Source organism: Pecten maximus, chromosome 3 (assembly GCF_902652985.1).
Source record: "Pecten maximus chromosome 3, xPecMax1.1, whole genome shotgun sequence".
NCBI lineage: Eukaryota > Metazoa > Mollusca > Bivalvia > Pectinida > Pectinidae > Pecten > Pecten maximus.
Window position 1 is genome coordinate 47,822,387 of NC_047017.1, and position 72,089 is coordinate 47,894,475.

At 35.4% G+C, this 72,089-nt stretch overlaps 2 protein-coding genes across 3 annotated transcripts; one reads left to right on the forward strand and one right to left on the reverse strand.

Annotated features, from left to right (window-relative positions):
* Positions 1 to 5,222: 5,222 nt before the first annotated feature.
* Positions 5,223 to 11,330, reverse strand: LOC117324394. Its single transcript, XM_033880239.1, has 4 exons — positions 11,198 to 11,330; positions 8,846 to 9,037; positions 6,123 to 6,285; positions 5,223 to 5,420 (listed from the first exon to the last, which is right to left on the reverse strand). Exons 1-4 carry the CDS (start codon positions 11,231 to 11,233, stop codon positions 5,416 to 5,418), a joined length of 396 nt encoding a protein of 131 aa, XP_033736130.1. The 5' UTR covers positions 11,234 to 11,330; the 3' UTR covers positions 5,223 to 5,415.
* Positions 11,331 to 11,371: 41 nt separating this feature from the next.
* On the forward strand, positions 11,372 to 21,949 carry LOC117324393 (coiled-coil domain-containing protein 170-like). 2 transcript variants are annotated; one of them, XR_004531974.1, is made up of 13 exons: positions 11,372 to 11,708; positions 13,535 to 13,605; positions 14,426 to 14,477; positions 14,609 to 14,704; positions 15,419 to 15,675; positions 15,951 to 16,101; positions 16,468 to 16,653; positions 16,793 to 17,110; positions 17,545 to 17,745; positions 18,099 to 18,515; positions 18,758 to 18,994; positions 19,138 to 21,717; positions 21,751 to 21,949. XR_004531974.1 is itself a non-coding variant. In XM_033880237.1 (12 exons), the coding sequence occupies exons 1-12, from the start codon at positions 11,490 to 11,492 to the stop codon at positions 19,453 to 19,455; spliced, it is 2,523 nt and encodes an 840-aa protein (XP_033736128.1). In that variant the 3' UTR covers positions 19,456 to 21,949. The 2 variants fall into 2 exon arrangements, 1 of the variants encoding a protein (XP_033736128.1); XM_033880237.1 differs by having other exon boundaries at positions 11,490 to 11,708; positions 19,138 to 21,949.
* Positions 21,950 to 72,089: the final 50,140 nt, after the last annotated feature.

Sequence of the window (72,089 nt, forward strand, 5' to 3'; positions counted from 1 at the left end):
TCACCATTTTTTACCATATTATTGATTAAGCTACCATCTATCCATATATCATAGTTTTGATAGTGTCTTGATATAAATAAAAGCCCGGGCGGTCGTATAATTGCAAATAACAAGATTATGGCCCATCCCGGGCGCTAGGTTGCGAGGTCGTAGCTATAACTCTGTGAAATATTGATATTTTTTCATAATTTTGTATCATGTTATTGTTAAAGCTATTATCTATCCATATATTATAGTTTTTATTGTGTCTGGATAAAATTGAAAGCCCGGGAGGTCGTATAATTGCAAATAACAAGATTATGGCTCATCCCGAGCGCTAGGTTGCGAGATCGCTAATTTCACATAAGTATAACTCTGTCAAATATTGATATATTTTCACCATTTTTTATCATATTATTGATTAAGCTACCATCTATCCATACATAATAGTTTAAATAGTGTTTAGATATAAATAAGAGCCCGGGCGGTCGTATAATTGCAAATAACAAGATTACGGCTCATCCCGAGCGCTAGGTTGCGAGATCGCTAATTTCACATAGCTATAACTCTGTCAAATATTGATATATTTTCACCATTTTTTGCCATATTATTGATTAAGCTACCATCTATCCATACATAATAGTTTAAATAGTGTTTAGATATAAATAAGAGCCCGGGCGGTCGTATAATTGCAAATAACAAGATTACGGCTCATCCCGAGCGCTAGGTTGCGAGATCGCTAATTTCACATAGCTATAACTCTGTCAAATATTGATATATTTTCACCATTTTTTGCCATATTATTGATTAAGCTACCATCTATCCATACATAATAGTTTAAATAGTGTTTAGATATAAATAAGAGCCCGGGCGGTCAATATATATTCCCCGGGCAGTACCGGGCAGCACCGGGCGGTACCGGGCAGCACCGGGCAGTACCGGGCAGCACCGGGCTGTAATTAGTAGCACCCCGGACTATAGTTGATAATTGTACAAGAATGTAATTAAGGTGTGCCTCAAGGTGGCATTTATATTACATATTATTATAATTCCAAAAGTATACACTTTCCTTACAAGACCTACAAGCTGTCGTCGCGGTGTGTTCCAACTGTGATATCTGCTGCGGTTAGATTTCCGCACCCCCCACCAGGCTCATTCCCCGAACACCAACTCTGGTGAAGACAAAGGGAGGTGTTATTGTAGGAAGTTCTTTGAAGTTTAGTTATAGCCTGTTTCAATATGGAATACCAACTCAGGTTAAAAAAAAAGGGTCAACTCAGGTAAATAAATCAGATATATAGTTTTCTAATACAAAGCACTATCATATAGATGATTTTACTAGTAATAAAAATGAAATAAAAAAATCAAATTTCCAAAGCACTATGCCTAACTATATATTTTATTATCAATAGTAACAATATCAGTTACAATATATATATAAAAACAAATAAAAATCAGAAGCTATTTCCTAAATTCAAAGCACTAAATATATATATATTACTATTTATAATGACAATATTATATTAAAATATATATAAATATGTAAACATGTAAACTAAAAAAAAAACAAAAAAAAACTAAGTAGTATATCTCGAGCACAATCCGGTTTTAGAAAAGGATACTCAACCACTGAAAATATTTTCATACTACATGTTCTTATCTCTGTCTATTTCTCTAAAAATAAAAAACTATACTGTTCATTTATTGATTTTAAAAAGCGTTTGATACGGTGTGGCGTATCGGATTATGGAGAAAAATGCAGACCTCTTCCCTCACGGGTGAAATTTTCAAAGTTATCAATAATTTATATAATAACACTAAATCATGTGTTCGAAACGGAAGCGAGACATCTGATTTGTTCATGTGTAACGTGGGTTTAAAACAAGACGAAAATTTGTCACCATTTTTTTTCTATATACCTTAACGATTTAGAAGATTATCTTCAACAAAATAATGGTTCTTGTTGTCAAGAAATTGATAGTTTATGTGAACATACTCTTGGTGTATATGTTAGATTATTTGTTATTTTATATACAGATGATACCGTATTGATGTCCGAATCTCCTGAAGGGCTACAAAGTGCAAGAAAATCAAGTAGCAGACTTTAAATGGCTTAGCTATATAAAACAAATACTTAATGATACTGGTTTTAACAACATTTGGATATACCAAACCCCTTGCACATTAAATAACGTTTATGTGACCAATTCATTCAAAACTGGTTTTCTACTATCCAATCATCGTCTCGTGGACAATTTTACCCTATCTTTAAAAACAGTTTAACATTGAGTCTTATCTAATTAAGTTTAAATCCCAAGAGCGCATTATTATCAGCAAATTTAGAATGTCAAATTTAAAGTTACCTGTTGAAACTGGTAGATGAATTGGTATACCATGTAATGATCGTAATTGCTTATTATGTCATAACGGTATTGGTGATGAATACCACTATTTATTTCAATGCATTACTATTTTAGTGACAGAGTTTAGACACAGATACATGGCCGTATATGCTTAGGGCTATTGAGACAACACTCTCAGTGAATCCTATTGTAACACCGTCATGCTTGACCGCAGACACCTTTCTGACTTCAAACAGGTTTTGCTGGTGAGGTACTGCATTGGGTATTTAACGAAACTGAAACACGTTGTTACGTAATATTCCATTGAAAATGTATACTGTACCCGCAATGGACCCCAGGTTACCTTGCACTTTTACAATCCAAGGACATACTATCTGTATTTCACCTATACATTGCCCAATATTAGCAAATCCGATGGCAAAATTTATTTCCTTTAAAAAAAATCCAGAGCCATTTCTGGAACTAGCATCATTATAAAATTAAATAAGTTGTTTATCACTTTGTTTGAAAGGTACTGCTATCAATATTTTACCTGAGTATTGATTATAAATACCTAAAAATCATTGACACATGTACCAACCCCTCTGAAGTAGTCTGTTGATACATAGGGTAGGTGAGTTTGCAACACTGAAAGTCAAAATCTAAGATGTATTTTTAGAATTCAAGCATCGGAGTACCTTTGTAAATGCCATATGGTTATCCATAGAAAAGTATAATTTCGTACCTGTTACCTGTTTTGAGATAGATTTTTTTGAAGTTACTACTTATTCTCGCAATAAACGAACCAACAATTTGGTTTATTAGGAATTTTATATCAAATTAAAGTTTGAAGATTTCCATATCAGAAAATGATGTTACCGGATATGTTTAATAGCATATAAGATCACACCAGTACTTGGAAGACAGTAACCCTGATATTTACATTGGACAGGGGAACTGCGCCTTTTTACACCTGAAATCCTACATCTTTCTATTTACGCCAGGAGTGTATATTTTTGATTTTTTAAATCTCAAGATCCTACTCTTTATTCTCGTATATAGAAAGTACCTTGTGCGTGTGTTATTTACTCAGGAAGAAATTACAAACCCAAGAAAAACATTTTCTTCCGGGACTTGGTTCAGGAGAAACACCAGCTGATTGGCCGAATTAGTTGTGCGAGACTTGCATCAACCAAGTGTAATAAAAAGTTGTCTCCCCTTTAAGGACTCTAACATTATACATAATGTTGTAAAAGTTGTCTCCCCTCTAGGACTGTTACATCAACCAAATGCTCCCTTCTAGGACCGTTATCCCTACCGAATGTTATAAAAATTCTCTCCCTTCTAGAACTATTACCCCAACCAAATTCAATAAAAGTTATCTCCCCTATAGAACTGCTACATAAACCAAATATGATAAAAGTTTTCTCCCTGTAGGAAGGCTTTGTGAACCAAATGTAATCAAAGTTCTGGTATGTATAGACACTTAACACCTTAGCTTGTAGGTAAAGATTATTCTTTTGAACAAACATTGTAGCCCTTCATCCAAGCATGCTACTGTACCATAAACCTGGGACTTTTGGTAGGAAGTCAACAGCATTCAATTGAACAAACTTGGTAGCCCTTAATCCAAGCATGCTCCTGGGCCTCTTGGTTACTGAAAAGTGTTTAATGATGATGCAGAGTGGTGGATAAAAAGTGATTGCAATAGGTCATGTGAGACTTTGTCTCAGGTGAACTAAGCCAAGTGCAATCAAGTTTTTCCCCCTGTCAGAGAGCTATATCAACCAAGAGTAATAATATTGTCTCCTCTGTAAGACTGCTACATCAACTGGTTGTAATTGTCATCCCTATAAGTGTGCTTCTACATCCACTAGTTATAATAAAATTCACAATTTAGAATTGTATCCTCATGATAGTAATAACTTATATATATATTATATACAGCTTAGAAACACAAATGACGAAGGAAGACAACTTTTTGACTCGTGCCCTGACCGGGCCTCGAACTCACGATCTACGGCACCCAATCGCCTAGCCAGAAATATCTGCAGCCTATACCGCTGCGCCACATCAGCGTTCTTAAAAAAAGAACGTTTCAATGGCGCAGTGATGGTCGGCCCGATACCCTGACATGATAATTGTGGAAGTCGTCTATAAGATGATATAGAATACCTGGATCGCAATGTATTTACATACATGGATACGAATTGTACATATATTATATATATTTCTCTCGGTACAACTGCGACAGGAAATTCAAATCTTTATCTTCGGATCACCAACACATAGTGTATATGATACATTGTGCTAATAAATAGATATAGCTTAGAAACACAAATGACGAAGGAAGACAACTTTTTGACTCGTGCCCTGACCGGGCCTCGAACTCAGAAATATTATATATATATATATATAACATATCTCTACTCTGAATATTTGTTAAAGTAAAAGACTGGAGTCCAATACTATATTCACGAGTTTACATTATATGCAGAATAGTTATAGGATAGAGTAACCGAAGGGAAGTAACTCCCAAGCAACTGATCACGAGTACTAGTGTTCAAAGTTAAACTTGATTTGACATGTTCATGTACAGTTCACAGGCAGATAGTAGTTTTGATCCACTGCTTCTGTACCCTTGGTAGTGTTTTTATACGACTTAAATTTACTTCTAACATATATGTTAAACAGTGCATATATATACATGTATAGCTTACCACAAAAATACAGTCTACAGTTTTTGATTTAGTTAAATCAATTCATCCACCCCCATTTTGAAACATAACCATAAGTTTTTATTATTATTAAATCTACAGTCAGTTACAGTGGACATAACATTGTAAGATATCATATCTATTCTCCAATGATTTGTTGGTAAAAGAGAAATAACACAATCTATTTTGTTACAATATTATTTTTTAATTATTTCTGCAAATATACAGGAAAACACAAAACAATACAAGGCAAATTTACAATAAACTGTATTTGTAATATTTTTGCCTTTTCTGGTTGTCTAAAGTTATTTCAATGGGCATCCTTTAGAAACTTGATTTGGATGCTGCTTGTTCTTCTTTAAAAGATCTAGCATATTTTAGCCTGAAAATAAAACAAGAGTTTTATAAAATGGCACATACAAGTCACAGAACCCAAATTGTTACAAATCATCTTACCAGTTCTGTTAGCATGATGGCATAGTTACCGATAAGCATTTATGTAAAAACTCATGAATAATCATACACATTACAGATCTATTGTACACCTAAGATTTAAATCACCAATATCTATAGAACGGTGAATGTGAAATAAAGATAATATCTAAAAGATCATTTTCAAGTTTCTAAGTTAAATTATATTTGTAATAAATTTACAACAAATAAAGCATACTGGGTAAATGTCTCATTGATATATGTAAAGGGTTGATGTACCCTACAGAGAACATGCTTAAGATACTTTCAATTTTTGTACAACTAAATTACTCATTAAACAAGAGATACCGGAGAGATCATGGCACCCAGTATTTTCATTGTAATTTTCAAATAGCCTACTATTGGTAATTTTGTTTTATGATCAGTCTAAAAATTGATCATTCATCACAAGGTGCAATATCAAAATTTAAGAAAGATCTATGAAATAATTCCACAGAAAGTGATATTTTCTTTTTTTTATATAATATTGCTGTATGCAGCTCAGTCTTAAAATGGATCATGCTCAACTAGGGAAAAAGGAGAATCTCTATAATCCCATTCATGAAATAAATAAAATGTCATAGAGGACTATCTGAGAAAAAAATCTACTTACTTGACTTTCTATTGTATTTGATGGCATTTGTCTTCATAGCGGTAGCTCCCCAATATTCCAGAACAGAATAGAAGATCAAAAATCCCAGGATGGAGTACATCAGCCTATCTTCAAATCTAGAACTCTGATGGACACAGCCATCAGGGTTTTCCCATTTCCATTGCTGTAAATCATAAACAAATTAAATCAATTGTATGTGATATGCCAACATGTTTTTATACTGGCCATTACACAAATATCATAAACGGAACTAAAACGGATTTTGGATCTACTACCTAACACCATTTCTTGTTGGGATCGCAAAAAAAATTGGTTCACTGTACATGGGAAGAGAAAGTACTTAGTTACGCAAGAGCTCTGCCATGACTTCGCAGTCTACCGTAAAACCTGTGTTTGCACACCAGTGTAATTTGTGCAGTTACTTTGTGGGCCTGAAAATGTTGAAAAAAAACTTCTATCCGTATATTTTGGGCATGAATATCATTTTTCATTCTCTTTTATATTACTGTAAATGTACACTTTTCCAGTTATTGCTCAAATTTAGGCTTAGTAAAGTAAGCATATATATATATATAGTTTAAAAATATAAATTCAACACGACAACTGTTGTGTTTCGCTAACGTTTTCAGGCCTAACAGCCATCTTCAGGCGATTCCTTTATTAACGTCTTGGTTACCACATTATGACGTCACATACACTATAATAACACCAGGGGAGATAACGTTACTAATTAAGGTGTTATTACATTAATTTGGTGAATGTTAAGTGTCCGTTGAGAAAGTAAACATTTTAAAAAAATGTCAATTTGCATTCAATTTCGGTTTAAATATTTTCACAAACATTTCTTCCTTGCAAAGTCTTTTAGTGATGCAAGTATCCACCATTTTGTGAAAGGGATATACACTGTATACAAAATGTCCCTTTACCACAATTGTCTAAGTGGGATTTTGCGTGTTTCCGGGGTACGTATCTGTTGTTTGTGTACCCGAACTCTCTCACTTAGTGCGTTCCCCGTTTGGCCGATATAATGTTCTTTACATGCTGGGCAAACTATAACGTAAATTAGATTCTTGATTTTACAATTCAAGTCACTATTGGGTTTCACCGTGTCTGTGGAAGTCGCACTTGGATACAGAAAAACTTTGTTTACCAGATTCATTAAATTTAGCTTTTGTCAGAATCCTTTTAAGATTGGCTGGCTGCCGTTTACTCTGTAAAATTTCCAATGCCTGAACCAAATTCCACATCTTTTCACTTTTATGTAGCAGTGGAATAGAGTCTTTCGCTGCCTTGGTAATGTTTTTGTGACACGGGTTGTGTGTAACGACGAATGGTATGTTGTTACTGTTTTCGGATGTGGCTTTTGTTTTTCTTAATTCTGTTATTGGAATGGCTTTAGCCCGCTCGATACTTCTTGTTATCAATTCTGCAGGGTAATGCTGTTTAACCAAGAAATATCTTAGCTCATCAAGTCTTTGTATGCGTTTTTCACTGTCAATCACAATTGCACATATATGTCTTGCAAGGCAGAAATGTATATTTCTTTTGGTGTGCGTTGGATGGCATGAATGAAAGTCCAGATACTGGTGTGTGTCGGTGGACTTGTAGAATATATCAGTTATGATATAATTTCCCGATTTTTTAACAAGTACATCAAGGAATGCATGTTCTGTTTCGCTACATTCCATTGTGAATTGAATGGACATATTCAGGTTGTTTAGAGTGTCCTGGAATATTGTTAACTCATCTCTAGACTTTGTCCATATGATAAAACAGTCATCGAGATATCTCTTCCAACATTTTCGTACGTGGTTGACAAATGATTCACAGTAAGTTAAACTGAGTTTGTCGTAAAGTTGTTGTTCCAGGTATCCCATTACAAGGTTTGCATACGTTGGGGCAACTTTCGTTCCCATTGCTGTACCTAGGGTCTGTAAAAAGTTTTTTCCATCAAAGTAAAATCAATTGTTTTGAAGGATAATTTTTAGTGATTCAATATGAAATTCTGTGTTGAATCTGGGATGTACTGCATCGGGGTGTTTGTTTGTCCAGAATCGTATGGCTTCAATACCAAGATCATGAGGTATATTCGTATATAGGCTCATAACATCAAAGCTTACGAGTAATGAATCCTCATCAACCTCTGTGGGTAGTTGTGCGATGAAGTCCATATCATCCCTCAAGTAGCTCGGTATGAATTGGCAAAAAGGTTTCAGTATAATATCCAGAAGGTTGCTAAGGCGATGTGTGGGGCATGCTGGTCCCGCTACTATAGGTCTTAGTTTTAAATCTGCAGGTCTAAGGATTTTCGTACATTCTGAATTTTGTTTGTTGATAGCCTCTTGGATCAATGTGCTTTTGTGGATTTTTGGCAAGCCATAAAAGTTGCTGCATTTGAAATCAAATGACGTGAGATAATTCTTTTCCTTGTCCGTTAGTTTCGTGTATTGGGACGTTAGTTTACCAACTTTCCTCATAGTGATTTTGTCAATATATATATAAACATGTATATATATATCTTTCCAATATAATAGCTCTTGTATTAATCATAATAATTCAGGTTGGAACTGAGAGTTGAAATCTGTGATATGCATACATACAGCTGTAATTAGGCAGCCTATATATGCCAGTGTGCTTGGTTGTCTGTATAGAATACCTTCATATATACCAGGTACATGTAGTTAAGAATTCTTCAGAGTACTTAAAACTAAAACAAAACTTACCAAACAGCGTTTCTGCTCTCCTATTACATATTTTGCATATCTTCCTTTACTTGGGACCATGCCAAACTTTGCTGCCTGGGCGAGCTCATTCATACTATTGTAACTAGGTACCTCCGGTAGAGGTGCTTCTGATGCAGATTTAGCAGCTGTCGAGGATGTGGAAAACATGGAGTTAGTCACAGCACGGACTCCCTGAAAAATTCACAATATATTTCAAAATCAAGTAGCACATTCAGTTGTATTGAAAATTGGAGTAATATAATGTAATTTGTCAAGTTAGGAAAACTCAGAAAAAATATTATTCATGATCATTTATTTTCATTATTTTGAATTTAAATCATGGAGTAATTAAAATTAAGATTTCAATGAAATTCATCAGATTAAACCTATGTTGCATAGTACTAGTTAACACTCTGACATTGTTTTTTTCAAAAGACCCATGCATTTAGACTGAAGGTCAGGCTGTCTAATGGCTGTCTGTAATATGTATTTTACATGCAGTGTATGTCAATAATCATGACAAGCACATTTATGTAAAACAAATAGCCAGGATATCTTTTTGCTGAAATTTGATTTATTAACTTTCCAAAGGATTTACTCTTAAAAGACTTAGATTGATAAAAAAAATGTCCTAAAATATAAACTTAAGGCAAATTGTCATATCAAAACTGAGACATGACTCATGACACCGGTCCCCATGTTACCCCAGAACAGACACTTTTTTCCAATAAAAAAAAAGTATCATTAATCATTGATACTCCAAATACATGTTGTAGTACAAAAATGTATTTAAGTTTATTTTAAGCTCACTCAAAGTCTGATATAAAGTCTGTTCTAGTATGTACTTTTGATAATTTGCAACTATGAACTGACAGTAAATTAAACATGTAAGAAATGAGAGTGAGTTCTGATATATACATTTCTCATTAATAATTATAAAAACAAATTGAGAAACCTTTCTATTAAGATCATCCAGGGATCTGAGGGAAAGTACCAATCGTAATAGTGGAGTGGTCTTAATACTGAGATGGACCACATTACCCTTTGACCATCAAGAGCTTTTGTTCTGCACATACACCATGACCATAGCTTTTAATAAAATTAACTCACTTTTTCTTTATTGCTTGAAACAGAAACATGTATTAGGGAGATAAGCAACCTACTTTGAACATAGCTGCATCTAACATTTTCCCGTACAACTGGTGGCTCCCTTTATTCGAGATCAGTCAAGTGTATCCCTTATCGAGAGTGCCTTGACCCCTATCAAACATACGCAAGCACAGGTAAATCGGGCTTTGCGCATATGTGTATCACTTAAGCTGTTATCGTGAATCAGAAACTGAAAGGAAATGTGTATATGGGGAAATTTCCCAAAAATTATAACTGGCTGCCGGACCAAGTTTCTCTGAAAATTAGTCCCACAATGAAACGGCGGGTTTTACAGTCAATACAAAATGGCGGAACGCTGAAAATGTGCACCTGTGAAAACGCAGACAGATTCTGCCAAAAAAATATGCAAAAGTGAGTGGAATTGGCAAAACCTGAGTATTTCCCTGGGAAAGGAAATGATTCGTTGGAACTTAGCGAGAGAAAAAAAGGGAATAGACTCAAATTCCGATTTTGCCAGACATCTATTGGATTGCTGGTTAGCTTTTGAACATTGTCAACTTCATCAATCTAAAATTTTATCGATCTTTTGTTGTATGCATTGCATTCAAATGTAAATCTATGATTGTTTATTTTCTTCAGTTATTACGCGAATATTCTGTTAATATGTTTAAATGAAAGCATTATTAGGCAAAGTTCACATATGCTCGATGTGTGTAGTTTATTTGCATTGCACATTTTTATAGCCTCGTTCTCGATAAATATAAATGCGAGAAGTTATTTATATACACCGATGTCTCAAGGACTCCCCCGGTCAAGCGTCCAGGCCAGTGGTCATTTTAATGTTAGGAGAGCGTGAATGAGCATCTTGGATTGCCATTAATACATGTGTGTAACTAGAAATTTAGGTTATTTGGGAGTATGTACACAATTTCTCAATTTGGAAATATTTTATTTGAACAGAATTTAGAACTAAGAATAAAGGCATCCTCTCGAAATGAGAATCTATATGAACGCATTGCTATGAACCAAACGGGCACCTTATAACATAATTAAGGCACTTGGGTTGGTTGGAGTTAGAGCTACCCATTCTCATTCATTGTAACGCGGAGACAGACGTGCTCGTGACTTTACTGTTGTTGTAGCGACCTTCAATACCGATATTCGTCTGAAGATTGCGGTAAAAATATTTCATCAAGATCTACAAGTGGAATATATGAGAGTAGAAACACCCATTTTCAATACCTGTTGGACACGGCTTTTCTGAATTATCCTCAACATTGTGGATGGTCTGTCCTTCAAAACTACCGGAACGGGGGGGTCACGTATACTCTTTACCTTCACCTTTGTGAAATCTCGCTCAAAGTCTCGTTCTCGCCGCAGGTGCTTGTTCCTGTTTATGTTGTTGTGATAGTTTCCATGTTGCTAAGCGCAATGAAAACATCGGAATGACAGTGTGCTAGATAGAAAGGCATGAATATCATATGAAAGCAAAATCGAACAGATCAAAATTATAAAAGACAGTTAAATCATCAACATGGCGAGTTATTTAAGGGATGCGGATTCACGTGAAGGACTTCCAACGATTCGAAGAACGGGTTTACTCGACTCGACCAGCTCTCCACACAGGATAACCACAGTGGAAACCGATGTCTTACACCGGTATTCCTCTCCCATCGCCACTACCACATACACTACTGATCCGATCATGAATCCTCGGCCACCTTCTCCATCACAAAGGAGGGCAGTGTCAGATGTAAGTTTTAATGATTATCTATTCCATTTTAAAATAACTTATTTTTAGAGAAATGCCGCCGTTTTTGAGATCTGCTTAGACTAGCATATATTGCTATATGAGGTCATTTCAGTGGTTACTTGTGCTCCACATAGGTATGTTACACCCAACTTTCAGATCAATATCTTGTTTAACAAAGACGCCTTTGTTTTTCTTCATGTTGAACAGTTATTGTATATAAAACTGACAAGTATATTAAAACAAATACAAAGACAATAGTGTTATTGTACACATAGGGTTTGTTAGGTGGCACAATGATAGCATACTTGCCTTTTACTTAGGCAGTCGGGGTTCAGTTCCCCAATAGGGAGTGACAAGTATGGTGTCACCTGCCTGACGGAGACTAAATATGTTATCTCCGCTTTCCTCCCATAGTCTGCAGTAAGACCATCACACACTTCCATCCAGATAAAAAAGAATAACTAATATAAGTTGATATACAAAACAGTATATTGTTTCTCGATTGTTAATTTAAGTTTTCATTCTAAAAAGTTTACATTGTGTGTAAATCTATACTGTCAGTTGTAGATTATGTAGGAATTGGATATACATATGTACTTAATTTTATGATCATGTTCACATGGATGTGTGAACTGTCCTTTAATCATATATTGTATCAGTAAATGACATTCTGACACCTATATGTGAACAATGTGCTTATACAGAATACTCCGCAGGTACTAACAACAGTGCATATTTTCCAGTGGTTGGCTGCTAGATAGATATTTAATTAAAATAATTTTGTGTATAGCAGCCATTTGCCTATCTATAGGAAAACAAATTGCCACATTCACCTGAACAGCACTCTAAAACTATATGTATAAACACTGCCTGCATACCACATCATAAACATTTGTAAAATACTAGGTGTTCAATGAATAGCCAATTAAGGCATATGCTTATTGCCAATTACTCAGGTATTTTTTTCAAGTTTTGTCTTGTGTCAGAAATGAGTTCCTAATCAAGCAACTAAAGCAAAAATTATATGAGCTACATATTTATAAACTTACACATGTTTGTGTTGAGTATTTCATAAATGGGGCTCATTTCAGATAAAATGAGGTCAACCTCTGTGTGGTTTGAATGGACTTCCCGAAAAAACATGTCAAAATTGACATGTTCATTCAAACACAAGAGTAATAGATAAAAGGGAGTTAATATTACCGAGTACTTGAGTGTAAGCCCAGAGTGCTGTGGATGTATTACATGTATACCATATATGTCCTAACCAAAAAGTTACATATACAATACATAAATATGATAGAGCAAATTACTTCTCCATTGATGTTTCCATTTTTTCCCATATATTCAGTCTCCCCAATCATTCTATATATGTATCCTTTCTTTAGAGTTATACATCAAATTATACTGTATGTAGACAGAACGGGTGAATCAAATTGATAATATTTTTGGGATTGTGTTCATGTAATACATATATAGTAATATGTGTATAAAAATGTTTGAACCAGGATGGCATGCTTATTTATTCAATTTAAAATGGTAAAGCATAAAACAAATCTCTAATCCTATTAGCTGAAAAAAGACACTCTTTACTTCTTTTTTGTCTTGTCTTGGTAAGCTTTTCAATTTCAATTGTGATTTCAATTACTCATCTTATATTTGCCATGGGTGATCAACACTATGAAATAGATATCATGCTCTCGGTTGATTATATCCCAGCACAGCCTAGATAGATATTACTGATATATTTTAATGTACCAACAACTGTATTTATTATCGTAACTGCGAACAAAACAGTTATGTTTAAATGGATTTTTTCTCAACAGCTTACAGATCAGGTGAAAACTTTCAAAGAAGAATTGAGGAAAAAAGATGCTCTGATCCAGCAGCTTGTTAGGTAATTAATTTACTACATATGTCACAAAAAACAACTCACCATACCAAATATAGTCAGCATCTTAGGCTACTCCAAATTAATGTTTAGTTCTTCGGAATTTGTCATTTCGAACATGGTACAGAATTGCTACTACCACTATAAAGAATATGTACCATGCAGTAACAATGTGTTCAACATGAACTTTGGTTATCACTTATAATTAAAGTCAATATATATTTTGCAGAATTGAACGTTTTTAAACCAGACACACCTGTTACATATAAGGCCAAAAGAAAAATATACCGTATTTGGTTTGTCGTAACCCGCCCGACCCAGAAAAAATGTGCTCAAAAAATTTTAGTGTGAAAAATAAAAATTTATATTGTTTTTTAACGATTTGACTGTTCCGGATAGTTGTGTCCGGAAGTTACTGTGCAGGTTTGAAACTATGTCTCCCAAACCCAAATTAAAGGCTGGTGTGTATTTCTTTTGTTTAAGAACACAAAATAAAAAAGGATTTCCATATTCTGGTTTGTTTTTGTATTAAAATGTTGAAAATCTGTTTTCAGAACTGAATAAAATTGTTTTTAGCTCTATACCTACCTACCCATATGTAAGCTAGACCTTCTGGTCAGGTTACAGCAAACCAAGATATTTTTAAGGGTGGCCTAAGTGTTCTGTTTTACAAATCATATGCATCTTTGAAAAATACCTGATATGATTTGCAATTTTGTAAAGAAACAAATATTGATACATGTATACAAACTAAACATATCATATTTCAGTGGATTGGTTTGAAGTTTTTGAATGCCACAAAATGATTTTTTTTCTATTTCTACAGCATGGAGTCAGTTCCTAAAGTGACAGTACGGTCAGGAGCAGATGCCTACAGAGTAAGTATACACACAGATTAATCAATATTAGATACTGTTCTGTAAAATAACTGCTGTTTTTGTTGTTGTGAAAATTATTTAACTAAATTACAGAAGAAGCATTCACAATATGGTACATGTTTTTTTTCTAGCATGATGCTATATTTATGGGTGACAGACATGCAGTAGACACTGCTCGAACTGAAGCTGCCAGTCTTCAAGTCAAAAATGAAAAATTACAAATCAATGTAAGTTATGTTTTATTGTTATATTACTTAGACTTGATTATAAAAAACTCACTGATAGCAGGAAATCTTAAGTAGGAGCAGTATAATATAATTTTAATATTCTGTATAAATCATTGTCAGCATGTTGCGTTTGTGATTTACCCAATTACCTCTTTACAATATAATATTCATTGGAGGATATGAAAATAGTCAAATGTGACAAAAGTGTGAATAGAGAAACAATATGAACAGGATAATCTACATGTTACTATGGTGATCTGTCCATATCAACAAACATTGTATCAAAATCAATAGTTTGGATCAATAAAAGTGTAATTATAGCGTCAGTATCTCTCCACTGTGACTTATACACCAGGTATCGAGAGATGGCAAGTGTTACAGCCATCAATGACAATCTAATTAATAGACTAATTATAGACAGATATATAATTAATGTTAGGTATACATAGAGTTGTGTCCCTTACACACATATTGCTACATGCACCCTAAGGAGTATCAAGGATGTTTCATTTACAGTCACAATGATTACTGATGAAGTGCTGGCTTATTGATACTGTGAAGAATATATTGATTGAAAACTTTTTAAAAAAGAAATTCAGTCTATTAAATAGTCCAGTAACCCCACCCTATGTCACCCCAGACAATTATTTTGTTACTGATTTTGCCATATTTCTGACAAAATAATGTTAATTATGATGACTGTTGATTTTGTAGATTTGCGAGTTAAAGACCGAGCTAGAGGCCAAAGACATAAAGATAAAGGAGTTAATGACACTGTATGACACGAGTAAGGATAATGAACATCGACTCACCTCTCTACTCGAGTCCCATCGCCAACAAATCATGGAGCTGGAGGGCAAAGCAGGCAGTTATGAAACTGCTGTTGGACGCAGTGAATTCACTGTTTCTGCTCTTCAGCAGCAGATACGCCAAGGACAAGAAAAGATTTTAGAGTTAGAGTCCCGTCTGAGGTAAATATTAATAAGTACATTGTAACAAAATGAGAAATCAAATCATTTCTCAGGAAATTCATGGATTTCTAAGTGTAGGGATCAAACTCTCTTGAAAAAGAGTTGCACTATGGTATCTACATGAACACATGTAAAATGCAAATTGAGGTATCTAGGATACACCCTTAAGCTTGTCACTACAGCTGTTTAATTATAATTGTCACCTCAGTTTCCTTTATTATAGTTAATGATTGAGAAGATCTATGTCATTATAATGATGGGTTTTGATTTTGTAGAACTCACCTTGATGACCGTGAATCTGCTGAAGTAAAATGTCAGTCTGCATCAAAACGCTACGAGGAGCTTCTTTCACAGATCACAAGTCTTCTCCAAGTTGAGAGTATCCAGAGTGGTTGCTCACTGTGTCCTGAGGACATCCTTAGACGAGTAAGTAATATTTTACTATTGTAGTAACTGACCCAAGAAATGAAATACTTTCTTATTTTAATGTACAATGTATTTTGTTATAATTTCAAAATAAATCAAGTGTCCAATTCAATTTTATTCTTAAAAAGATGGCTCGAGTCACTGGGCTATAACACATTGTATATTTCATTTGATATAATTATACACATGATATAATTATACACATGATATAATTATGTACATGATATAATGTTTGGTATATATTTATGCGTAGTAAACATTTTCATTATTTAACATGCTTAGAAAATGATGAAATAATATTTGTTAATAAGATGTAAAAGATTTCTGTAATGAAGTTATTTTCTATATGTTATCTATAACTTTCAGTTAACAGATCTTGTTCAAGAAAATGCTTTACTCAAGGGTAAAATTGTGACCATGAGTGAGTGTCTGAACAGCACAGAGCTTGAGACCAAAGCAAGCAGGGAAACCATTATGAGGCTGGTGTCGGAGGTCGGCAAAGAACAAAAGATTGCCACCAGATACACTTCAGAAATAGAAAGCCTCAGAATGGTAAGCAATTCTGGAACAAACAATGCCAATGTGTCAATTGTCAACTGTTTGAGTGATTTCGTTTCTGTTATCAAATTTTAGTTGTGCAAATCTATGATGTTTTGTTCTAATATATTTACTTTGGTGTGTGTTTGTGTAGGAGCGAGATGAAGCATTGAATTGTAGACATGGTTACGAAAGAGAGATAGAACTACTGAAGGAGCGACTAGAGGCTAGTCACAAGTCTGTAGAGGCTACACGAAGGGAGTTAGAACTACGAGAGACTAGAATTAACTCCCTTGATCGTGAGTACCGCAGCAATCACCATGACGTACATGTGATCACGACACAGCTAATGACAATGAAAGAAAAACTGGCTGCTATCCTGAGCACAGCTGACTTCCGGTTGGATATGTCCGAGGAAGCAATTGTAGCACGAATTAATACCCTCCTGCAGGAAAACTGTGAATTCATCAATGTAAGCTTTTGTTCAGTTTGTCAGAAATTTTTGTTTAAATATTTTTTTAATTGAGATATGATTGTAATTCTTCTTTAAATTTATTTCATTCTGTTGTTACTGCTTAACAATTTTATCTTTTCTTGATTCCATTATACATATATATCTGAGTTTAAGTGTTAGACAAATTTTATATGTTTTAGCAATTTCAAATATTGTAATTATTCATACCTTTAAGATAATATACATTTTTAGACTCTGAATTAGTTTTCAAAAATGAAATCTGGAATGGAAAGTTTGAAAATTAACAAATCATTGTCGTTTAAACATCTAACTAACAGTGATGAAATAGAAATGTGATGTCAGTCCATTTTTATGAACATCCAGGTAAAGTTATTTGACTTTTACACTATATATATATATTTGTAAATGTCCATTTTGCCGTGACCCTGTAGAGAAATGAGTCCCTCCAGGAGCGTGTGAAGACCTTGACAGAACAGCTTGAGAGTCAGTACGAACTCCACAAGTCTGCCGCTGGAAGAGCACGCAAGGCTGAGGCAGACCTGTCAGAATATGATTCACGGCTACGCAGTGCTGAGGGTGAGCTCACAGCTGGAGATGTCCTCCGAGATGGCTTGAGAGGAGATAGGGAAAAGGTAAGGGTGGTACAACTTCATCACATGATGGACAAACTATGGCACACTCTGTGCTTCTTAGTTATGACATGATGGACAAAATATGGCACAATCTGTGCTTCTTAGTTATTACATGACCTGTTTTATTTGGACATACATGTTCAATACCATTACAAACTTTATTGTGCATCTATATTTTTTTTACTAGTTTGGAAAGCTTAAAAGAGTTCCTACATATTTTGACAAACAATATGTTTTCACTTTCATATACATGTAGTCTCTTCCTATGTGTTATTAAGTGCTGCAGTTTTACGCTATATTTAGGTACTTGTTAAGACTGCCTGTCTTCAGGAAAGTTTTGTTTCTTTCTTCAGTACCTGAGATGCCTACAACAGCTTGGTGAAGTCATGAAAATGGAACGCATCTCAAATGACTTAGGATTAGACATGACCATCGAAGCCTTAATGGCCCGAGCAGATCAACTAGTCAAGATGGAAAAAGATGCACTGATTGACAAGTCTACTCACATTTACAACCTACAACGCAAAATTAAGTCACTGAAGGAACAGTTGGAGAGCAAAGATCTACACGTTGATCTCCTCCGGAAAAAGATGACCGGACTGGAAGAGAAGATCATAGGAAAAACAGAAATTGAGAAGGAACGTGATGGAGAGTCATACAGAGTGCGAAAGCTGGAGAAGGTTGTTGAGAAGTACAAACTACAGAACCAGGATCTTCGACATGAACTCACCAACCTTAAGGCGAACTTACTTGGTTCCAGTGAAATGAAGGTAAGCCAGATGAAGAACCACCTGTCCGCAATCATACTCAGAGATAGTTCCCAGAAAACTTACCTGGTATCCAGGTATTCCTGCAGTGGATGATGTATAATTAAGTATTAACAATCAAAAATTAATTTGATTATCAAGAAGGTCAATATAAAAGGAATAAAATTTATTAAAGCACAAAATTATTTATCATGCCCTCAAGTGTTCAACTTATATTGACATTGTCTCCCCTTGTATTGTGACAGATCCGTACACTGGAACAGAGGAAGGAGATCGAGGAGCTCTGTGCACAGGTAGAAGAGCTTGAGAAACTGAGGTCACGACAGGCAAGCAAAATATCGAAACTGAAGAGTTCAGTTGATCTTCAGGAAAACGAATCCCAGGAAAAGAGGGTTATTGCAGACAATGCCGTACAGGCTCTGTCCAGTGAGTTAAGGACAACTAAGAATGCTCTCATCGCTATACAGAACAGGGAGAAACAGGTAGGTTATAAATAAACTCCTAGATTTGTGTAAAAAAGATCTATAGATCTATTTCAAATTGTACTGTAGAAGTTTCTTTTTTACAAAATCAGATTCAATACTCTTATCACTCTTGATTTACATTGCTGTGTGCTTCTTTACAGTTGCTTGACTTCCGAGGTGTGGTATCCCGAATGCTTGGACTAGATTTGAGTACCCTTGCTGTACCAGACTATGAGATCATCTCGCGCTTGGAGAAGCTGATACAGGCTCACCACAATCACACCTTCACCACTATGAGTATGGAGGAGGCCCTAGCTGATATGGAGGATGGTTTTATGAGTGGCTTTGAGGAGTGCCACCCCAGAGTCACTACCCAACAGTCCACCATTGGGCGGTCTAGGGAGCGGGCTCGTCGGAAGGCTGCACGCGCACGAGCACGATCAGTTTCACCCCAACGACGGGATCATAGAGTGTACTGAAACTTGTCATCTGACCCTCGGATCCCTGTACATGTTCATCCAGTAGTCGTGGAATAGTTCAAGTGCTGTCAGGGGTTTACATATCATAAATAGCCCAAGATGTCTTCAACTGGGAATACTAAAATGTTATCTTTCTCAATAAAAACTAAAAGGATAATTATTTATTGCAGAGGTACATCTTACTCTGAGAGCATATATCTATTTATCAAAATATAACTTCAGTAGAATCTCAGGTGGGCTAAATGATGACAGATGATTTATTAGTCCTATTTAATGTTCTGTAGGGTAAATGATGTATACTCCAATATTTCTTCAACAAATGTAGTGCTGGCAGTTATTATAAAATTCAAAGAAAGTAGTGTAACTTTGGATTATACATTAATGCAGATACATGTATAATAGCAATATATCTACATGTAGACAAACACTGCATCATTCCCTCTCTCTCCTTCATTTCTCTAGGTGTTGGGATAAATCTATCATAGGCAGCATATACAGTGTTGTAGGAGTCATTGACTTACATGTCACCCGGTAAATAGAGTAGTCTCCCTTGCTGGTGCTAACCTGCACCAGACAGGACGGGTACATCAAAGATTTCACATCCCTTTGAAACTTGTCTTTCAGACTTAAGCTTTTTGTGTTAGGAAACCAGAGTAGATTTTTATAAACTAAACAGCATGCTTCATATTTTCAATATTTGTTAATTTTTAATTCATGTATACTTGTATATGTTGAGATGTAATGAATGCTAATACCAGAGAAAGTAAGGGACTTTGTGATGTTAGGTGTTTTATGATGTAGCAGCACGGTGAAATCTCACCATCGAATACTTGTATAAAAAAGTATTTCTGGAAAAATCTAGAAACACAAGATTTCTCGGACTTTCCTCACTGTCCTCAAGAATGTGATAATAGTACAATTGTTTACATTTTTTGTAGTTTAGTTTTTAATGATACTGATATATATATGTATGAATTAAGTTCGAACCATGTCTCATAAGGAAGGCTTTAACTTAAAAAATAAATTCATCATATGGCTGTGAAGGGGAATTATTGTAACATTAGTGTAGGCAATACTTTCTCTTAGATTCCTTTGATGTTGTTAATTATTTTCCATGTCATTGAATCATTGTAGTTGTAGCTCTAGTCTATTCCAGGGGATGCACCGTTAGGCATTTTGATATACCTAGCTTTTTAATGTATATGTATTTATAAAATAATGGGTGATTTACTGAATGACAATTTGGATTGATGACAAATTAAGAAATGCTTACTTTTAAATAATAAAGAATAAATAGTTTTTATATTTTGATTGTTATACTAGTAAATATAATTTAAACCCCAAACCGATTTTTATGGAAGAAGTTTTTTTTAAGATAGAAGTGATTTGTTTTGAATTAATGTAAAGTTTTAAATTTATACTCATGCTCAAATCAAAAGATACAATTTCTTTCATTGTATTCTCATCTCCTAATTTCCCCCTAACATTTTAATATTGTGATATTGTTATAATGACAAGTGACCTTTTTATATTGTTAATATGTAAAGTTGAATTCATGTATCATATACAGTCAAATAATGCATTTTGATGTCAGCTAGTGATTTGACCAAAAAAAACAACATATAAAAGATTTTGATGTTAATTTGAATATTATTGACAACATTTAAATGGCGACTTTTTGTGACATATAATACTGCATTACTGATAGTAAGTCTATACTTGGTGATAAATTCATCCTAATTATCACTCTCCGAGTAACTAGAACCATGTGGGCATGTCATGTTGCTGTCACGTAAAAATGATTATGTCAGCAGTCATGTACATCATCGATCAATCATAAATTCAGTGTAATTCACCGATAAATTCAGTGTAATTTAGCAACTGTAAATTAACTAGTGCAAGTCACCAATGAAATCAGTGTAAATCGCCAATTGAATTGGTGTAAATCGCCAATTGAATTGGTGTAAATCGCCAATTGAATCAGTGTAAATCGACAATTGAATCAGTGTAAATCGATAATTGAATTGGTGTAAATCGCCAATGGAATCAGTGTAAATCGCCAATGGAATCAGTGTAAATACATTTGAATTCAGTGTAAATCAACTATGAAGTATGTGTAGTTTATGACTACAGCACTTGTTCAGAGTATTGTCCCTCATTCATATCACAAAATAATATCCGACATTTGTAATATTTTTGATGTTTACATGGTAGTGCCACGCAGTCCTAGAGATGAAGATTGACCCATACCTCTGTAGACAGGTGATGAAGATTGACCCCTACCTCTGTAGACAGGTGACACATTTGTAGATACTTATACTGGTATAATGTATACAGAGGTAGATCTTCATTACACTATTTATACTATTTGTTCCAATCTTTGTAGTGAAGAAGCTTTTTATATGTTCTTGTGATCCTTGTTTATACTGTACAGATGTATATAGGAATAACATATCCACATTGTCCATCTCTAATAAATCTGATACTGCCATGAGCTTGGTTTTACCTTTTAACTCTATCTCTCCCCTGTGATGCGAAAATTCCTATTTTGATACTGTAAAGTTTCATATGAAAAGATGTTTATCTTTAACATCAATGGGGTTGATCATGAACAACTTTCCTTTGTCAAGCATATACATGACTGGGTGTTGACGATTTCAGCCATAAAGGGAAGTCAGCTGTCAAATTAGTCAAACGGCATATTCCTGATAATGATTTGTTAACACTCCATCATTTACACTTTTCTTCTGACAAAGAAACCATATGCTTCCCAAAGTTTGTGTTAAAGATAAACAGTTTTCTATTGAATTAATACCAGATTGAGGCCTCACAAACCGAATACTGCAAAAAAATTTTTTTCAGTGGGTAAAATTTTAGCAACTCTACTAAACTTGGAAGCAAAAGGATGTATTTTTCGTAGAAGATATATGGACTGGTGTATAACTTCCTAGATCGAACTTTATTTTCAGTGTATCTTTTTCACGGTTTAATTTTATCCTCGTAATTGAATCGGCCTATGGTCACGTCAGAATTCACTTGACATAACGACGTCATGTTAAAGTCAGCTGACAGGTAGATACTTGATGATAAACAATTTGTTAGAAAATACTTCAATACCTTCTTGTTATTTATATAAATGATCGTGAAAACGGATTTTGTTTGAGATTTACGAAACGTTCATGCAGAGACATACAAGTCTCTGGTTCATGAGCTAAGAGCTAAGACGAATCGAGACAAAACTTCGTATTTGATATATATATATGACAATTTAGGATGACTACAGAAATGTGTTATACATGTAGTCAATTGTTTTAAAAAAAGAAGCTCAAATATAATGAATTGTATCATTTGTCTTTGGTCACTTAAATCTGAGAAAAGACACCTATCGTCATGTGACCCTGGCTGTTACAATCGTCCTTTAATGACCAGACTGTGGTAGGACTTTAAACAAAATAAACCAAACCGAACCCACATCAGAAGTTGTCTGTTACACCATGTTCCCGTACATATTGTAACGTGTCCCAACTTTTGGAAACGTTGGACCATGGGGACGTGTAAAACACTATACGTGGGGACTGATCACTCGCCTCGTGAAAAATTGTATCGCATTTACATAAATCAACGGTAGCTCGTGTTATTATAATAAAATATCAATCACATGCGGTATATATACGATTAATAATGATAATCAGCTCGGTAGATTAGGACCATTTTCGCCTTTCCACTAAATATCAACGTGACGAAGCGAGATGGTTCCATTTCAAACTCTGTCGTCACGAAAACCCATACTATAATGAAAAGTGGTTCTATTTACTTTTTTTTTGTGAGCATATGTATATATGACGCTTCTTCGCTTTGTCGTGGCGGACTAGCGTAAGAGAGTCAACGGGGTTTAAAGAAAAGTAATTTAATCATTTAGACACGCTCACATGATACTAAAGTAGTCCTACTCAATTTTAGTTGAGAATCTGGGAGTTATTCCCCATACCACACAGTCGTACATAGTGTTTTGAGGTCGAGCTTGGCTGTTCCGTACTTGTGTAGTGTATTGGGACAATATGTTGATTGGTATTACCGACTGTTAACATGGTGTGAAATAGTTTTGTTTAGCCGAGTGTTTCCCGCTATCTAAGGACTACATTGCCTGGACCATTCAGTCATCTTAAATGTTAGTACAGCAATTCATTGATTAACTATGAAAACGAAACATATTCAACCAACTTTGATTTCATTTACCTTTGTATGCCTTCAGCAGAATGCACTAATTATTTTTTCCAAAATTCAGTAAAAATTCTGAAAAGATTATGAACGCCATCTGTAACCATCTAGATGTAGACACGCACAATTACTTTTGAAAAATTGGAACTTATTATTTCACAAAATATGTATCCTAAGAACATTAGAAAGATGGAAAGACGAACTTGTAGATATTTTAATGTAGATAATGCACCCCGACCCCAATACGCCAGAAACAGTGTAAGAGTTAGACTCTACTCATTGTGTTTGTTACGATCGACTATTGGTACAAACCAGAAAATATGACATTGATATAAATAGGAAAACAAATATCCACCAGCATCAAACCACAATGTAAAAAAAAAAAAAACCAAAAAAAAACCACAAGAATTATCTTTAAAAAAGATAAACGGCATAGTTTTAATGCTGGTGGTTATAATGTAAAACTGCTGGTGAAATAAATTATCGATATAATGCGTTTCAGCACGGATAACAGAATTATATCAGTTTGAATAATTTTTTAACCAGGAATTTAATTTTATCAATGTATCATTTGAAAAGATTCATCCACTTATTCAGCTTGCATTCAATCTTAACTTTGTTTCGTTATTAACTGTATATCTGCAATTTGCATTTACCGCTACATTGACCAATCACATACTTCATCTTGACCAGTAACGCCACCTGTCGCGTCATATCCGGGGCAAAAAGAAAATTATACGGCTATGCCGAACAAGAAAAGAGTGTACCCTGACATTTGCTATTCAAGAAACGACGGACACTACGGTGCCATGGCCATAAGGAAAGAAAGTATTGATGTTAAAAAATACCCTTATTTTAACTTAAAATCGAAAAACCAATAGAAAACATAGCACATGTATCAACATAATACGGATTCATTTGACCAATGTGTAGGAGAATGAGACCAGGCGTTCAGGAAGAGCAAGCGTTGATAATTTCTTACCATTATCCTAACGTCTACAGAGGAAATTCTGACAAGTGGAACTGATACACAAGAAACTGTGACAGTAAACAGCAATTAATTATGAATAGAAAAAAATCGACAGTGAAATTTAAACTTTACAGAATTTAAAATACAACGTGCCATGTCCTTCACACTGTCACATTGTGTGTAAGTATTGAGGTGATACATGTGTTTTCATGGTGTTGGTAAATGTCGTTATAATTTCGCATTAAGACGAGTGTCGTACTGAAGGTAAGTAACTAATGTTTAAAAGTAACATGTCGGTAACTTTCATTCTCTAAATAAATGTCACAGCGTTTGGTAGTGAGGCGTCGGCTATTGTGAAACTTTAAATAAATGTCGGAGCTTGGAAGTGACGCTGGCTATTATTGTCATACTGCAGGTCTAGCATATGTAGTTATTGCTGTCACAATTACAGTTTAAGAATCTTATCTTTAATTCATCAAGGTGCAGATATTTCTCTGAAGTGTTTGAATTTGATGAATGTAAAATGGACCAGGAGAGTATATATATTTTTTTCTGTAATCCCGTTTAATACTTATAACATCAGAAATGTCGTCCTATCGTATTTTTCTAGCAGTGTAATCTTAAATCAGGTAAATATCAGTTCTATTGATACATTGTATACAACAGTGTATCTAAGGACCGAACTAGATAATAAGTTGGCCTAGAGATGGACCGATTTTGGGTCTAATAGAAACATGCTTGATTTACAACGAAAATATCTATTTTGTTTTACTAATGTGCCATGTTTTTAAGTTGACTTAGCACAAGCCTTGTTTCAAAATTTTCGTTCTCTAGTCGATGGGAACATTTTATTTTTGTCCCACTTTCATTTCAATTGTAAACAATATTTCGAGTATTTGTCAGTACACCATGGCACACACTAACTGTTCAGACGTCATTTAGGATTAACACCAAGTATGATGCTATACAGAATGTTTAGTGGAGTATTGCAGCTCATTTTACCTTCGGTTATTATCAAAACTGCATCATAAACGTTAAAATGAAAAAAGATAATATGTTGGGAATCGACCTTTAAGTGTTTAGTAAACATATAATGATTATATGATTTGAACACGTGGATAATTGTATAGCAAATGTTGAATTCAGTGATGCGCTGTCGAGAACGCGGATCTGATCTAGCACTCTTATTTACTAAGTTGAGCAAGTTCTGTCAATTTAAACATTAGTCTAGACCTATCCTAATTTTAAACATTAGTCTAGACCTATCCTAATTTTAAGCATTAGTCTAGACCTATCCTAATTTTCCTAGTAATGTACAACATGAAGTGTTGGGAGTTTAATCATTTCATGATTTCAAGCTATGTAGACAATTTCTTGGTACAAACCGTAGGTATTGCACGTAAACTTTGTCGAACATTTCAACATAATTCGTTGTGTCAATTTTTATCTTTGTGAACCACGAATGTTTATACACAGCAAGTTCTAGAACGACGACCAAGCTGTATGATGTCCCTAACATCACTGACGAGTCGTAGTATGATGTCCCTAACATCACTGACGAGTCGTAGTATGATGTCCCTATAACATCACTGACGAGTCGTAGTATGATGTCCCTAACATCACTGACGAGTCGTAGTATGATGTCCCTAACATCACTGACGAGTCGTAGTATGATGTCCCTAACATCACTGACGAGTCGTAGTATGATGTCCCTAACATCACTGACGAGTCGTAGTATGATGTCCCTAACATCACTGACGAGTCGTAGTATGATGTCCCTAACATCACTGACGAGTCGTAGTATGATGTCCCTAACATCACTGACGAGTCGTAGTATGATGTCCCTAACATCACTGACGAGTCGTAGTATGATGTCCCTAACATCACTGACGAGTCGTAGTATGATGTCCCTAACATCACTGACGAGTCGTAGTATGATGTCCCTAACATCACTGACGAGTCGTAGTATGATGTCCCTAACATCACTGACGAGTCGTAGTATGATGTCCCTAACATCACTGACGAGTCGTAGTATGATGTCCCTAACATCACTGACGAGTCGTAGTATGATGTCCCTAACATCACTGACGAGTCGTAGTATGATGTCCCTAACATCACTGACGAGTCGTAGTATGATGTCCCTAACATCACTGACGAGTCGTAGTATGATGTCCCTAACATCACTGACGAGTCGTAGTATGATGTCCCTAACATCACTGACCAGTCGTAGTATGATGTCCCTAACATCACTGACGAGTCGTAGTATGATGTCCCTATAACATCACTGACGAGTCGTAGTATGATGTCCCTAACATCACTGACCAGTCGTAGTATGATGTCCCTAACATCACTGACCAGTCGTAGTATGATGTCCCTAACATCACTGACGAGTCGTAGTATGATGTCCCTATAACATCACTGACGAGTCGTAGTATGATGTCCCTATAACATCACTGACGAGTCGTAGTATGATGTCCCTAACATCACTGACCAGTCGTAGTATGATGTCCCTAACATCACTGACGAGTCGTAGTATGATGTCCCTAACATCACTGACGAGTCGTAGTATGATGTCCCTATAACATCACTGACGAGTCGTAGTATCATGTCCCTATAACATCACTGACCAGTCGTAGTATGATGTCCCTAACATCACTGACGAGTCGTAGTATGATGTCCCTATAACATCACTGACGAGTCGTAGTATGATGTCCCTAACATCACTGACGAGTCGTAGTATGATGTCCCTAACATCACTGACGAGTCGTAGTATGATGTCCATAACATCACTGACGAGTCGTAGTATGATGTCCCTAACATCACTGACGAGTCGTAGTATGATGTCCCTATAACATCACTGACGAGTCGTAGTATGATGTCCCTAACATCACTGACGAGTCGTAGTATTATGTCCCTAACATCACTGACGAGTCGTAGTATGATGTCCCTAACATCACTGACGAGTCGTAGTATGATGTCCCTAACATCACTGACGAGTCGTAGTATGATGTCCCTATAACATCACTGACGAGTCGTAGTATGATGTCCCTATAACATCACTGACGAGCCGTAGTATGATGTCCCTAACATCACTGACGAGTCGTAGTATGATGTCCCTATAACATCACTGACCAGTCGTAGTATGATGTCCCTAACATCACTGACGAGTCGTAGTATGATGTCCCTATAACATCACTGACGAGTCGTAGTATGATGTCCCTAACATCACTGACGAGTCGTAGTATGATGTCCCTATAACATCACTGACGAGTCGTAGTATGATGTCCCTAACATCACTGACGAGTCGTAGTATGATGTCCCTATAACATCACTGACGAGTCGTAGTATGATGTCCCTAACATCACTGACGAGTCGTAGTATGATGTCCCTATAACATCACTGACGAGTTGTAGTATGATGTCCCTATAACATCACTGACGAGTCTTAGTATGATGTCCCTATAACATCACTGACGAGTCGTAGTATGATGTCCCTAACATCACTGACGAGTCGTAGTATGATGTCCCTAACATCACTGACGAGTCGTAGTATGATGTCCCTAACATCACTGACGAGTTGTAGTATGATGTCCATAACATCACTGACGAGTCGTAGTATGATGTCCCTAACATCACTGACGAGTCGTAGTATGATGTCCCTAACATCACTGACGAGTCGTAGTATGATGTCCCTAACATCACTGACGAGTCGTAGTATGATGTCCCTATAACATCACTGACGAGTCGTAGTATGATGTCCCTAACATCACTGACGAGTCGTAGTATGATGTCCCTATAACATCACTGACGAGTCGTAGTATGATGTCCCTAACATCACTGACGAGTCGTAGTATGATGTCCCTAACATCACTGACGAGTCGTAGTATGATGTCCCTAACATCACTGACGAGTCGTAGTATGATGTCCCTAACATCACTGACGAGTCGTAGTATGATGTCCCTATAACATCACTGACGAGTCGTAGTATGATGTCCCTATAACATCACTGACGAGTCGTATAATGATGTCCCTAACATCACTGACGAGTCGTAGTATGATGTCCCTATAACATCACTGACGAGTCGTAGTATGATGTCCCTATAACATCACTGACGAGTCGTAGTATGATGTCCCTATAACATCACTGACGAGTCGTAGTATGATGTCCCTAACATCACTGACGAGTCGTAGTATGATGTCCCTATAACATCACTGACGAGTCGTAGTATGATGTCCCTAACATCACTGACGAGTCGTAGTATGATGTCCCTATAACATCACTGACGAGTCGTAGTATGATGTCCCTAACATCACTGACGAGTCGTAGTATGATGTCCCTAACATCACTGACGAGTCGTAGTATGATGTCCCTATAACATCACTGACGAGTCGTAGTATGATGTCCCTAACATCACTGACCAGTCGTAGTATGATGTCCCTATAACATCACTGACGAGTCGTAGTATGATGTCCCTATACATCACTGACGAGTCGTAGTATGATGTCCCTATAACCTCACTGACGAGTCGTAGTATGATGTCCCTAACATCACTGACCGAGTCGTAGTATGATGTCCCTAACATCACTGACGAGTCGTAGTATGATGTCCCTAACATCACTGACGAGTCGTAGTATGATGTCCCTAACATCACTGACCGAGTCGTAGTATGATGTCCCTATAACATCACTGACGAGTCGTAGTATGATGTCCCTATAACATCACTGACGAGTCGTAGTATGATGTCCCTATAACATCACTGACGAGTCGTAGTATGATGTCCCTAACATCACTGACGAGTCGTAGTATGATGTCCCTATAACATCACTGACGAGTCGTAGTATGATGTCCCTATAACATCACTGACGAGTCGTAGTATGATGTCCCTAACATCACTGACGAGTCGTAGTATGATGTCCCTATAACATCACTGACGAGTCGTAGTATGATGTCCCTAACATCACTGACGAGTCGTAGTATGATGTCCCTATAACATCACTGACGAGTCGTAGTATGATGTCCCTAACATCACTGACGAGTCGTAGTATGATGTCCCTATAACATCACTGACGAGTCGTAGTATGATGTCCCTAACATCACTGACGAGTCGTAGTATGATGTCCCTAACATCACTGACGAGTCGTAGTATGATGTCCCTAACATCACTGACGAGTCGTAGTATGATGTCCCTAACATCACTGACGAGTCGTAGTATGATGTCCCTAACATCACTGACGAGTCGTAGTATGATGTCCCTAACATCACTGACCAGTCGTAGTATGATGTCCCTAACATCACTGACGAGTCGTAGTATGATGTCCCTAACATCACTGACGAGTCGTAGTATGATGTCCCTAACATCACTGACGAGTCGTAGTATGATGTCCCTAACATCACTGACGAGTCGTAGTATGATGTCCCTAACATCACTGACGAGTCGTAGTATGATGTCCCTAACATCACTGACGAGTCGTAGTATGATGTCCCTAACATCACTGACGAGTCGTAGTATGATGTCCCTAACATCACTGACGAGTCGTAGTATGATGTCCCTAACATCACTGACGAGTCGTAGTATGATGTCCCTATAACATCACTGACGAGTCGTAGTATGATGTCCCTAACATCACTGACGAGTCGTAGTATGATGTCCCTATAACATCACTGACCAGTCGTAGTATGATGTCCCTAACATCACTGACGAGTCGTAGTATGATGTCCCTATAACATCACTGACGAGTCGTAGTATGATGTCCCTAACATCACTGACGAGTCGTAGTATGATGTCCCTATAACATCACTGACGAGTTGTAGTATGATGTCCCTATAACATCACTGACGAGTCGTAGTATGATGTCCCTAACATCACTGACGAGTCGTAGTATGATGTCCCTAACATCACTGACGAGTCGTAGTATGATGTCCCTAACATCACTGACGAGTTGTAGTATGATGTCCATAACATCACTGACGAGTCGTAGTATGATGTCCCTAACATCACTGACGAGTCGTAGTATGATGTCCCTATAACATCACTGACGAGTCGTAGTATGATGTCCCTAACATCACTGACGAGTCGTAGCATGATGTCCCTATAACATCACTGACGAGTCGTAGTATGATGTCCCTAACATCACTGACGAGTCGTAGTATGATGTCCCTATAACATCACTGACGAGTCGTAGTATGATGTCCCTAACATCACTGACGAGTCGTAGTATGATGTCCCTAACATCACTGACGAGTCGTAGTATGATGTCCCTAACATCACTGACGAGTCGTAGTATGATGTCCCTAACATCACTGACGAGTCGTAGTATGATGTCCCTATAACATCACTGACGAGTCGTAGTATGATGTCCCTATAACATCACTGACGAGTCGTAGTATGATGTCCCTAACATCACTGACGAGTCGTAGTATGATGTCCCTATAACATCACTGACGAGTCGTAGTATGATGTCCCTATAACATCACTGACGAATCGTAGTATGATGTCCCTATAACATCACTGACGAGTCGTAGTATGATGTCCCTAACATCACTGACGAGTCGTAGTATGATGTCCCTATAACATCACTGACGAGTCGTAGTATGATGTCCCTAACATCACTGACGAGTCGTAGTATGATGTCCCTATAACATCACTTACGAGTCGTAGTATGGTGTCCCTAACATCACTGACGAGTCGTAGTATGATGTCCCTAACATCACTGACGAGTCGTAGTATGATGTCCCTATAACATCACTGACGAGTCGTAGTATCATGTCCCTATAACATCACTGACCAGTCGTAGTATGATGTCCCTATAACATCACTGACGAGTCGTAGTATGATGTCCCTATAACATCACTGACGAGTCGTAGTATGATGTCCCTATAACATCACTGACGAGTCGTAGTATGATGTCCCTAACATCACTGACCAGTCGTAGTATGATGTCCCTAACATCACTGACCAGTCGTAGTATGATGTCCCTATAACATCACTGACGAGTCGTAGTATGATGTCCCTATAACATCACTGACGAGTCGTAGTATGATGTCCCTATAACATCACTGACGAGTCGTAGTATGATGTCCCTAACATCACTGACGAGTCGTAGTATGATGTCCCTATAACATCACTGACCAGTCGTAGTATGATGTCCCTATAACATCACTGACGAGTCGTAGTATGATGTCCCTAACATCACTGACGAGTCGTAGTATGATGTCCCTATAACATCACTGACGAGTCGTAGTATGATGTCCCTATAACATCACTGACGAATCGTAGTATGATGTCCCTATAACATCACTGACGAGTCGTAGTATGATGTCCCTAACATCACTGACGAGTCGTAGTATGATGTCCCTAACATCACTGACGAGTCGTAGTATGATGTCCCTATAACATCACTGACGAGTCGTAGTATGATGTCCCTAACATCACTGACGAGTCGTAGTATGATGTCCCTATAACATCACTGACGAGTCGTAGTATGATGTCCCTAACATCACTGACGAGTCGTAGTATGATGTCCCTATAACATCACTGACGAGTCGTAGTATGATGTCCCTAACATCACTGACGAGTCGTAGTATGATGTCCCTAACATCACTGACGAGTCGTAGTATGATGTCCCTAACATCACTGACGAGTCGTAGTATGATGTCCCTAACATCACTGACGAGTCGTAGTATGATGTCCCTATAACATCACTGACGAGTCGTAGTATGATGTCCCTATAACATCACTGACGAGTCGTAGTATGATGTCCCTAACATCACTGACGAGTCGTAGTATGATGTCCCTATAACATCACTGACGAGTCGTAGTATGATGTCCCTATAACATCACTGACGAATCGTAGTATGATGTCCCTATAACATCACTGACGAGTCGTAGTATGATGTCCCTAACATCACTGACGAGTCGTAGTATGATGTCCCTATAACATCACTGACGAGTCGTAGTATGATGTCCCTAACATCACTGACGAGTCGTAGTATGATGTCCCTATAACATCACTTACGAGTCGTAGTATGGTGTCCCTAACATCACTGACGAGTCGTAGTATGATGTCCCTAACATCACTGATGAGTCGTAGTATGATGTCCCTATAACATCACTGACGAGTCGTAGTATCATGTCCCTATAACATCACTGACCAGTCGTAGTATGATGTCCCTATAACATCACTGACGAGTCGTAGTATGATGTCCCTATAACATCACTGACGAGTCGTAGTATGATGTCCCTATAACATCACTGACGAGTCGTAGTATGATGTCCCTAACATCACTGACCAGTCGTAGTATGATGTCCCTAACATCACTGACCAGTCGTAGTATGATGTCCCTATAACATCACTGACGAGTCGTAGTATGATGTCCCTATAACATCACTGACGAGTCGTAGTATGATGTCCCTATAACATCACTGACGAGTCGTAGTATGATGTCCCTAACATCACTGACGAGTCGTAGTATGATGTCCCTAACATCACTGACCAGTCGTAGTATGATGTCCCTAACATCACTGACGAGTCGTAGTATGATGTCCCTAACATCACTGACCAGTCGTAGTATGATGTCCCTAACATCACTGACCAGTCGTAGTATGATGTCCCTAACATCACTGACGAGTCGTAGTATGATGTCCCTAACATCACTGACGAGTCGTAGTATGATGTCCCTAACATCACTGACGAGTCGTAGTATGATGTCCCTAACATCACTGACGAGTCGTAGTATGATGTCCCTATAACATCACTGACGAGTCGTAGTATGATGTCCCTAACATCACTGACGAGTCGTAGTATGATGTCCCTAACATCACTGACGAGTCGTAGTATGATGTCCCTAAAACATCACTGACGAGTCGTAGTATGATGTCCCTAACATCACTGACCAGTCGTAGTATGATGTCCCTAACATCACTGACGAGTCGTAGTATGATGTCCCTAACATCACTGACCAGTCGTAGTATGATGTCCCTAACATCACTGACCAGTCGTAGTATGATGTCCCTAACATCACTGACGAGTCGTAGTATGATGTCCCTAACATCACTGACCAGTCGTAGTATGATGTCCCTAACATCACTGACGAGTCGTAGTATGATGTCCCTAACATCACTGACCAGTCGTAGTATGATGTCCCTAACATCACTGACGAGTCGTAGTATGATGTCCCTAACATCACTGACGAGTCGTAGTATGATGTCCCTAACATCACTGACGAGTCGTAGTATGATGTCCCTAACATCACTGACGAGTCGTAGTATGATGTCCCTAACATCACTGACGAGTCGTAGTATGATGTCCCTATAACATCACTGACGAGTCGTAGTATGATGTCCCTAACATCACTGACGAGTCGTAGTATGATGTCCCTATAACATCACTGACGAGTCGTAGTATGATGTCCCTATATCATCACTGACGAGTTGTAGTATGATGTCCCTAACATCACTGACGAGTCGTAGTATGATGTCCCTAACATCACTGACGAGTCGTAGTATGATGTCCCTATAACATCACTGACGAGTCGTAGTATGATGTCCCTAACATCACTGACGAGTCGTAGTATGATGTCCCTAACATCACTGACGAGTCGTAGTATGATGTCCCTATAACATCACTGACGAGTGGTAGTATGATGTCCCTATAACATCACTGACGAGTGGTAGTATGATGTCCATAACATCACTGACGAGTCGTAGTATGATGTCCCTATAACATCACTGACGAGTCGTAGTATGATGTCCCTATAACATCACTGACGAGTCGTAGTATGATGTCCCTAACATCACTGACGAGTCGTAGTATGATGTCCCTAACATCACTGACGAGTCGTAGTATGAAATCGCTGGATTCTATTTAGTTGTTATTTTCCTGTGTATCCTACGTACAATCACTCTTTATACCAAATATCACCACATACATGTGGTGCTGATGTATTGATTTTAAATTATTAATTAATAGAACTACGAGTCCAAAACCTAGGTACCGTCATTTTAACGAGTCCCATAGCAACAGTTTCTAAGTAAGTGCTGCATCTCTTTGACAATTTCAACATCTTACCCAAACTACCACCAATATTTCATACCGTCATGATTGGTGAAATAGAACTGAAAAAAAACCAAGCAAAAACGATAACCTCTCCTTATAGAAGCAGCGTTTCTTTCGCTTATGTGTGTTTTCTTTGGTGAAATTTATGAGCAATTCGAGCTCCATTAATGTATATTTTAAGTTACAATTTACACACTATTTGATAAAGGCAATATGGACAGAGGACTTTAAGGTGTCATTTCCGAATTATTCCATTACTTTGTACCGTGGTGATTTTGTTGGTATTTTCTATTGTTTTTTTGTAACAAAGAGTTTTGTCACGTAGTGTCATTGGTGTTATCGTCACGCCGTATCAGGAGTATGGACAAATAAAACCATATTATCAGTATACATTAGGAGTATGGACAAATAAAACCATATTATCAGTATACATTAGGAGTATCGACAAATAAAACTATATTATCAGTATACATCAGGAGTATCGACAAATAAACCATATTATCAGTATACATCAGGAGTATCGACAAATAAACCATATTATCAGTATACATCAGGAGTATAGACAAATAAAACCATATTATCAGTATACATCAGGAGTATGGACAAATAAAACCATATTATCAGTATACATCAGGAGTATGGACAAATAAAACCATATTATCAGTATACATCAGGAGTATGGACAAATAAAACCATATTATCAGTATACATTAGGAGTATCGACAAATAAAACCATACTATCAGTATACATTAGGAGTATCGACAAATAAAACCATATTATCAGTATACATCAGGAGTATCGACAAATAAAACCATATTATCAGTATACATTAGGAGTATCGACAAATAAAACCATACTATCAGTATACATTAGGAGTATCGACAAATAAAACCATATTATCAGTATACATCAGGAGTATCGACAAATAAAACCATATTATCAGTATACATTAGGAGTATCGACAAATAAAACCATATTATCAGTATACATCAGGAGTATCGACAAATAAAACCATATTATCAGTATACATTAGGAGTATCGACAAATAAAACCATACTATCAGTATACATTAGGAGTATCGACAAATAAAACCATATTAGCAGTATACATCAGGAGTATCGACAAATAAAACCATACTATCAGTATACATTAGGAGTATCGACAAATAAAACCATATTATCAGTATACATTAGGAGTATCGACAAATAAAACCATATTATCAGTATACATTAGGAGTATCGACAAATAAAACCATATTATCAGTATACATTAGGAGTATGGACAAATAAAACCATATTATCAGTATACATTAGGAGTATCGACAAATAAAACCATATTATCAGTATACATTAGGAGTATCGACAAACAAAACCATATTATCAGTATACATTAGGAGTATGGACAAATAAAACCATATTATCAGTATACATTAGGAGTATCGACAAATAAAACCATATTATCTGTATACATTAGGAGTATCGACAAATAAACCTGGATCTGTTTAGGAAATAGACTTTTAAGCACGCGTTAACATTTATCGTGAATTACTTCTACATCTAACCTCTTTCAATGATATCAAAAGCTACATCAAACAGCAGTAAAGTATTTCATTTTACTTAGTTTCCTATTAATCAGAGTTTACAGCAAATATAACGTCTAATGTTGCACCCCAGTTTATGGTCAGATATTGTACCTATATCGAATTGTGCATCAAGTTTAGATACAAAGATATGATAGTTTAGGATCAGATGTTGTACCTATTTAGGCTAAAACGAACTGTGAATCAATTTTAAATACAAATATATGATAGTTTAGGGTCAGATATTGTACTGATAACGAATTGTGGTATTAGTTTTAAATACAAAGATATGATATTTCTGGGTAAAAATGTGTACCTTACTTCACAGAAAATACAATTTGTTGTCTTAATCCGTATTTTTGAAGTGCAGCTGTAATATATATGTGCATAATTGATTAAATACAGAAGGTTTTTTTCGCCAGATGACAACGATTCGTAGGCGGATCTTCTTTGAAAATGCTAGATTGCTGAGCAAGGCATACATTTCTGGATTAAAAAAGAAAAAAGAAAAACTCGGTGAATGACCCTATAATGAAGATGTTGGTTCACGACCGCTATATAATGTATAGTCTAGCTTACGTAATCCACTTCGTCTGCCATTCTCAATAGCATGTTTTCAATGTTACGACCGATTCATTAAATATTTAAATTGAAAAGTAAAATTGACTATATTCGGACCAATACGTATCAGGTGTAAATTCAATAGAAATCACGGATTGAATTTTAAAAAAACTAAAAAAAAAACCTAGCCGCTTAATTTCTATCGCGTGCGTCTTATAATCGGATCGTTCTGTCACCAGCCATCCGCCCTGTCTATGAAGGAGAGGTAAAGGAATTAGACGCGTCTTCCAAACTAGAGCTAAGCTGCAGAAAGACAGAGAGAAAAACAGACAAATTTCCGACATATATGTTTTAGTCTAAATCAATTAAGTAAAATAACATGTTTTCGTGAAGTTCCTTGTAGCGCATGAAGCAGAATTTGTGTAGTGAGTTTGAAATATATTCACTGCTAGATTAGTCTAGTGAAGATATACAGTATTGGGCGCACCTGTCCCCATCATACCGGTATAACCGGATTACAACAGCGGCTGGCTAAGTAATTATAGGTGTTTCAGATCATTTCTGTTTCAGATTTGTCAGTATATCAAGTGTTGTAGTCATTTTAGAGTATCATTAATATAATATCAATGATCTAATAATTTCTGCCGTAACCTCTTATAATTATCAATCATAATTGCATAACACTAAATTATGTCCCTCAATCTATGGTATCGTCTTCGATGTTATCTATCATTTCAGTACGTTTAAGAAGACAAATAAGAAGGTTATATAATTATAACATACACAGTACATTACACAGTTGGTAGACTGTATACCACAGTTGGTAGGCTGTATATCACAGTTGGTAGGCTGTATACCACAGTTGGTAGGCTGTATATCACAGTTGGTAGGCTGTATATCACAGTTGGTAGGCTGTACATCACAGTTGGTAGGCTGTATATCACACAGTTGGTAGACTGTATATCACAGTTGGTAGACTGTATATCACACAGTTGGTAGACTGTATACACACAGTTGGTAGACTGTATATCACAGTCGGTAGGCTGTATATCACACAGTTGGTAGGCTGTATACCACAGTTGGTAGGCTGTACATCACAGTCGGTAGGCTGTATATCACAGTTGGTAGACTGTATATCACAGTTGGTAGGCTGTATACCACAGTTGGTAGGCTGTATATCACAGTTGGTAGGCTGTATATCACAGTTGGTAGGCTGTATATCACAGTTGGTAGGCTGTACATCACAGTTGGTAGGCTGTATATCACACAGTTGGTAGACTGTATATCACAGTTGGTAGACTGTATATCACACAGTTGGTAGACTGTATACACACAGTTGGTAGACTGTATATCACAGTCGGTAGGCTGTATATCACACAGTTGGTAGGCTGTATACCACAGTTGGTAGGCTGTACATCACAGTCGGTAGGCTGTATATCACAGTTGGTAGACTGTATATCACAGTTGGTAGGCTGTATACCACAGTTGGTAGGCTGTATATCACAGTTGGTAGGCTGTATATCACAGTTGGTAGACTGTATATCACAGTTGGTAGGCTGTATATCACAGTTGGTAGGCTGTATATCACAGTTGGTAGACTGTATATCACACAGTTGGTAGACTGTATATCACACAGTTGGTAGACTGTATATCACACAGTTGGTAGACTGTATATCACACAGTTGGTAGGCTGTATATCACAGTTGGTAGACTGTATATCACACAGTTGGTAGGCTGTATATCACAGTTGGTTGGCTGTATATCACAGTTGGTAGGCTGTATATCACAGTTGGTAGGCTATATATCACAGTTGGTTGGCTGTATACCACAGTTGGTAGGCGGTACATCACAGTTGGTAGGCTGTACATCACAGTTGGTAGGCTATATATCACAGTTGGTAGACTGTATATCACAGTTGGTAGACTGTATATCACAGTTGGTTGGCTGTTTATCATAGTTGGTAGGCTGTATATCACAGTTGGTAGACTGTATATCACAGTTGGTAGACTGTATATCACAGCCGGTAGGCTGTATATATCACACAGTTGGTAGACTGTATATCACACAGTTGGTAGACTGTATATCACACAGTTGGTAGACTGTATATCACAGTTGGTAGACTGTATATCACACAGTTTGTAGACTGTATATCACAGTTGGTAGACTGTATATCACAGTTGGTAGACTGTATATCGCAGTTGGTAGACTGTATATCACACAGTTGGTAGACTGTATATCACACAGTTGGTAGACTGTATATCACACAGTTGGTAGACTGTATATCACAGTTGTTAGACTGTATATCACAGTTGGTAGACTGTATACCACAGTTGGTAGACTGTATATCACAGTTGGTAGACTGTATATCACACAGTTGGTAGACTGTATATCACAGTCGGTAGGCTGTATATCACAGTTGGTAGGCTGTATATCACACAGTTGGTAGATTGTATATCACAGTTGGTAGACTGTATATCAGAGAGTTGGTAGACTGTATATCACACAGTTGGTAGGCTGTATATCACAGTTGGTAGACTGTATATCACAGTTGGTAGACTGTATATCACAGTTGGTAGGCTATATATCACAGTTGGTAGACTTATATCACACAGTTGGTAGGCTGTATATCACACAGTTGGTAGACTGTATATCACAGTCGGTAGGCTGTATATCACAGTTGGTAGGCTGTATATCACAGTTGGTAGACTGTATATCACAGTCGGTAGGCTGTATATCACAGTTGGTAGACTGTATATCACACAGTTGGTAGGCTGTATATCACAGTTGGTAGACTGTATATCACAGTTGGTAGATTGTATATCACACAGTTGGTAGACTGTATATCACAGTCGGTAGGCTGTATATCACAGTTGGTAGACTGTATATCACAGTTGGTAGATTGTATATCACACAGTTGGTAGACTGTATATCACAGTCGGTAGGCTGTATATCACACAGTTGGTAGACTGTATATCACACAGTTGGTAGACTGTATATCACACAGTTGGTAGACTGTATATCACACAGTTGGTAGACTGTATATCACACAGTTGGTAGGCTGTATATCACAGTTGGTAGGCTGTATATCACACAGTTGGTAGGCTGTATATCACAGTTGGTAGACTGTATATCACAGTTGGTAGGCCGTATATCACAGTTGGTAGACTGTATATCACACAGTTGGTAGGCTGTATATCACACAGTTGGTAGACTGTATATCACAGTTGTTAGACTGTATATCACAGTTGGTAGACTGTATATCACAGTTGGTAGACTGTATATCACACAGTCGGTAGACTGTATATCACAGTTGGTAGGCTGTATATCACACAGTTGGTAGACTGTATATCACAGTTGGTAGGCTGTATATCACAGTTGGTAGGCTGTATACCACAGTTGGTAGGCTGTATATCACAGTTGGTAGGCTGTATATCACAGTTGGTAGGCTGTATACCACAGTTGGTAGGCTGTATATCACAGTTGGTAGACTGTATATCACAGTTGGTAGACTGTATATCACACAGTTGGTAGACTGTATATCACAGTTGGTAGACTGTATATCACAGTCGGTAGGCTGTATATCACACAGTTGGTAGACTGTATATCACAGTTGGTAGGCTGTATATCACAGTCGGTAGGCTGTATATCACACAGTTGGTAGACTGTATATCACAGTTGGTAGACTGTATATCACAGTTGGTAGGCTGTATATCACAGTTGGTAGACTGTATATCACAGTTGGTAGGCTGTATATCACAGTTGGTAGACTGTATATCACAGTTGGTAGGCTGTATATCACAGTTGGTAGACTGTATATCACAGTTGGTAGACTGTATATCACGAGGACGAGGATATTTTGCAATTAATTAATAACGAAGGCCGCAGGCCTGAGTTATTAATTAAAATTGCAAAATATCCGAGTCCGAGTTGTATATCCTGCAACAATACACGAGTCAAAGTTGATTATTTTATTCCACCATGTACTGTTTAGTTCTGAGATCGACCTCTTTCTAATAGAAAAACAGCAAGGAAACCCCGAGAAAACCTTGTAATTTATTTCTTGAGTATTGCATTATTTGTTGATGAAATATACAAGCAATGCAGTACTACGATCAAGAGCATCTATCATATGGCATTGATTTTGAAATTTAAAAAAAAAGGATAAAAAAAAAAGAAAAAGAAAAAGGGTGGGGGGGGGGGGGGGGGGGGGGGGGGGGGGCCTCCGTAGGATTCGAACTCGCGTCGTGATAAAAATTTATTGAAAGACGAACCCATTAGCCCACTCGGCTATAGTAACCTTTTATAAAATGGGTGAATATTAGGTATATAAAATTGTAACAGCTATGAATCACGAGCGTGTATTATTGGCACGAGCGTGGGTTATTGGAAAATAATACATGGTTTTAAACTAATCAAAACTGGTGTTGCATAGCAAACATGGTAGAATAGGCTGTATACCAGATTTGGTAGACTGTATATCACAGTTGTTAGGCTGTATACCAGATTTGGTAGACTGTATATCACAGTCGGTAGGCTGTATATCACACAGTTGGTAGACTGTTTATCACAGCTGTTAGGCTGTATACCAGATTTGGTAGGCTCTATATCACAGTTGGTAGGCTGTATATCACAGTTGGTAGGCTGTATATCACAGTTGGTAGACTGTATATCACAGTTGGTAGGCTGTATATCACAGTTGGTAGACTGTATATCACAGTTGGTAGGCTGTATATCACAGTTGGTAGACTCTATATCACAGTTGGTAGGCTGTATATCACAGTTGGTAGGCTGTATATCACAGTTGGTAGACTGTATATCACAGCTGTTAGGCTGTATACCAGATTTGGTAGACTGTATATCACAGTTGGTAGGCTGTATATCACAGTTGGTAGGCTGTATATCACAGTTGGTAGGCTGTATATCACAGCTGTTAGGCTGTATACCAGATTTGGTAGGCTGTATATCACAGTTGGTAGGCTGTATATCACAGCTGTTAGGCTGTATACCAGATTTGGTAGGCTGTATATCACAGTTGGTAGACTGTATATCACAGTTGGTAGACTGTATACCACAGTTGGTAGGCTGTATATCACAGTTGGTAGGCTGTATATCACAGTTGGTAGACTGTTTATCACAGCTGTTAGGCTGTATACCAGATTTGGTAGGCTGTATATCACAGTTGGTAGGCTGTATATCACAGTTGGTAGGCTGTATACCAGATTTGGTAGGCTGTATACCAGATTTGGTAGGCTGTATACCAGATTTGGTAGGCTGTATACCAGATTTGGTAGGCTGTATACCAGATTTGGTAGGCTGTATACCAGATTTGGTAGGCTGTATATCACAGTTGTATTATAATTATATCTGGTAGGGTTATTAGGTAAATATTAGGGATGCATCAGTGATGCTATAAAATTGCGAAATTTTCTTTCAGAAGCTTTAGATAAATCCTGAATTCTGTATATTTATGATATTCCAAGTTAAAATGAGCAGATAATATAGTTCTGTATTTGATGGTAGTAATTATCTGTTATCAGTTGTTGTTAGGACTACATTAACCTGGATCCCTGTGGGTGGGATTGATCAGATTTGACATATGGAGTTATCCCGGTTATCTACACTTGATTTATGTAACGTTATGGTGTAATAATTCCGTCTTGACAAAAGGCTGGAAAAAACTATATTGTTTACGCTAGCGTAATTACCTCTAAATATATCTACCTACCTGTTTATAATGAACAATTCTGAATGAGTTGGGATTCATAATACGAGAGGTTTTTTTTTACGATTTTACGCGATAATTTGACTAGTGAAAATTAAAACTCCGTGAAAAGTTGTGAAAAGGAAAAGATATAAAAACGTACTATTTTAAGACATTCCCAAAGTTCAACGACTCAAAAGTATACTGCCTATGACGGAAACATTCATGGGTTGTGTAAGAAAAATCCTTACATAACAGTGTGTAAAGCAAACATATGTTTATCGGGATCGTGTCAGGTGGGTTTGTCTGTATGTGAGGTCTACGGTTAACATAGTTTTGACTAGTTAATGAGTGAAACCTTTCACCAGATTATATAAAAATCGTGATCAACTATTGATAATTTACCTATGATCTGGTGATTGGATTGACTCGTCAACTCTTCAATGCTTCGACCGCTTAATTCTGGTTTGCTCCTGTTATTTTCTCGAAACTGGTCATTTGCATCATCTGAGAGTAGAAACTAGTCATTTACATCATCTGGGAGTAGGAACTAGTCATTTATATTATCTGAGAGTAGGAATTAGTCATTTACATCATCTGAGTGTAGGAACTAGTTATTTACATCATTTGAGAGTAAAAACTAGTCATTTACTTCATCTAAGAGAAGGAACTAGTCATTTACATCATTTGAGAGTAAAAACTAGTCATTTACATCATCTGAGAGTAGAAACTAGTCATTTATATAATCTGAGAGAAGGAACTAGTCATTTATATAATCTGAGAGAAGGAACTAGTCATTTACATCATCTGAGAGTAGGAACTAGTCATTTACATCATCTGGGAGTAGGAACTAGTCATTTACATCATCTGAGAGTAGGAACTAGTCATTTACATCGTCTGAGAGAAGGAACTCTAGTCATTTACATCATCTGAGAGAAGGAACTAGTCATTTACATCATCTGAGAGTAGGAACTAGTCATTTACATCATCTGGGAGTAGGAACTAGTCATTTACATCATCTGGGAGTAGGAACTAGTCATTTACATCATCTGAGAGTAGGAACTAGTCATTTACATCGTCTGAAAGTAGAAACTAGTCATTTACATCATCTGAGAGAAGGAACTAGTCATTTACATCATCTGAGAGTAGAAACTAGTCATTTACATCATCTGAGAGTAAAAAATAGTCATTAACATCATCTGAGAGTAGGAACTTGACATTTACATCATTTGAGAGTAAAAACTAGTCATTTACTTCATCTGAGAGAAGGAACTAGTCATTTACATCATTTGAGAGTAAAAACTAGTCATTTACATCATCTGAGAGTAGAAACTAGTCATTTATATAATCTGAGAGAAGGAACTAGTCATTTACTTCATCTGAGAGAAGGAACTAGTCATTTACATCATCAGAGAGTAGGAACTAGTCATTTACATCATCTGTGAGTAGAAACTAGTCATTTACATTATCTGTGAGTAGAAACTAGTCATTTACTTCCTCTGGGAGTAGGAACTAGTCATTTACATCATCTGAGAGTAGGAACTAGTCATTTACATCATCTGAGAGTAAAAACTAGTCATTTACTTCATCTGAGAGAAGGAACTAGTCATTTACATCATCTGAGAGTAGGAACTAGTCATTTATATAATCTGAGAGAAGGAACTAGTTATTTACTTCATCTGAGAGAAGGAACTAGTCATTTACATTATCTGAGAGTAGGAACTAGTCATTTACATCATCTGAGAGTAGGAACTAGTCATTTACATCATCTGAGAGTAGGAACTAGTCATTTACATCATCTGAGAGTAAAAACTAGTCATTTACATCATCTGAGATAGGAACTAGTCATTTACATCATTTGAGAGTAGAAAATAGTCATTTACATCATCTGAGAGTAGAAAATAGTCATTTATATAATCTGAGAGAAGGAACTAGTCATTTATATAATCTGAGAGAAGGAACTAGTCATTTACATCATCTGAGAGTAGGAACTAGTCATTTACATCATATGGGAGTAGGAACTAGTCATTTACATCATCTGAGAGTAGGAACTAGTCATTTACATCGTCTGACAGAAGGAACTCTAGTCATTTACATCATCTGACAGAAGGAACTAGTCATTTACATCATCTGAGAGTAGGAACTAGTCATTTACATCATCTGGGAGTAGGAACTAGTCATTTACATCATCTGGGAGTAGGAACTAGTCATTTACATCATCTGAGAGTAGGAACTAGTCATTTACATTATCTGAGAGTAGGAACTAGTCCTTAACATCATCTGAGAGTAGGAACTAGTCATTTACATCATCTGAGAGTAGGAACTAGTCATTTACATCATCTGAGAGTAGGAACTAGTCATTTACATCGTCTGAAAGTAGAAACTAGTCATTTACATCATCTGAGAGAAGGAACTAGTCATTTACATCATCTGAGAGTAGAAACTAGTCATTTACAACATCTGAGAGTAAAAAATAGTCATTAACATCATCTGAGAGTAGGAACTTGTCATTTACATCATTTGAGAGTAAAAACTAGTCATTTACTTCATCTGAGAGAAGGAACTAGTCATTTACATCATTTGAGAGTAAAAACTAGTCATTTACATCATCTGAGAGTAGAAACTAGTCATTTATATAATCTGAGAGAAGGAACTAGTCATTTACTTCATCTGAGAGAAGGAACTAGTCATTTACATCATCAGAGAGTAGGAACTAGTCATTTACATCATCTGTGAGTAGAAACTAGTCATTTACATTATCTGTGAGTAGAAACTAGTCATTTACTTCCTCTGGGAGTAGGAACTAGTCATTTACTTCATCTGAGAGTAGGAACTAGTCATTTACATCATCTGAGAGTAAAAACTAGTCATTTACTTCATCTGAGAGAAGGAACTAGTCAATTACATCATCTGAGAGTAGGAACTAGTCATTTACATCATCTGAGAGTAAAAACTAGTCATTTACATCATCTGAGAGTAGGAACTAGTCATTTATATCATCTGAGAGTAGGAACTAGTCATTTACATCATCTGGGAGTAGGAACTAGTCATTTATATCATCTGAGAGTAGGAACTAGTCATTTACATCATCTGAGAGTAGGAACTAGTCATTTACATTATCTGTGAGTAGAAACTGGTCATTTACATCATCTGAGAGTAGGAACTAGTCATTTACATCATCTGATAGTAGGAACTAGTCATTTACATCATCTGGGAGTAGGAACTAGTCATTTACATCATCTGAGAGTAGGAACTAGTCATTTACATCATTTGAGTGTAGGAACTAGTCATTTACATTATATGTGAGTAGAAACTAGTCATTTACATCATCTTAGAGTAGAAACTAGTCCTTAACATCATCTGAGAGTAGGAACTAGTCATTTACATTATCTGAGAGTAGGAACTAGTCATTTACATCATCTGAGAGTAGGAACTAGTCATTTATATTATCTGAGAGTAGGAACTAGTCATTTACATTATCTGAGAGAAGGAACTAGTCATTTACATCATTTGAGAGTAAAAAGTAGTCATTTACATCATCTGGGAGTAGGAACTAGTCATTTATATTATCTGAGAGTAGGAACTAGTCATTTACATCATCTGAGTGTAGGAACTAGTTATTTACATCATTTGAGAGTAAAAACTAGTCATTTACTTCATCTAAGAGAAGGAACTAGTCATTTACATCATTTGAGAGTAAAAACTAGTCATTTACATCATCTGAGAGAAGGAACTAGTCATTTATATAATCTGAGAGAAGGAACTAGTCATTTACATCATCTGAGAGTAGGAACTAGTCATTTACATCATCTGGGAGTAGGAACTAGTCATTTACATCATCTGAGAGTAGGAACTAGTCATTTACATCGACTGAGAGAAGGAACTCTGGTCATTTACATCATCTGAGAGAAGGAACTAGTCATTTACATCATCTGAGAGTAGGAACTAGTCATTTACATCATCTGGGAGTAGGAACTAGTCATTTACATCATCTGGGAGTAGGAACTAGTCATTTACATCATCTGAGAGTAGGAACTAGTCATTTACATCGTCTGAAAGTAGAAACTAGTCATTTACATCATCTGAGAGAAGGAACTAGTCATTTACATCATCTGAGAGTAGAAACTAGTCATTTACATCATCTGAGAGTAAAAAATAGTCATTAACATCATCTGAGAGTAGGAACTTGTCATTTACATCATTTGAGAGTAAAAACTAGTCATTTACTTCATCTGAGAGAAGGAACTAGTCATTTACATCATTTGAGAGTAAAAACTAGTCATTTACATCACCTGAGAGTAGAAACTAGTCATTTATATAATCTGAAAGAAGGAACTAGTCATTTACTTCATCTGAGAGAAGGAACTAGTCATTTACATCATCAGAGAGTAGGAACTAGTCATTTACATCATCTGTGAGTAGAAACTAGTCATTTACATTATCTGTGAGTAGAAACTAGTCATTTACTTCCTCTGGGAGTAGGAACTAGTCATTTACTTCATCTGAGAGTAGGAACTAGTCATTTACATCATCTGAGAGTAAAAACTAGTCATTTACTTCATCTGAGAGAAGGAACTAATCATTTACATCATCTGAGAGTAGGAACTAGTCATTTATATAATCTGAGAGAAGGAACTAGTCATTTACTTCATCTGAGAGAAGGAACTAGTCATTTACATTATCTGAGAGTAGGAACTAGTCATTTACATCATCTGAGAGTAGGAACTAGTCATTTACATCGTCTGAGAGTAGGAACTAGTCATTTACATCATCTGAGAGTAAAAACTAGTCATTTACATCATCTGAGAGTAGGAACTAGTCATTTATATCATCTGAGAGTAGGAACTAGTCATTTACATCATCTGGGAGTAGGAACTAGTCATTTATATCATCTGAGAGTAGGAACTAGTCATTTACATCATCTGAGAGTAGGAACTAGTCATTTACATTATCTGTGAGTAGAAACTGGTCATTTACATCATCTGAGAGTAGGAACTAGTCATTTACATCATCTGATAGTAGGAACTAGTCATTTACATCATCTGGGAGTAGGAACTAGTCATTTACATCATCTGAGAGTAGGAACTAGTCATTTACATCATTTGAGTGTAGGAACTAGTCATTTACATTATATGTGAGTAGAAACTAGTCATTTACATCATCTTAGAGTAGAAACTAGTCCTTAACATCATCTGAGAGTAGGAACTAGTCATTTACATTATCTGAGAGTAGGAACTAGTCATTTACATCATCTGAGAGTAGGAACTAGTCATTTATATTATCTGAGAGTAGGAACTAGTCATTTACATTATCTGAGAGAAGGAACTAGTCATTTACATCATTTGAGAGTAAAAAGTAGTCATTTACATCATCTGGGAGTAGGAACTAGTCATTCATATTATCTGAGAGTAGGAACTAGTCATTTACATCATCTGAGTGTAGGAACTAGTTATTTACATCATTTGAGAGTAAAAACTAGTCATTTACTTCATCTAAGAGAAGGAACTAGTCATTTACATCATTTGAGAGTAAAAACTAGTCATTTACATCATCTGAGAGAAGGAACTAGTCATTTATATAATCTGAGAAAAGGAACTAGTCATTTACATCATCTGAGAGTAGGAACTAGTCATTTACATCATCTGGGAGTAGGAACTAGTCATTTACATCATCTGGGAGTAGGAACTAGTCATTTACATCATCTGGGAGTAGGAACTAGTCATTTACATCATCTGAGAGTAGGAACTAGTCATTTACATCGTCTGAAAGTAGAAACTAGTCATTTACATCATCTGAGAGAAGGAACTAGTCATTTACATCATCTGAGAGTAGAAACTAGTCATTTACATCATCTGAGAGTAAAAAATAGTCATTAACATCATCTGAGAGTAGGAACTTGTCATTTACATCATTTGAGAGTAAAAACTAGTCATTTACTTCATCTGAGAGAAGGAACTAGTCATTTACATCATTTGAGAGTATAAACTAGTCATTTACATCACCTGAGAGTAGAAACTAGTCATTTATATAATCTGAGAGAAGGAACTACTCATTTACTTCATCTGAGAGAAGGAACTAGTCATTTACATCATTTGAGAGTAAAAAATAGTCATTTACATCATCTGGGAGTAGGAACTAGTCATTTATATCATCTGAGTGTAGGAACTAGTTATTTACATTATCTGTGAGTAGAAACTAGTCATTTACATCATCTTAGAGTAGAAAATATTCCTTAACATGATCTGAGAGTAGGTACTAGTCATTTACATTATCTGAGATTAGGAACTAGTCATTTACATCATCTGAGAGTAGGAACTAGTCATTTACATTATCTGAGAGAAGGAACTAGTCATTTACATCATTTGAGAGTAAAAAGTAGTCATTTACATCATCAGAGAGTAGAAACTAGTCATTTATATAATCTGAGAGAAGGAACTAGTCATTTACTTCATCTGAGAGAAGGAACTAGTCATTTACATTATCTGAGAGTAGGAACTAGTCATTTACATCATCTGAGAGTAGGAACTAGTCATTTACATCATCTGAGAGTAGGAACTAGTCAATCACATCGTCTGAGAGTAGAAACTATTCATTTACATTATCTGAGAGAAGGAACTAGTCATGTATATCATCTGAGAGTAGAAACTAGTCATTTACATCATCTGGGAGTAATAACTAGTCATTTATATCATCTGAGAGAAGGAACTAGTCATTTACATCATTTGAGAGTAAAAACTAGTCATTTACATCACCTGAGAGTAGAAACTAGTCATTTATATAATCTGAGAGAAGGAACTAGTCATTTACTTCATCTGAGAGAAGGAACTAGTCATTTACATCATTTGAGAGTAAAAAATAGTCATTTACATCATCTGGGAGTAGGAACTAGTCATTTATATTATCTGAGAGTAGGAACTAGTCATTTACATCATCTGAGTGTAGGAACTAGTTATTTACCTTATCTGTGAGTAGAAACTAGTCATTTACATCATCTTAGAGTAGGAACTAGTCAATTACATCGTCTGAGAGTAGAAACTATTCATTTACATCATCTGAGAGAAGGAACTAGTCATTTACATCATCTGGGAGTAATAACTAGTCATTTATATCATCTGAGAGTAGGAACTAGTCATTTACATCATTTGAGAGTAGAAACTATTCATGTACATCATCTGAGAGTAGAAACTAGTCATTTACATCATCTGGGAGTAATAACTAGTCATTTACATTATCTGAGAGTAGGAACTAGTCATTTACATCATCTGAGAGTAGGAACTAGTCATATTTATTATCTGAGAGTAGGAACTAGTCATTTACATCATTTGAGAGTAGGAACTAGTCATTTACATTATCTGAGAGAAGGAACTAGTCATTTACATCATTTGAGAGTAAAAAGTAGTCATTTACATCATCAGAGAGTAGAAACTAGTCATTACATCATCTGAGAGTAAAAAGTAGTCATTTACATCATCTGGGAGTAGGAACTAGTCATTTACATCATCTGAGAGTAGAACTAGTCATTTACATCATCTGAGAGTAGGAACTAGTCATTTACTATCATCTGAGAGTAGGAACTAGTCATTACATCATCTGAGAGTAGAAACTAGTCATTTACATTCATCTGAGAGTAGAAACTAGTCATTTATATCATCTGAGAGTAGGAACTAGTCATTTACATCATCTGAGAGTAGGAACTAGTCATTTACATCATCTGAGAGTAGGAACTAGTCATTTACATCATCTGAGAGTAGGAACTAGTCATTTACATCATCTGAGAGTAGGAACTAGTCATTTACATCATCTGAGAGTAGGAACTAGTCATTTACATCATCTGAGAGTAGGAACTAGTCATTTACATCATCTGAGAGTAGAAACTAGTCATTTACATCATCTGAGAGTAAAAACTAGTCATTTACATCATCTGAGAGTAGGAACTAGTCATTTACATTATCTGTGAGTAGAAACTAGTCATTTACTTCATCTGGGAGTAGGAACTAGTCATTTATATCATCTGATAGTAGGAACTAGTCATTTACATCATATGGGAGTAGGAACTAGTCATGTATATCATCTGAGAGTAGGAACTAGTCATTTACATCATCTGAGAGGAGGAACTAGTCATTTACATCACCTGAGAGTAGGAACTAGTCAATCACATCGTCTGAGAGTAGAAACTATTCATTTACATCATCTGAGAGAAGGAACTAGTCATTTACATCATCTGGGAGTAATAACTAGTCATTTATATCATCTGAGAGTAGGAACTAGTCATTTACATCATTTGAGAGTAGAAACTATTCATGTACATCATCTGAGAGTAGAAACTAGTCATTTACATCATCTGGGAGTAATAACTAGTCATTTACATTATCTGAGAGTAGGAACTAGTCATTTACATCATCTGAGAGTAGGAACTAGTCATATTTATTATCTGAGAGTAGGAACTAGTCATTTACATCATTTGAGAGTAGGAACTAGTCATTTACATCATCTGGGAGTAGGAACTAATCATTTACATTATCTGAGAGTAGGAACTAGTCATTTACATTATCTGAGAGTAGGAACTAGTCATTTACATCATCTGAGAGTAGGAACTAGTCATTTACATCATCTTAGAGTAGAAACTAGTCCTTAACATCATCTGAGAGTAGGAACTAGTCTTTTACATTATCTGAGAGTAGGAACTAGTCATTTACATCATTTGAGAGTAGGAACTAGTCATTTACATCATCTGAGAGTAGGAACTAGTCATTTACATTATCTGAGAGTAGGAACTAGTCATTTACATTATCTGACAGTAGGAACTAGTCATTTACATCATCTGAGAGTAGAAACTAGTCCTTAACATCATCTGAGAGTAGGAACTAGTCATTTACATCATCTGAGAGTAAGAACTAGTCATTTACATCATCTGAGAGTAGGAACTAGTCATTTACATCATCTGAGAGTAGGAACTACTCATTTACATCATCTGAGAGTAGGAACTAGTCATTTACATTATCTGAGAGTAGGAACTAGTCATTTACATTATCTGAGAGTAGGAACTAGTCATTTATATCATCTAATAGTAGGAACTAGTCATTTACATCATCTGAGAGTAGGAACTAGTCATTTACATTATCTGAGAGTAGGAACGAGTCATTTACATCATCTGAGAGTAGGAACTAGTCATTTATATCATCTAATAGTAGGAACTAGTCATTTACATCATCTGAGAGTAGGAACTAGTCATTTACATTATCTGAGAGTAGGAACGAGTCATTTACATCATCTGAGAGTAGGAACTAGTCATTTACATCATCTGAGAGTAGGAACTAGTCATGTATATCATCTGAGAGTAGAAACTAGTCATGTAACCCTTATCCATTTACTTTATATGAGAGTATCGCCTATTGAGTCGGTGAGAATACTAGTGTCCTGTTCCTAGTTTCCTCCAACATGTTCGCTGACACACGGTTGAACCACTTGGTCATAGCATACCACATTATCATTCATATAGAGCTCATTAAAACCCACATAGTATAGCTTGTCTTTATTTGTTCGACCTTCTATTTGTGTCGATTTAAACGCTCTATAAAGTTTATGGCTCGAGACATGCACGGTTACATACATCATACTAAACATACATTTTTTGTGAGACTTTCGAACACCTTTATCACATGAAGCTGACCACGGATTTGTCTTTTTGTTATTTGTATTAAAATAGATCCAATACTGGACTCATAACCCAAAGCTCTGTAGTTGTATAGAGTGTATGGTTTGGTGCGCCATATAATACAATCAATCTTACTTGTAACAAGCATTACCATTGTCCTAACAATTTATGTTATCAGCCCATTACGTACGAAATACCGTCGTCGTTTGTTACGAAAATTTACAGCCGCGTCATAATTTCTAAGAGAAAAGAGTTCATCATTAAAAGAAAAGCATGGATTTTCACAGAGAATGTGCAGAGCAGATTGAATTATAAGGATAAAATTGATTATATATGATATAACATAGAAACCCGGAGTGTATGCTAGTCATCAACCACCTCGCGGTTTATTTAGAGGACACGCCTTTTTTATGTGTTGCATATCAATAACATAAAAAAGACATTCTAATCTTCAATTAACATAATGAATTACAATTATTGTTTTATTAAATCCTCATGTCATAAATAATCATATATACAGTTTATGTTTTTCATTCAAGTTTGGAATTCTACTTCTCTTAAACGAAAGACGGATACAAAAATATCTATATAAAGTAACTATACAGGCAAAAAATGGTATCTGGTGCATTTTTCATGGATGGAACCAGTTTGTGACGGACGACTATTTAGATGAGTGATTTGTAACCAATCAGCGATACACAGGCTGGGATCTGTGACGTATCTAACAGCGCGTGGACTGGTCTGGCCCTCCATCGACAACTCGTCATTAGCCAGCCTATCGCTACTCCTACTCCACACACGCCGTCTGATCAACCACGTTTGCGCATGCGTGAACAGGTTCTTTAGATGCTCTCTTTTATATGTTTCTATTGACGTCTCTGACTCCCTATAGTTTCCTTACGATGTTACGTATGAGAAAAAACATGAATGAATGAACATGGCGTAATCGCGTACCTGTACAGCTGACATGAGGTGGTGAGGAAGCTCGCTCATATTTGTCGTGTTTATTTCAAACCTTCTTGACGTGGTTTTACAGGTTTCAATCAAAAGAAAATATAATTTAATGTAAAACTCCACAATGAATGAACAAGCTTTTTTCCATTGGGATCTGATTCGACCGACGCTCCAGCCTCAAGCGTTTGGTATGGGTGCATCTCTACTTGATTTTAGGTAAGTGAAATAAACATTAATTCTACATGATATTTTATATACTCCAACGTAAGTAATCGTTTTCATGTCATTTAATATACTATATAGAGACATCTGTAGACTTATTGTTCTGTGTAGAGTGAAAGTAGATAAGTACATCGGGATGATACATAAGTAATTTATACTGGTATGTAAATACAGTTTTACGATGTAGGTACGCTCTTTTACCAATAATTGTATGCACTGTCAATTCGTCACATTATACAATAATCATGCTTTTGTCACTTCTGACATATAAATATTATTTCACTAAAAACATATTACCTGTCATAAGTGTGTTAATATAGCACATACTATACGTACATGTACGTGTGCCGTATAATATACAACATCTAATTCAAACAAGCGAAATTATTTTAATTTTTGTCAATTTTAATTCTAATTACATGTATATTATACACGTACGTTGCATAGGCTGTAGAATTAATATCTAAAATATAGAAAAGTACTTTATCATTTCTTTTCAACGAGAACGATGTTTAAAACACGAATTTATATTACAATAATCTTTAAGCGTTCATGTAATTTCTTCCTTTGTCACGAGTCATCTGTATACGTAATGAAATGTGATAATTAAACAATGTTAGCGTTAAGAGATTAAATAATATAATAAAATATATATTCCCAAAATATACAATAAAAAAAACAATTACTTGATTATATCAAACAATAGCTAGATACATATAAGGGTATATTGAATCTTCACGTGATAAAGGTGTTCGAAAGTCTCACAAAAAATGTATGTTTAGTATGATGTATGTAACCATGCATGTCTCGGGCCATAAACTTGATAGCATGTTTAAATCGACACAATTGACACTCCACCGAACACCCACATAACAGTGGAAGAACATTAAAACATGTTAAATATTACATTATTGACAATAACGTTTCTAGTCTTGACAGCTACGTAGAGGAAAGTGATGAGACTGAAAATACAAAGTATAACGTTTTATAGTACAACATATTAGATATGCACAGTATTACGTTTTCAAGTACAACATATTAAAAATAGACAGTATTACGTTTTCAAGTACAACATATTAAAAAAACGAAGTATAACGTTTTATAGTACAACAGATTAAAATACACAGTAAAACGTTTTATAGTACAACAGATTAAAATACACAGTAAAACGTTTTATAGTACAACAGATTAAAAATACACAGTAAAACGTTTTATAGTACAACATATGAAAAATACAAATTATAAAATTTTAAAATACAACAGGTCAAAAATTATAAGTATAACATTTTATAGTACAACAGATAATAATACCAAGTATTACATTTTATAGTATAACAGCTGAAAAATACACAGTATAACATTTTAAAATACCACAGATTAAAAATACACAGTGAAACGTTTTGTAGTACAACAGATTAAATATACTAAGTATAACGTTTTAAAGTACAACATATTCAAAATACACAGTATAACGTGCCATAGTTAAACAACAGATTACGCTGCGTGGCAACATTAGACCTACATGACACTAGTAAACCAGAAAATGAAAATATTGAAGAACGAAAATAAAAGAAACTGAAGAATATAAATGGTACAGAATAAGATAAACTTATTGATACTAGTAACCAAATAAGAGGCATATATATATATATATACATATTAGTAGTTTTAAGTTATGAAATCTTTGAACAATGAGAACGGCTTGTTATCTGTCAGAATAATGTAGATCTAGTGTCTGTAGTTGCATGTCATGCAATCTTACCTGGTTAGGAGAATACAGTTCATTGCATTAAATGGTCCGCTCACAGGGCCCAGTTTTCCCCCAATTAGGGAACGTTCAGACAATTTTCAATATTTGTACATTGGATATTCTGATCTGAAATAATATAAACTCGAATGTAAATCAGTGACCAGGACCGCTAATGAAGACGTTGAACGAATTTTCAAACAGACACAATATGAAGATTTACCTCTTAAGATGTTCCGAAATCTATAGGGGAAAAAATGGGGTAAAATTGCAGGTTAGTTCTGAAATAACCCAATTAATGAATATGATAGTAATCCCATAGTAAGAATTCAATTTTTGTTTTAAATGAACGAAAAATAACAGACTTAATCCATACAATAACAGTGAATGAGTCAATAACTCACACGCGATTCATCGGGGTTTATTATGTGTGTCATCAGACGCTATAGGGCAGATCGTACTGGAACCGTGAGGATAAAAAAATGTCTTCGCTACAGAAAACAGAAAACATGGCAGATAAATGAATTACTGAAAAGACAATTCAATTTACTTGACAAGTGACAAACCGCGACAGTCTATTTCACGTCTTCAACAGTCCCAGCTGATGTAGCTGACAGCGTAACAAACATAGGAAAGACGGACCCTGTCTGTCCGTACATCCCTTTACCGGAGACAATGTACTTGTTATCAGCTGTTTTAACTAATAATAAGAAATTGTCTTTTGATTATCTGTAATACTGACACATTGTTATTTGTGCATGTGGTGATTTTAATAAACTTATATATAACTTAAATCTATAGGAATAAAACATGTTGGACTGTTATGATAAGACATACAAATCTCTAGGAATAATACTTCATGATATACCTGGTACTTTAAATGATATCATTTTTATATCACTCGGCATTGTAATCAAACGTATTATTAAAACTAAACAAAAGCAACTTATGTAGAGGTTTTACGTTAATCAATTATGTGAGAGGAATCCACCAAACACACAAGAAATGTATCATTGTTGGACGTGAATGATGAAAACAGACACAGGTATGATAAGACATACAAATCTCTAGGGATAAAGCATGTTAGGACTGTTATGATAAGACACACAAATCTCTAGGGATGAAGCATGTTAGGACTGTAATGATAAGACACACAAATCTCTAGGGATAAAGCATGTTAGGACTGTTATGATAAGACATACAAATCTCTGGGATCAAACATGTTAGGAGTGTTATGATAAGCAGAATGATTTCATGATTTAAATATCTTTTCGCATAAACAAACGGATTTGAATTATAAGAATTTTCGTTGGGTTATCATTCAAATAAAATGTTATTGGAAATGAAAACAATTGTGGACAAATAAAGCTATATTTAACATGGAACTATTATATTTCATCAGTAATTGAAATAATATTTGGTTCTAATCGTGTTCTAATGAATAAAAACTTAAATTGATGAGGAATACTATTATTAATTCATATAATTGTATCAGTTTATTCATTAACAATAGGCTGCAAACAAACTCCAGAACAAGATGCCAACGTTAAACGACGTTTAAGAAGTTGTAAATTTTATATTTATAACCTAGTCAAAATGATTCAAAATACACCAAGGTTCTCTGGCATGCGCTCTTAATTATTATCTATAATATGGTATTATTTATCTGAAAAGGAAAATTGTTTCCAGGGCGACTTCTAACTTTACGTTCCAAGTATGACCACCCAATGAACACAGCTTGTTCAGTCGTTTAGTTAAGTACCAGTAAATCGTTCGCCTTAACATTCTTCGTATTTAAACAGCATGCAACATTATATATTATATGTAAAATTACTCTTGACAATAAAGTTTAGAAACTTCTCAAACTCATAACTTCAAAAGACCGCAACAGGATACTTTCAACGAAATAACTGTCGTAGCTTTCATTTATAATTCACATTTATGTTCGGTATGCTAGCACTAAAAAAATAAAATAGTATATTCTGTAAAAAGATAGTGTCTTGTTAAATTTGACTAAATGTCCTATATCAGATGAGCTAGAGAAAGTCTATGGAGGGCAAGGTTCTAGAACGGAGGCCAGGATCCGGGTTTATAAGGCGAAGGATTGTTTTCTTAGCCTTTATTCCCTGTAGTGAAAGTCTGGCAAAGCTAGTTAAACAAGGCCGAGGTGTTCTATGAAACTAATAATTAACGCTAGTTGGTAATCTGCAATAAAAGCTTTAAAGCTTTAGTTACTGTAAAAAATATTGACGTAATTAAGCTAAACCCGTATGGGTTCACCTTATGAATTGATTAAAAATTGTATCACTTAAACCTTATTAATTAATTAAATATTTTATCAACATAGTAAAATAATGACTCGATGTAAATTAAAACCGTATGAATTGCTCAGTAGAATGAATTGGTTATAATTCAAAATGTCCAGTTTTCCCAATTCCTCAAATAAGTATACCACATGCGACTGTTTCACCAAATAACACAATCCATCACATTTGTGACACAATTATTGATAAAATATAATGTATTCATATTTTAAACTACAATAAACAATAAATATTCCAGAAGTGTGTTATAATATAAAATATACCGACAGTAAACATCGAAAAACTTATCTGGTAAATCTCATATTCTTAAATTTGATTTACACATTTCAGTATGAAACTGAATATATATGTTTGTGCTGATAATTGTTTAATAAGAAAACTTAAATTGTACCGATAACTACGATCTTATCAAACCATACGTCGACACAGACAGTGTTTTTATGTCACAATATCCAAACTTTCGCTTTAGTCATGTAAGAATGCATGACAATTAGATAACAACTTTACTTTACTTATTTCACATTTTGAAGGTACAATATATCATTTTTAGTTATTGTCCATTTTACTTTTGCATGCAGTACTACTGACAAATTTTGGGAGAAAATGATGTCTTTATGTAATGTATTATTGTAAAGCAATAACTGAAAGTTATAACTGGTCTCCAAACAAATAGATTGGAGTCAGCAGTGCGCCTATTGCTCTGAAAAGACGAACATTTAAATGAAATTATCATTGTAAACTAATGAAGGTGTAATAATCGATGAAAAAATGTCTTTACTTAAAAAAAAGGCAGCAACAATTATGTAACAACAAACAAATTAATGGATGAATGAATCAGGTGATCCAAGATATATATCACAGTGTGGTTTGGTTTTCATCGACGTGACGTCAACATTCCGTCTGAACTGTTGTTTGTGTCTGTAAACAATAACCAAAGGTTGTTGTTGTTCTAGTAACCTTTGGGTTAAGTCCGTGTTTTTAAATTAGAACAGTAAATCATTATAGTTTAACTTAATGTAAGTATGCCGAGATACGATACCGGATTTCCTTTGTCAATCGATATAACAATTATAACATTATTACGTCCCAAATGTTCGACAACATACTATTTTCACAACATACTATTTCACACCTGATAGATAACCTTACATACTAGATTTAATGTTAATGACTTCTTCATAACACAGGTAAATTGATTAACACATAGTCTGATTATCTCTCCAAATCAGTTTGAAACCAGCGACAGTAAATTCAACAACTAACTCCGTCATTAAATGATAATTAAGAAATATAACAAGAAAATCTACATTTTAGTGAGAATACCTGTAGGTCTGTTGGATGTTGTTATAAGCTAGCTTTGGGGTGTTAGATTCTGTCAGGAGATGTGTATTTGCTGGATAACTCCGGTATAAATGACCAATCTGGCGAAGTTAATCAGAAATCGATGCCGATTTGAGCGAGACGAACCGTTGATGGACTAGATTAATTGACGTCTTTATTTCATTAGACTCGGCATACAATTAACGACAAATGTAATTAGAGGACATCTAGAAAAATATGTCTTTTATAAATAATTTTTTTCCAAAATATATTAACCTGTCTGATGTCATATAACCCCCAGAAAAAACTGACATAGCGGACAAGGCGTACACCTTCCCATTCCATTGTTAAAAACACAATCTTTGTTTTTTACATAAGGCTTCTGCAAAAATTCATTCTTCAGAAAAATGATACATGTTTTATATGATATATATTTGTTTTATTTTCAATGTATATTTTTTTCGAACATACAGCTCCTTGAAAATAATAGCATTTATATTCATTCCCTATCTACTTTACAGTGAAAACAGTAAAAATGTCATTAATTTATTTGTTCTACGTAAGTTTGTGAACTAAAAAATGAAACTAAAGAATTCTATTGCTACACACTGCAGTGATAATACTGTTAATGCATTGATGCAGTCGACGATTTTAACAGATTTATCAGATTCTTTCACCTTCTCTGTGCTGTACAACATTAGATTTGTCTGAACGTTTTCTATTTTCTATCTAAACGAGATGTTGCTCATTTATGTCATAGAGTTCGATTTTTATTTTGTAAACATTACATTTATTCCCCATTCAAAATATATAATCGAATTTCTCATTAATAGTAAGACATATTTTAATATACTTGTCCATAAATAGTTGTCTCAATATTACTATCATCTCTTTATTAGGAATCACGCAGCGGAAAGAATTCATATTTGAAGTCATGGGACACTTCCTTAAACATTGTAATATGGAAACAATAAATCATAGTAAAGAGAAAATTTGAATTTAATATTTTATTAATTTTTCTAATTTACCTGAAGATAACGCACTATATAATGTGCAGTCGATAGCACATTAAATAAATAAATGAACAAAAAATAACACGGAGACACCAAAACAATACGACTGACATATTAGTCCCCTCTTTATTGATGTACAGAAACATAGGCGCTGTTATAGGTATATTTAACTTCACTGAAGTATTTTAACACAGTGTATATCACGGTAATTCCTGTCATAGAGCTTGTCAACACACATATTTGATGTCTTATAATCCTTGTGATATATTAGATTTTCATTCAGATTGTAAAGATCGGACTAAAATTATGCTTTATTTCAAATTCAGATTTTTTAATATTACAAATTTTTGGTTGTTTAATACTTATGACTAATTGAAATTGAAATAAAAAATGTGTTTCTTAGTTCAAAGAAGTCTACAGGTAATAGTAAGACGTACGTAAGTAATTAAGAAGGTAGGCGTTTGGCATCTGTGTGAATATTAGCATAAGTCGAGGATCCAGAGACTAAAGGTCACGTTTATATGTATAGATATATGTGATACCTTATCATTATATACTGTACCTCTGACAAATGAGACGATTAGTCCGTGATTTCATGGTTCACTGAATCCGTAATTGGCACCTGTTACAAGTGACATACTATCATATAATTATGATGTATTATAATGTTTATAGGTAGATATGTGCATGCTTTCCAATTATAGAAAAATATGTTATATTAAAAAATGTATACATGTACAAATATTCTTAGATTTTCCTTGTTTATTTAATTGTTTAATTTTATATCATAATTCAATATCGTTATTATATTTTTTTTTTATTTCATTTATAAAATGTCTACTTCAATTCTGTTCTCATATACCTTTAAATGTTCTCCGTCAACACGCAAAATTGTTACAATATCAAAGTTTAATATTTCAAATTGAAATAAAAACAATAACATTTGCACGCACTATTATTTTTATTCATATCAAAATTATCTGCTTGGTAATGTTTCCATATCGCTTAACATGTTTTGGACCAGTTCAGATTCTATGAACCATTTCTTATAATAAAATCGTAACGGTATTTATATGACATTTACTTACCGCCTTACACGTCACGAATGATCTTATCTCCTATCTAGTCCCCAGACGTGTTACATGCAGTATTGTATATGTGTATTTCATTATCTGTTGATAACATTTTCTAATGTACGACCATATATGTCGAGTGACATGAGTAATAGGTATCTAAAATCGCTAGAATTTTACAAATACATATTTAGCTCCTTTTAAGAGACCCCTGTTATAATCATCATTTTAAATCATTATTGAGTCCTAGAAGGGTGAAATAGCAGTATGGTACATTGTCTTAATGTGTCATTTTGTGTGTTTTTTTTTTTTACAGTGTGTTGCATTTGAATCAACGTAACTCTTCATTTCAGATGATTTTTCGGTATTAAGATTTTGTCATTTGATATACAGTTTTGTACATATCATAATCTATCCTTATCGCCAGGGAACAATCTACACCTAGTATTTAGTAGGAAATGCAAGAATGCCTACGTTGAAATTCTCGTAACTATATACTTTTTGGAATAATTGTTTATATTCCATATTACAAAATAAACATTCAGCCGTGTGATAGAGATACTGTGGATTGATATTGGTTTTATCCTTCCTATAAGAGGCTGTTTTATTTTATTGTCTAGTGATTGGCATTTAAAGTCTATAATCATGTGGAATGTAAGCATGAAGTACAATTCTTGGTGAAATTTATTTTTCTGTATTGACAGGAATTGACAGCGATGGTATTTTATTCACTAGGATATCTGCGAAAATATTTTTGTCTCATAGCAAGTAATTTAAGAGACTACCAAAATAAAATTTCAGATTTAGTGCATCGTCATTGTACTTATACAGTAAGTATGTTGTTATCTAATTATAAATGAAATTGTTTTATAATGACAAATTATTTAAATTCATCTTTTGTGATTCGATGTATAAACCTATTATTTTGATAAAAATCTATTGACATCCATCTTTAATGTTAAATAAACGTAGTTTTATGTTCTTAGATTTCATAACGACAATATATATAGATATGATGTGTCAGTGATTATTTCAGCTGATGTGATAACGTGTTAGCTGTGAGGTCATTGAGTACAGCTATAGCTACCTGGTGTCCCCAGTACGAAACCGTTAAGGATCGAGAAATACGACCACGAGAGAAAATAGTGACATTTTGATTGAAAAATAAGTGTTTAATTACTTTACGTGTCATCATATAATACTGATTTGTTAAAACTGGGAACTCTCTGCCACACTTGTTACTGGTGACGTAATTTGTACTTACCAATAGTATGGATTGTTCTAACCCTAATCCTACCCCTACTCGTTTACCTAACGATAACCTAACGATAAATATACAGATTATATAAACTTATATAGAGCATCTAATGTTCTGGTTTATACGTTGTTTAGAGTGAATGTTCTAATATATGAACCAATAAATCCTGCAATAAATGTTATAGTTAAGGTTCTAATAAATGAACCAATAAATGTTATAGTAAAGTTTGTAAAGTTGTAATAAACGTTATAGTAAAGGCTGTAATAAATGTTATAGTAAAGTTTGTACTAAATGTACAAATAAATGTTGTAATAAATGAACCAAGATATGTTGTAATAAATGTTATATTAAAGGTTGTAATAAATGAACCAATAAAGGCTGTAATAAATGTTATAGTAAAGGTTGTAATAAATGTACATGTATCAATAAATGTTATAATAAAAGTTGTAGTAAATGTACCAATAAATGTTGCAATAAATGTTGTAATAAATGTTGTAATAAATGTTATAGTTAATATTGTAATAAATGAACCAATTAATGTTGTAATAAATGTTATAGTTAAGGTTAAAATAAATGTACCAATAAATGTTGCAATAAATGTTATAAAAGTAAATGTTGTAATAAATGAACCAATAAATGTTGCAATAAATGTTATAGTAAAGGTTGTAATAATTTAATTAAGTATATGTCTAGTGGCTGTTTTATGACAAATTTTCTGCTTTAATACAAGGAGTCTGATAGAAATTATGAGCAAATTTAATATTATGTATTTTACAACGAATCAAATATAAAAACGAGTCAGTTGTTTATTTAAAAATGGACCATTTAAAAAAAAATTATAAGGAGTCAGTTGTTATTTAATGATGTATCAGTTTTTTAATAACGAGTCAGTTGTTTAGTTGATAATGGACTAGTTTTTATTATTACATGTATTATTATTTATAACGAGTCAGTTGTTTATTTAAAAATGGACCATTTAAAAAAAAAATATAACGAGTCAGTTGTTTATTTAATGATGTATCAGTTTTTTAATAACGAGTCAGTTGTTTATTTAATAATGGACCAGTTTTTATTATTACATGTATTATTATTTATAACGAGTCAGTTATTTATTTAATTATAAACCTTTTTTTTATAACGAGTCAGATATTTGTATAATAATGTAACAGTTGTATTTTAATAACAAGTCAGCTGTTTATTTAATAATATAAAAGTTGTCTTTTAATAAAGAGCCTGACATCTATGATGTACCCATTGTTTTTATAACGAGTGGGTTGTTTAATTAATAATGGACCAGTTGGTGTTTTTATAGCAAGTCATATTTTGTTAATTTCAATAATGGCAAGTAGTCTTTTATATAACAACGACTCATTTATTTATTTAATAATGGACTAGATGTATCATAACAAGTCAGATCTTTTTTTCCCAAATTAAAGTCTGATAGCTATGTCATAGCAAGTTTAACAATGGGTTCGTAATATGTTTTATAACGGTTCAGGCGTCTATAATTGTTCCGTTGTCAGTTTTATAATGACTCCTGTTTTTGACAAGGATAATGGATGAAATGTGAAATATGTACGTTAAGACATACTTTAACCCGATAACCACTGTTTGGGTCATGTTGAGACTGAAAAGATTATAATGTATCGAAGATTAATTTTGCATTTAAAGCTAATGTTTTCTTTTACCTAATTTTGTTTTGTTTTTCAATACCGCTGGCTGAAAAAAAAATGTGTCAATGAGCTGTACCTTGATAGAAGCCACGAGGAAATGTTACCGTACATTCTTCTACTGTATTTGTTAATATAGGTACCGTAGGGTCCAGTATCGTTTCAATACAAAGGACTGGTATCTCACTTCGATAGGCCAGGTCTGTATCAGTCGTCCGGTGTTTCTGGCAATGATAAACAGTTATATACAATCAGTTTAATTACCTCTACAAGGTACGCGTGGTCACACCATTAAGGGAACGCATCGAGAACGTTTTGGGGACTGGCTGGAGAAGATCAGTTTAGGAGCTGGAGAACAGACTTTTTAGAGGCTGATTAGAAAACACGTGTTCTAGGGCTGACTGGTGAACGTTGTTTTAGGGCTGATTGGAGAGCTTGCGTTTAGGGGCTGATTACAGAACATGCGTTTTAGGGCTTGATTGGAAAGCACATGCGTTTTAGGGGCTGACTGGTGAGCGTTTTGTGGGGTTGATTGAAGAGCATGCGCTTTAGGGCTGATTGTGAATGTTGTTCTATGGGTTAATTGAAGAGCATGCGTTTTGGGGATTGATTGACGAACTTGCGTTTTAGGGGCCAACTGGTGAACGTTGTTTTAGGGGCTGACAGAAGTTAAGTGGCTGATTAGAGAACATGCGTTCTAGGGTGTGATTAGAGAACAAGCGTTTTGAGTGATTGTTTGAATAACATGCATTTTAGGGGTTGAATGAAGAGCATTCGTTTCAGGGTTTGATTGGAAAACGTGTTTTAAGGGTTGATTAAAGAGCATGCTTTTTAGGGACTGACTGATGGACGTTGCTTTAGGGAGTGACTGATGAACGCTGTTTTAGGGATTGATTGAAGAACGTTGTTTTAGGGGCCGACTGGTGAACGTTGTTTTAGGGGTTGATTGGAGAACGTTGTTTTAGGGAGTGACTGATGAACGTTGTTTTAGGGGGTGACTGATGAACGTTGTTTTAGGGGGTGACTGATGAACGTTGTTTTAGGGGTTGATTGGAGAACGTTGTTTTAGGGGCCGACTGATGAACGTTGTTTTAGGGGTTGATTGGAGAACGTTGTTTTAGGGAGTGACTGATGAACGTTGTTTTAGGGAGTGACTGATGAACGTTGTTTTAGGGAGTGACTGATGAACGTTGTTTTAGGGGGTGACTGGTGAACGTTGTTTTAAGGGTTGATTGGAGAATATTTGTTTTAGTGCTGATTGGAGAATATTTGTTTTAGGGCTGACCGATGAATGCTGTTTTAGGGGTTGATTGGAGAATATTTGTTTTAGTGTTGGTTGGAGAACAAGGTTTTAGGGTTTGAATTTAAAGAAGGATATTAAACTCAAACTGATACTTTGATAAATGATGTTTGAAATAAATCAATGCCTTATTTGAGTTAGTGATGAAAACTCATATCAAATTTTGACAACTGGACAATTTAAGAGTAACCAGAAACATGTGGTCATCCGATGGTTAACAGTGAGGTTCTGCGTTGTGACTTATTATCAACTATATACAATATATAGGTATCATTTGACCTCATTTCAAGTGAGAGTTGGTGTTTCTACTGAAGAACTTTGTAGATTTTACATTTAAAATCCAGTTATGGTCGGATATTATTAAAATTCGGAAAATGATGGACGAAATCTAAAATCACCTTCAACTGGGACTGACCTTTCAAAAAAGTATTTGGACTGACAGTTTTCCTTTTAAACGTTCACACAATGTACATATTAATCACTGCGCATGTGGGTTAATGTTGCATTTATAATTAAAAAAGAACAAAAAACATCATGTTTTAATATAAATTCAATATTTAATGATTTCCCGGTTAGTTCTGTTTGTTTTTTTGATCGGATTTTAATGTTAGGTGTCCAACGTCTTTATCGGGATGTTTTCGTCGTTCCTCGTGTTCTCGCGTGGTCACGTGACCGGCACGAAGGACTACATTAACACTTGGTCGGTAAGTATGGCCAGAGCACCCGACCAACGTTTTTTGTCGTACAAACAAATATGATACACTTATTCATCGTGCTAAGAAACCGAGAAAAAGTGCTGTACATTCTTCTATTTATTCAAGTATGGTTACATAACGGCGTTATAAACTGGTGTTAATTGAAGAAATGCCGATTAATTGACTACTTTTTAAGTAATTTTGACGATGTTTGTCATTTTCGTAAGAATGTACAGCACTTTTCGTTGCTCTCATGCAATTACCTTCACGCTCGTACCTGTTTCATAAGTATTGATTTAGGGTAGTCGGGTGCTCTAGGACGATTCATAGAGCAAGTGTTAATGTTCATTCTCCAATATTGGAACTCTTCAGTGTTTTAAGTATCGAAATCGGCATATAGAAACGAACAAACGTTAATAAACGAATGCAATGGATCGTAATTAATTCAATTAATTATTTACAGATGATTTCCAAAGACATAAGGTATAGTTAGAAGTTTTCGGCTGTACACATGCAAGTTTGTAAATTCGTCACTGTGATGAAACCACCGTCCTCGTCGTTGCCATGACAGCCGATCGAAGCTGCGATCACGAATGCACTGACAAAGTGAAAGTTGAAGTATTTTTCGCAACATGCGGTTTAAACTTAAAATTACAATCACACCTCATTGATTGGGGTTGTTTAATCATACCTGATCAATTGAATTATCAGAAAACTAACAAAAACATTAAAAAACACAGAATGAAGCCTTCGTGTCGGGCAGTGCAGACACAACGCGGGATCTGTAAACAATGTGACGTCATTGGAATGTACAAGTTGCAACAATGTACAACAATGTTTATTTTACATGAATACACTAATGAGCAACAAAACGGGACGCAACATTAACCCACATGCGTGTGGTCAGTATTAGGGTGTTGTGATAAAAAAAAGTGTGTGGTCATATGAATACGGAAATGTGGTCATACCACAACAAAGGTTATGTTGTAAGTAGCTGGATTACTTAACACAATCACTGTTTTTAAGTACCAAAGTGAGCATCTCATCAAAAGTGTTATCTGTTAATGGGACTTCTGGTCGGTGTTTTATAACGCGCCTGTATGGCAGTCCCGTCCTTACACAGAGGATAACAAAGGGGGCGAACAGGGAGCCGAAAAGAGGAAGAAAAACAGGTGTGGGCAACAGGGTAGAGTTCGACCTTAACGGGAGATAGGGTGCTAGCTTATCTCTTTAAGGCGATAGGCGGCGGTGGTGGAGGAGAAAGCGGGTGAGCGTCTGAGGTACGAAGAAGTATGGATCACAGTATATATCTTATAGGTAGAGATGAACTAATTTCTTAAATAATTTTTCATTACATATTAGACAGTTTTTTTTCCGGTAATGTTATTTTCTGCTATATTGACCTAATGTCATCAGCAGTGCCCGAGAGACGCTTTATGCATTGTCTCAGCTATATTATAGATCATGTATCAAAGAAAAGAAAAGAGAAGTGATGTGATGAAATCACAGAACACCAAAGGGGGAAGTGACCTTTAGTGGCCACAATGGTGACCTTTAGGGGCCACAATAGTGAGAGCAGACCTTGGCTCCCATGTAGGGCATGCTTGCTCTTCCATATTGCGTGATGCACAAGAGGCGACTAAAAGTGGGCTCCGTTCTCTTCACTAGTCAAGGTGATAAAGAAATGCTTTCCATTACATCGTTACTAATATTTTTCTCATAGTGAACTTATGCCTATTTAAAAAAAATATATATATTTAATACAAAAAAATGCATGTACCCCATTCATCATGCTCGTTATAATGCATATTCACCGGCTATTGATATATGCTTTAATTACGTAGGCTTTTTTATTTCTTTCCTTTAGCCATAAATAATTTTGGACAAGATTCATCATCGTTTGTCTCTCCAGGTAAGTTTTAGTGGTTAGCGAGCACGATAAAGGATCCGACTCGCTACCAATGCGACAACAGAGATTGTCAGGCTTTCTGTCTCCTCCCTCGACCTGTCCGCGAGTTCACGATTTATTGCGTAACGTTCTGTTTCATCGCATCCAACAAAAGTACATGTCGTCATTTTGTAACCTTTAATATCGCAAACGCAATCATCTAACGAAAATACAATAGTAATTGATAAGCGTCGAGTATTGTTCTAGTTAGTATGTACTTTAGATCTGACGATTGATTAAATAATTAACCGGACTATATATATATACTTTTTAGGATATTTGCTGGATTTCGATCTGACATCATAAATCAGGTCATACATAACACCATCAAATTCGCCCTATTAGTTGTACGCCCATTGCATGTAATTAAGTCATATATTAACATCAACGCTGATGATTTCCTTACCAGTCACAAAACTGTAGGGAATGCATGTTAAAACCTCTGACGAATTATACATTTGTAAGAAAGAATTTTGTAACCGAATCAGTGTGCTCTTTAGGAGTGCTGACCTCGATATTAGACAACATGATTCATGACAAAATGTGCGGCAGGAAATCCAGAGATCGGCATGCACATACTTGGCGACTATAAATAAGAATAGTTTCCGTAATAACAACAGTGCTTCATCTCATTTCTTTGTGAGGATTTGAAGTAATACATGAAAACAAAATAACAAAAAACAAACAAAGCATTGGTTTACAATTTGTGTGAAATATGATCAAATATTTATGAAGTTCAAATTTGTTTTATTACGATTAAGAATTATACAACTCACAAAATGTAAAAAGATTTACAACAACTTTTTCAAAATTTGAATTTTGATGAAAATACACTCTGTTCTGGCTCATTCTAGTTATAAGGTGTAGTTACTTTGATTCTCTATACATGTTTATACAGGGTTTTAATCTCAATTTAATCTGACTTTGAATTATCAACATGCGCTAATTGATCCGTGGAGTCGACAAGGCTGTGCAGTATAAATAGTAACTCAGACATAAGGACGATAAAATCACATTTAGATTAATTTTTTAACATCCTTTTAACAGCCAGGGTCATTTAAGGACGTGTCTGGTATTAGAGGTGGAGAAAAGCCGGAGTACCCGAGAAAATCCCCCAGCCTACGGTCAGTACCTGGCAACTGCCCATCGTGGGTTTTGAACTCGCGACCCAGAGGTCGATGACTAATGATAAAGTGTCGGTAAATTTTAACCACTCGGTCATCGCTGCCACTCTGTGATAAAATCACACCATTATGATTTCACTGGATATCATACAAAAGAACATTATGAACACCCAGAAAACAATTTACTAAAAATGTACCCATAATTGAAATAACATCTTGCAATAAATTATCCAAATTCGTTATTTGTGGAAATAAATTAAAATAGATTCTTGTTTCATTTGCAACTTTCCTTTGGCTGTTTCCGCGTGCAGTATTTACGAGCTCGCCGTAATTCATCTCTCTCCACCATTCCCGCCTCACAATACGGTTAACGGTCCGATAATGCTTGCAGTATCACATTTCAATTTGAAAATTATATATTTGATAAGAAATATCCAATTTAAGAATATTTTTTGCAAAATTTGGGAAGAATCCAAATAAAAATTAATCTTTACAGAATGGATGAGATGTTTTCTTTGACCGCAATAAACCATGATGGCTGGCGTACGTTTGAAATACTGTAACTTTGTTAATAACATTGTAAATATTATATTGTGCATTCTCAATTTTACTCACAATAAAGCGAGAAAATTGACAAATTGTCAAAACACCCATAATATTTTTTTTTTCCACTCCGATTATAAAACTATGTATATTTATTGAATTTTCAGTGTTGTGTAATTTACCCTGCAGCTGCACCGGGAGACGTATCACCATATTATATTAGAAACGTCCCAACTCTTATACATGTCTGTAGATTGTGAACATCATATTGCCGCCTGTTTCACGAGCGAGTGACAAAGAAATTTGATCTATAGTTGGTATGACGATGCAACAAGGGGATTCAACACGTTGCAGTGTTTTGAATTTTGACAACATCTTCTAATCTTAGTGTTTCAATTAATTAACACTTGCACTAGGCGATTAGATTCAAAATCGTTACAAAACTACCCGGTTCAGCCATGCGATACAGCCATCCCATATATAGAGAATCTGTAAACACGAGTGCCAATGTAATATAGACTATATGAAAAGAATCATTATGGTATGTCATACGCCTTTAAGCTCCCTAGATAATTGTGACGAGTATAATATGGAACTATAGCGAGTATAACTCAGTCACCGTATTCCTTAAACTGTGACGAGCGTAATATGGAATTACAACGAGAATAACACAGTCCATGTATTCCTTAAACTGTGACGAGTATAGCTTTAAACTGTGACGAGTATAACTTTAAACTGTGACGAGTATAACTTTAAACTGTGACGAGTATAACTTTAAACTGTGACGAGTATAACCTTAAACTGTAACGAGTTTAAACTGTGACGAGTATAGCTTTAAACTGTGACGAGTATAACCTTAAACTGTGACGAGTATAACTTTAAACTGTGACGAGTATAACTTTAAACTGTGACGAGTATAACTTTAAACTGTGACGAGTATAATTTTAAACTGTGACGAGTATAACTTTAAACTGTGACGAGTATAACTTTAAACTGTGACGAGTATAATTTTAAACTGTGACGAGCATAACTTTAAACTGTGACGAGTATAACCTTAAACTGTGACGAGCATAACTTTAAACTGTGACGAGTATAACTTTAAACTGTGACGAGTATAACCTTAAACTGTAACGAGTTTAAACTGTGACGAGTATAACTTTAAACTGTGACGAGTATAACCTTAAACTGTGACGAGTATAACTTTAAACTGTGACGAGTATAACTTTAAACTGTGACGAGTATAACTTTAAACTGTGACGAGCATAATTTTAAACTGTGACGAGTATAACTTTAGACTGTGACGAGCATAATTTTAAACTGTGACGAGTATAACTTTAAACTGTTACGAGTATAACTTTAAACTGTGACGAGTATAACTTTAAACTGTGACGAGTATAACTTTAAACTGTGACGAGTATAACTTTAAACTGTGACGAGTATAACTTTAAACTGTGACGAGTATAACTTTAAACTGTGACGAGTATAACCTTAAACTGTGACGAGTAACTTTAAACTGTGACGAGTATAACTTTGAACTGTGACGAGTATAACTTTAAACTGTGACGAGTATAACCTTAAACTGTGACGAGTATAACTTTAAACTGTTACGAGTATAACTTTAAACTGTGACGAGTATAACTTTAAACTGTGAGTATTACTCGGACCCTGTAAACCACTCCAATCTTACTCTACCCCACCCGACACCCGATCCCATCCCGTGACGAGTAAAAATCGGACCCGTACTCCCTCTGGGACGAGTATCACTCGACCCAATTGTTCCTGGTATAGAATTTATCGAGCCGTGCACGTGAAGTTAAAATGCTATTAAACTCCTACTCATCTTCGTACTTAATAAGGCTATAAAACTCTTACTCATCTTCGTACTTCATAAGGCTGTTAAACTCCTACTCATCTTCGTACTTAATAAGGCTGTTAAACTCCTACTCATCTTCGTACTTAATAAGGCTGTTAAACTCCTACTCATCTTCGTACTTAATAAGGCTATTAAACTCTTACTCATCTTCGTACTTAATAAGGCTGTTAAACTCCTACTCATCTTCGTACTTAATAAGGCTGTTAAACTCTTACTCATCTTCGTACTTAATAAGGCTATTAAACTCTTACTCATCTTCGTACTTAATAAGGCTATTAAACTCTTACTCATCTTCGTACTTTAATAAGGCTGTTAAACTCCTACTCATCTTCGTACTTAATAAGGATATTAAACTCTTACTCATCTTCGTACTTCATAAGGCTATTAAACTCTTACTCATCTTCGTACTTAATAAGGCTATTAAACTCTTACTCGTCTTCGTACTTAATAAGGCTATTAAACTCTTACTCATCTTCGTACTTAATAAGGATATTAAACTCTTACTCATCTTCGTACTTCATAAGGCTGTTAAACTCCTACTCATCTTCGTACTTAATAAGGATATTAAACTCGTTCTCGTCTTCGTACTTAAAAAGGCTATTAAACTCTTACTCGTCTTCGTACTTAATAAGTCTGTTAAACTCCTACTCATCTTCGTACTTAATAAGGCTATTAAACTCTTTTTCATCTTCGTACTTAATAAGGATATTAAACTCTTACTCATCTTCGTACTTAATAAGGCTATTAAACTCTTTTTCATCTTCGTACTTAATAAGGATATTAAACTCTTACTCATCTTCGTACTTAATAAGGCTATTAAACTCTTACTC

Bases quoted from the DNA above. Each gene is read 5' to 3' on its own strand.
- LOC117324394 (XM_033880239.1), bottom strand. From the start codon at position 11,233: ATGTTGAGGATAATTCAGAAAAGCCGTGTCCAACAG. The intron at 9,038-11,197 runs GTATTGAAAATG...TGAATTTTTCAG, and splicing joins AGAAAAGCCGTGTCCAACAG to GGAGTCCGTGCTGTGACTAA. The intron at 6,286-8,845 runs GTAAGTTTTGTT...TATGATTTACAG, and splicing joins GAGAGCAGAAACGCTGTTTG to CAATGGAAATGGGAAAACCC.
- LOC117324393 (XM_033880237.1), top strand. From the start codon at position 11,490: ATGGCGAGTTATTTAAGGGATGCGGATTCACGTGAAGGACTTCCAACG. The intron at 16,654-16,792 runs GTAAGCAATTCT...GTGTTTGTGTAG, and splicing joins AAATAGAAAGCCTCAGAATG to GAGCGAGATGAAGCATTGAA. The intron at 17,746-18,098 runs GTAAGGGTGGTA...TTCTTTCTTCAG, and splicing joins TGAGAGGAGATAGGGAAAAG to TACCTGAGATGCCTACAACA.